The following is a 72,089-nucleotide window of genomic DNA, read 5'->3' on the forward strand; positions in this document are numbered from 1 at the left end:
CTGGAAGATTGAAAATAGAAAAAGAAAGTGAAATATTGGAGTCTGGTGGGATTTAAAGGCTGTTATTAAAGAATATTATGTACAAAATAACAATTTAATGGAAGAATTATTTGATCGGCAATGGACCTGTCCAATTTTCATGATTCATTCAGAACATTTCCTTTTTAAAGAGGTCACATTTCTATATGAAAATCAAAAGATCAGGAACATCAAAATGCCATAATTTACTCTAAGTTCTATTGATATGAAAATGCTCTGGGGCTGAACAACTTTGGTCATCCTACTTTAAAACTACCACCTTTAGAAATGTACTGGGAAAAGACTTCCCTAGTAGCCCAAAAAATTGATCCAGAGTAATGAGGCAGTACAAACCAAGAAGATATTGTGAGGAAGATTTCCAATATTTTTTTTTCAGTATCACTGTCATATACTGTGAAATAGGCTTATGTGTGTGAGTACAGTGTAACAGGTTTAATTAAACTGAAGACAGTTAGACTTCAAGGGTCAATACATCAATAAGCGGTAGGTGTCAAGGCAAGTGGTTCAAGTGGAAATGAACAGAGCTAAGATGGGGTGCTGGGCAGAATTAATATGAATTTACATTAGGCAGATAAGGAAAATTATTTGAAGTTAAGGGTTGCACTTCACAATGAACAGATACAATTGGGTGAGCATAAATGTGGGAGGCAAAATAATAAGTTTGTTTCTGTTTTAAAAAATAACCATAAAGCAACATGAAAAATTGATGAATTAGGGGAAAATGAACAATAGAGAGCTAGATCAAAGGGAAATAAAACATATTTAAAGAGAGATTGAAGACTGTTAGAGTTGTAGCTATGAGATGCTGACAAAACAGTGGGTGATGAAGACAGACCTGTAAAAATATGCTGTCATTCATCACCCTCAGAGAAATGTGCTTTTGCCTGCAAAGTCTTTCAGAGAAGCTTTAGCTTCTCAGTATTGAATGAGAGAGAAGGAAATGCCTGTGAAAGATTCCTATATAGCATAAGGGTATTTTGCGGTAATATTACTGGGACTTTCTAGAGATTAAAAATCCATGAGGACTGTTGCCATCAAAAATGGTTTAAGTCTTAGTATACTTCAGCCAAAATCTTCCGGGAAATGTTTGTAGAAGCACTGTAAACTGTGTAACGATGATCTTGTGCCTTTAAGTTTAAAATTTTTTTTAACAAATGTTTAAACTTAATGTTTAAAATCTTCACAAGTTCTGAAATTTACTTCTCCGGTCTTCAGATACCTTCTCACAAAATACAAATAGCTAAATCCTGGTAGCGATTTCCCTTTGGGATTTGGGAAGCCTGGCACTTACCACCTGTCGTGTCATAACAGTGGCAAGTGGTGAATCCTTATTTGCTGCAAGTACTATTCTCGTTCAGTGTTAAATGGGGTAAACTTCCCAATTGGATTTTCTTGCATGAATCTAGATGGTGAGTATAAATTGGTTTCAGTTAACTACAGCTGAAAAGAAACCTTTGCTCTGTGACTAAGTAATTACAGCATGAATGCCCATATGTTTTCATGGAATTCATTCAAATTACCTAGCCTTTGTTCTTGATAGCCATGACCGTTTATCCTTCAAATAGGACATGGATAAATTTATGAGCCTAGAAATTTGTTCTTGTCACCTGCCCAAAGCCCAGCCAAAATTAGACCTCGGATCATAGTAACAGCAGCCTAGCAGCTTGTGAGTGAAGCCCTCGGGATCTCCATGGCACAGCAGCCTACTTGAAGTTTAAGTCTTGAAACGGAGGAAAGCAATTGCTAGGGTAGAGGGTAGGTGTTAACTTGTGACGGACGGGGTTGAAAACCGGTAGAGGATGAATCTAGTGAAAGGGTGATTGAAACATCAGAATGGGGGCAAGGTACCTCAACAAGGGTTTATAGCCCTCTCTGCTCCACACATGGGCAAGTATTGTTTTTAGCAGATTTACCGTTTTGGTGGTGGGCTGCATCAGTTTTCTTGAAGACCGCTGCTTAGGTTGCATATAGACTTGGTTTCCCTGATTCCAACGCTACCTGACCTTATTTTCCTGAAGAACATTGAGTGGGATTCTCTGGTTCGCCAGCCGCGTGTTCCTCGGTGGTGAGCCCTCGCCAGCAGCGGGATTCTGCATTCCCGGCACCTGTCAATGGGATTTCCCATTGTGGCCAACCCTTAACCACCGGAAAATCCACGGGTGTGGGTGCGCTGCCGCCCACTGTCTTTTTATTTTCAGAATTTAAATACCTCCACTATTTTACTTCTTGACCTTCAGTTTATATTAACTTGGGGGTACTGCTTTTTAATATCTCTGTTCTCTAGAAAGAAAGGAAGCAAATAACCAATTCTGACAGCACACGGGCTTTTGAGCAGCAGAGCACATCTTGCACATCCAGGATGGTGGCCATGCCTTCAGTAGTCTAAGCATAAAGTTCAGGGATTAAATCTCTCCACCTGTCTCTCTCTCTCTCCACCTTGATGTTCCTCCTTTAAAGTATGTCTCTTCCCAAGCTTTTCGTCACCCCTCTTAATAATTCCTTTGGCTCAATGTCAATTTCTGTCTGATTATACCTCCATAAATCACCTGAGGATGTTTTTTCTGATGCAGAAAAGCTATGTAGATCAAAGCAGCCATTGTAAATATTTAATGGGAGAGAACTGAGTGAGACTTTAGCTAATCAGGTCATTCACAGTTGTCGAGATCCAGTTTCTATTGATGTCAGGCAAATTGTGGCATATTTCAAAATAATCAGAACTAAATCATTATTGTGTTTATATTGCATGAAAATAGAAAATACTGGAAATATTCAGCAGGTAAGGCAGCATCAAGAAACAAAGTTAATGCGGGGCAATTTCTGCCGGCAATCACCATGGACAGAAATGGCGATGCCAGCATTAAATCCTGCGAGGTGGGTGAAACACGAATCTCGGCAGCGAGATCTCATTCTCAGGTATTCACTGCCCCTTACTGGTGACGTTACAATGTTCCTGCCCATCAGTAAATTCATTTAAATAAATTAACAAATGTTTCAAGGGCTTCCTTTCCCCGAGATAAAAAATTCCCTCCCTTGCTGGTGTGGCATCACATCAGCGGGGTTTACAACAAGTTTTGAAAAACATGAAACACACGAGGAGATCCACAGGGGGGGAGAGGGCATGATTGGGTTGTGCCCTGGCACTTTCTCCTGGCACTGTCCCCTACCAATGCCAACCTGGCAATCCTCCACCCTGCCAGCATTACAGAGAACACCACACCCACTGGTTTTCTGTGCACAGAGTGCCAGAAACTCTGGAGAGCAAACTCAGCTGAGCAGCTGGCTAGCTACATGCTGGTTTTCCAGCCTCTGCTAGAACTCTGTACACTTGAGTGCAAAATTATGCCCAGTGGATGGACGAGATTTTCCGGCCCCACTGCGATGTATTTTTCGATAGTGGAGGCGACCTGCCATTGGCTATGGGGGTTTGCCTCCCCGCACCCTCTGCCACTGGGGAACATACCATGGGGGTGCATGACGATGCCACTGGTGGAAAGGCCTGGAAAATTTTACCCAATGTTGCTGCTAGAAGTCTCGGCAGGGTCCCCAGCTGGTGAAGGGGATTTAGGAGCCCGGAAGTGAAATCCTCCTCCCCTCCTCTTCTGCCCTCACCGCCCTCCCTCACAGACACATACACACACACCAAGAGCTGCTGTTCAATCGGTGCCTGGCAACTCTCCATTGCCCATCAGCACTACTTGAATGGATTGCAGCGACTGGTAATGCACCACCAGAGGCCTAAGTTCACAGAAGTGTGCAGACCACAGGTGAGTAAATTCAGTACGGGGGTCATCGGAAAGGGGTTGCTGACTAAGGAGCGTCAGAAGAAGCGTCAGTGTGTGGTTCTTAGTGGGCCTCCCCTTCCTGATGCTGAGTTCCTACCTAACCTGCACGTCTTTGGACTGTGGGAGGAAACCGGAGCACCCGGAGGAAACCCACGCAGACACGGGGAGAACGTGCAGACCCCGCACAGACAGTGACCCAGCGGGGAATCGAACCTGGGACCCTGGCGCTGTGAAGCCACAGTGCTATCCACTTGTGCTCCCGTGCTGCCCTACATGGTGAGTCTTGCTGGCAGTTTATGTTTTAATTTTAAATTCTCATCTTAAGTAGTATTCTGCTTTGTGCCTGAGTTTACATTGATCTGTTTCAGATCTTCCAGAAAAAAGATCTTTGTTTGAATTTATCAATCTCTTATTATCCATCCTCATGATTGTAATCAATTTTCTTTAGCAGTGGTTGGCCATATTAGTGATGCCAAGCCTAACAATTTGTTGATCATATTGATTTGAAATTATCTGCAGTAGCCTGATTTAGCTTGCTGCCATTGTCAAAGCTTTGACGAAATAATGATCTGGCAATGTCTGTTGCCCATCATCTGCTAAGTTACATCACAAACAGATGTCATTTTTGATGTATTTTGTGGCAAATATTTATATAATAATCTTTATTGTCACAAGTAGGCTTACATTAACACTGCAATGACGTTACTGTGTAAAGCCATATTGCATGAAAATAGAAAATACTGGAAATATTCAGCAGGTAAGGCAGCATCAAGAAACAAAGTTAATGCGGGGCAATTTCTGCCGGCCATATTCCGGCGCCTGTTTAGGTACACGGAGGGAGAATTCAGAATGTCCAAATGACCTACAGCACATCTTTCGGGACTTGTGGGAGGAAACCGGAGCACCCAGAGGATACCCACGCAAACACGGGGAGAACGTGCAGACACTGCACAGACAATGACCAAGGCCAGGAATTGGATCCGGAGCCCTGGCGCTGTGTAGCAACAGTGCTAACCACTATCCTACTGTGCTGCCCAAGCATTGGGCATGGGAAGGGTTAACATCACCCACCTCACTTATTATTCAGTCCCATTCACTTCAGCAGCACTGAATATTACAGAATCCTATAATGGGTGGCAAATGCATGCTGCCTGATTTTGCAACCTTTTTCAGGTCCATTTCATCCCTAATGTTAGGGAAACGTACTTGTCTTTTAAAACAGTGCTATGTTAGGGCTTATTGGGACTTACCTCAAAGGTGTTGGTGGATCGGGCTCAAAAAGGGTTGAAAACTAAGTTTCAAGAGTAAATATTACGAAAACAATAATGATAATTCTAGTCATATTTCTACCACATGAATACCAATGGGTGACTAACTGCTGAATATATAATCACGGAAGAAGGAAGTTTTAATCATTACCCACCTGAATAAACAGCAACTCCAGCTGCATTATGTGGGAGATTGCTGAAAGCATCAAATCGTCCCTTAAATGTTATATTTGTAATCAGGCTACAATTTCTTCAGGGCATCCTCTGGAGTATGACTAGATCTTTAGTACATCATTTGCAGCATTGACAGGAGTTGATTATAATAAACTATACAAAGCATACGTTCCCCTTCCTTTTGTTATGTTACAAAATTACTACTCTGTGCCATTGTGGATTGGAGTGCGAATTGTATGGGTAGATAGGAAAAGAACATCTCTATGGTATCTTCCACATGTAAGAATATGCATAAAGATTTGGTTGAATTTACTACAAAGCTGCACTGGAAATAAGCTGACATTTGTTTTGGAACATGTTACAATTCTCAAAAGCATATTGTGGTATGCAAAGCTGCTTTTTCTAAAGAACTGCTGGGGTCATGTTTTCTCCAGTGACCTTTGATATAGACAGATAAATTATGACTCATGGGTGGTTGCATCACCACCTGTGAGACTGTTGAATCCTGAAGGAGACAAAAGGCAAGTGTACCAGGCGTACTGTAGTTAAGCAACTACAGGGAGGAGGAATATGTGGGTCAAACCGTCCATGCATGATCATAGAATCATAGAATCGCTACAGTGCAGAATGAGGCTATTCGGCCCATTAGGACAGTACCGATCCTTCGAATGAGTACTCTGCCCATGTCCACTCCCCCATCCACCCCACCCTATCCCTGTAAACTAACCTACATATCCCGTAACACTAAGGGTCAATTTATCATGGCCAACTCACCTAACCATCACATCTTTGGACTGTGGGAGGAAACCGAAACACCCGGAGGAAATCCACGCAGACAGGACGAGAACCTACAAACTCCACACTGTCAGAGACCCAAGGCCAGAATTGAATATGGGTACCTGGCGCTTTGAAGCAGCACTGCGAAACCACTATGCTGCCCTTATTTGGGACTAAATCAAGTCTGATACAGACCAATCGGAAACTGATTACATACTTCAGAAACCAATTGGGGGGGCAGAAGGATCCAATGCGAGGACGGTACCTGTAGAGTTAAAGGATAAAAAGAGGCTAAGAACCCTCACCAGCACAGTGCTATTCAAACAAGATCATCAAGAAGGTCCGGCTGGTAGCAAATCAGTCCAAGTCAGATCAGATCCAATCGACCTCAAGTCAACCTAGGATAGAGGATAAGAGGATAACTGTAGGTCTTCTAAAATTGCTTGGAACACTTTAAAGATTTCATCTTTTTGTTAATAAAGCTGTTGGTTTTGCATCAAAAGTCAACTATAATTCTCAAACCTGGCAGCACGGTGGCGCAGTGGCCTCACGGCGCCGAGGTCCCAGGTTCGATCCCGGCTCTGGGTCACTGTCCGTGTGGAGTTTGCACATTCTCCCCGTGTTTGCGTGGGTTTCACCCCACAATCCAAAGATGTGCTGGTTAGGTGGATTGGCCACGCTAAATTGCACCTTAATTGGAAAAAATGAATTGGGTACTCTAAATTTATTTAAAAAATAGAAATAAAAAATAATTCTCAAACTTCGGACATTACACACATCATCAGGATATTGTAAAGTGTGTCATAACGATTAAAATTCTTTCAAAGTACAGTCACTGTTGTTATGCAGGCAAACAAATGCTAAATAGGTCATACCAAAATGTTGTGGTATCACACTGAACTCTAGCCCATAAATGGTGCCACCACATTGCTGTTGGCAGAATGGTGCTGTACTTACAATAAGTAAAAGATAACATTTGTGGATGCAGAGCTTTGCATTTTACCTCAGTATATTTAAATTGGGTTTCAGGGAGAAAATAACTCTTGAGCATTTCATGCTGTACAAAATTGTCTGCTCCCCATTACACAAACTTTTAGTCAGTGCCATTTCCTTCTTGGTCCAAAGTTATGCCTTTTAGCACTTAATATAATAGGTATCAGTATTGATATCAGTTTAGCGTCAGTAGTCGTGTGCAAAGAACACAAACCTCATGATTTATGAATATTTGCATGTTCATCCGGCAAAGACAGTTTTCCTTGTAGTTTCTCCTCCTCCACTGTCATACCTGAGGTGAAGATTGGCAGAAATCCACTTTTTACACATAACTGGGAATTCTGCCAAACTTCTGCCAGCAGGTTGGCAGTGCAGCAGGAGAAGCCTTAAGAAAGTTCCCCGGATATTTTGTTAGGCACTTTTCTCAAGCAGCACCAGAGTATTAGAAGCAGTTGACCCAAATTGTAGCTCATTTTCAGTTCCAAACCAGCTAGGCCAGTAAACTGAAGTGGAATAAACAGCTGAAGTTCAGCTTCACTGAACTTTTGAATGATCTCCAATTCCGGGAGCAGCAGCCAGATGGTCTTGAGGTCCCTTGATTCTTTGGGGGAGGTGAGTAAAATACTTGACTGTTTTGTCCCAGTGGCTTCTTTACATCATAAACCTATCACCAGGGTAAGTCATTGCACCAGATTTTGCCCAGTAGCCCTCCGCTGATTGGGCAACTGAGTGAGGCCAAAGGTCTGTCTCATTCCCAGGATGGGAATAGAGGGATACGGACCCAGGAAGTGTAGAAGATTTTAGTTTAGATGGGCAGCATGGTCGGCACAGGCTTGGAGGACCGAAGGGCCTGTTCCTGTGCTGTACTTTTCTTTGTTCTTTGTTCATTAAAATAGTAATACTAAGCCTGAATTAATTATAGGCTTAGAAACAGAGGCTTGTTTTGAGCAAGAGCCAGGAATGGCAAGGGCAGAATAGGTGCAGAAACTTGCCAGAAATTTCTTTGCACCTTTTCTCTCTTCACCAAATCTGGAATACATCAGAAAAATCCAACCTTGAATCTATTAGCCTCTCTGCACAGGTGTCATTGCTCATTCTCTCTACATTTCTTATTTAAATGCTATCAATGAGGAAAAACTTTAATGTTTAATTGAATGCTGTCCCTAAGTGACGAAAATCAAATTTTTCCTTTATTATCGTAGTATTTCCAACAATTTACCTAATCTTTGCTGGCACTAATAAGGTTTGCAAGCCTGAAAAAAAAGGTCAACGGGGTATTGAAGTATATAGGCCTCATTTTGTCTCGGGTAGGTGTGGAGAAATAAGCCACGTTTCATGCTCCTGTATATGTGGCAGTCAGTTATAATAGGATTGGCTCCACTGTGATGCCACTGCTGTCAAGTAACTTGCACCAACTGTCTGCGTTCGCACATGACGATTGGTCACCTGGGTGACAGCCTGGCACATTTGCTTATTTCAGAAGACGAAAGATAGGAAGAGTGAAAAAATAAGTCAAATTAAACCTTGTGTTTTCAGCAGCTTAACCCCTGAAGGGGTGCAGTAGCGTTTTTGTATTATATCTGAAGATCGTACAAGATTAGAATTTTCCGTATTGCTCAGACTGTAAACCGAAACATATGTTCGTATTGTGCCTCCCAGTGCTGAGCAATATCTTTGTAGAATATTACTGCAGAAGAAACATGATAGAAAACATTTGTTTTTGCAAAAAAAAAGATTTTCTAAGTTCTCAGAAGGTTCAATAACTCTTTGTTTAACTGCATGCAGATGTTGGGATGAACTCCACAGTTCAGTGCAAATATTACTTGATACCAGCTGTTTCCATTTATTCTGCACAACTAAATCTATAGCATTCATGCTCCACCTTTCACATCCTCAGGATACTGTTAAAATGTTTCACGATTGATTAAATACATTCAAAGGGTCGTTGAGCTGAAACCTTAACTTTGTTTTTCTCCCCACAGATTCTGCCTGACCTGCTGAATATTTCTAAGATTTTATGTTTCTACTTTTGAAGAACAGTCACTGGTCTTATGTAGGTGAACATGGCTGCAAATGTGTGCACCAAAGGGTCCCACAGGTAGCAATGTGCCCAGGGAATCATAGAATCATAGACTTTATAGCGCAGAAGGAGGTCATTCGGCCCATCTAGTCAGCATCGGCCCTTGGAAAGAGCATCCCACCTAGGCCTACACCTCCACCCTATCCCCGTAACCCCACCCAAACGTTTTGGACACTAAGGGCAATTTAGTGTGGCCAATCTACCTAGCCCGCACATCTTTGACTGTGGGAGGAAACCGGAGCACCTGGAGGAAACCCACGCAGACACGGGGAGAACGTCCAGACTCCACACATACAGTGACCCAAGCCGGGAATCAAACCTGGGATCCTGGAGCTGTGCAGCAACCATGCTAACCATTGTGCTAAGGTGCTGCCCATGGCGGTGGCATAGTGGTAGCGTAGTGGTAGTGGTGGCGGAAGGCAGTGGCGTAGTGGTATTGTCGCTCGACTAGTATTCCAGAGACTCAAAGGCATTCCCTGGGGACTCGGGTTTCATCATGGTAGATGGTGAAATTTGAATTCAATAAAAACTTCTGGAATTAAAAGTCTAAAGATGACCATGAAACCATCGTTGATTGTCAGAAAAACCCATCTGGTTCACTAATGTCCTTCAGGGAAGGAAATCTGCTGTCCTTTCCTGATCTGCTCTACAGCACGGTAGCATTGTGGATAGCACAATTGCTTCACAGCTCCAGGGTCCCAGGTTTGATTCCGGCTTGGGTCACTGTCTGTGCGGAGTCTGCACTTCCTCCCCGTGTGTGCGTGGGTTTCCTCCGGGTGCTCCGGTTTCCTCCCACAGTCCAAAGATGTGCAGGTTAGGTGGATTGGCTGTGATAAATTGCCCTTAGTGTCCAAAATTGCCCTTAGTGTTGGGTGGGGTTGCTGGGTTGTGGGGATAGGGTGGAGGTGTTGACCTTGGGTAGGGTGCTCTTTCCAGGAGCTGGTGCAGACTCGATGGGCCGAATGGCCTCCTTCTGCACTGTAAATTCTATGATAATTCTGTGATACATGTTGTCGTGTTAGGTACACTGGTATAACACTGGCTGCAACTGGATGCAGCTTAGATCAAAAAGGTACTCCAGACCTTGAAGTTAGTTCAATCAGGTTGATGGAACTAACAGTAGTTAGCACTGTTCTCTGTGAGTTCGACTCTCTGCTAACTTCAGTGTGGTTACTCTGTCTGACTGAACCAGACTAGCTCTTTGCCACGTGGTGGAGGTGTGAGATTGTAACAACACCCTTGACTGACTCTCTGGATGTTCATCAGTGGAAAGAGGCGGAGTGTCAATGCCTCGTGTCTTTTATAGTCAGATCCCACCCCTGAGTGTCCTGCCTGCTTATTGGTCATGTCCTGTTCTCTGTGTCCATTAGCTGCTTGTCTATGCTTGCATGTATATCATTATGTGTGTGTCTGCATATCATGACATCTCCCCTTTTTTTATGTTTGGATGACATATGTGAACGTTTTTACAAGAATAGGCCAATATTAATATATATACATGCAGTGGATGTGAACATACATACATGTGAAAACAGCTGTCTAAGGTGAGAACACAGAACAAAGCAAACAGAACAAATGTTCATAAGTCCAGTGTCTGTGGCTTGCATCTGATCCTGGTCGACCGCCAAAGAGGGAGTCGTGGGGACGACAGCGCCTTAATGGGCGGGATTGAAGCCTGACTGGTGGCCTCGTGAGTCGAGGTATCAGGAGGTGGAAAAACAATAGAAGGAAACGGAGAAGAATGTGGTTGTGGGCAGGCAACTTTGTGCAGTGCCCGTCTGTTTTGTCGCACAACAGAACCATCAGCCAGACACACAACATACGAACGGGGGGCAGCCAGTCGAACAACGACAGCTGGAGCTGACCAGCCTCCATTAGGGATCTTGTCCCAAACAGTGTCTGACGGGGATAACACGGGCAAATCGGTGGCATGAGCATCATAGCCCTTTTTTTGCCAGTCTCGGAGTTGCTGCACCTTCTGCAGCACCGGGAGGTGATCCGGGTTGGGCAAGTGTATGGCTGGAAGTGTCGTTCGCAGGTCTCTGTTCATCAGGAGTTGAGCCAGCGACATGCCAGTGGACAGTGGGGTCGCCCTGCACACAAGCAGCGCAAGGGGAATGTCAGATGCAGAATTCGCAGCCTTGCAGATGAGCTGCTTCACTCTGTGCACCCCTTTCTCAACTTTTCCGTTTGACTGCGGATAGTGTGGGCTGGAAGTGACGTGTTTGAACTGATACGACTGGGCAAACAGAGACCATTCTTGTCTGCTGAAGCACGGGCCATTGTCATTCATGACAGTGAGTGGGATACCATGCCTGGAGAACGTCTCCTTACAGGCCTTGATGACCATCCGAGAGGTGAGGTCTGAGAGCATCACGACTTCAGGGTAATTGGAAAAATAATCAATGATTAACACATAATCACGACCATTTGCATGAAAGAGATCGATGCCAACCTTGGACCATGGAGAGGTTTCGATTTCATGCTGCTGAAGTGTCTGCTTACTTTGCGCTGGCTTGAAGCATTGACAGGTCGCACAGTTAAAGACCATGTTTGCGATCTCCTGGCTGATCCCAGGCCAGTATACAGCCTGCCTGGCTCCGCGTCTGCACTTTTCCACACCCAGGTGGCCCTCATGGATTTGACGGAGCACCAAGCTCTGGAGACTGTGTGGAATTACAATCCGGCCCAGTTTGAGGAGGATACCATCAACCACCGTCAGGACATCCTTTACATTGAAAAATTGAGGGCACTGCCCTTTTTGCCAGCCATTGGCGAGGTGGCGCATAACACGCTGCAAGAGGGGGGTCTTTGGCTGTCTCCTCACGGATATGAATCACCTTCTCATCAGATGAATCTATGATTCTATAGAGGCGGGTACAATTGTGTCTTTTAAAAAGCATTTAGATAGTTACATGGGTAAGATGGGTATAGAGGGTTATGGGCCAAGTGGGGGCAACTGGGACTAGCATAATGGTAAAAACTGGGCGGCATGGACTGGTTGGGCCGAAGGGCCTGTTTCCATGCTGTAAACTTCTATGATTCTATGATCTATGATCTATGCCAGGAGGGTGCTAGGACACAGCTGCACCTGTGACTCAACCTGTGACTCAATGTGCCGGATGGCGTTCAGTGGTTCACTAAGCACGGTGATGGAGCGGGACTGTGTATCGGCAATGATGATCTCCTTACCAGGCGTGTAGACCAGGTCAAAGTCGTACCTTCTGAGTTTGAGGAGGATGAGCTGCAACTGAGGCGTCATGTCATTAAGGTCTTTGTGGATAATGTGGACCAGGGGCCTGTGATCCGTCTCGACTGTGAATGTCAGCAGGCCGTACACATAGTTGTGAAACTTGAGAATGCCAGTGAGGAGGCCGAGGCATTCCTTCTCGATTTGTGCATACTTTTGTTCGGTGGGCGTCATTGCCCTTGATGCGTAGGCAACCGGTGCCCAGGATGGGGTGTCATCGCGTTGCAGCAGGACCGCACCGATGCCATCCTGGCTCGCATCTGTCAAGATTTTCGTTTCCCTGTTTGGGTCGAAAAATGCCAATATGGGTGCAGTGGTGAGCTTGGCTTTCAGCTCCAACCACTCTGCCTGATGGGCTGCCGTCCACTCAAAGGCAGTGGACTTCTTCACTAGGTTTCGTAGGGCCGTGGTGTGTGAGGCCATGTTTGGGATGAACTTGCCCAGAAAATTGACCATGCCCAGGAAGCGCAATACCGCCTTCTTGTCTTCCGGGACCTTCATGGCTGCGATGGCCTTGACCTTGTCTGTGTCGGGGCACACGCCCTGCTGAGAAATCTGATCTCCTAGGAACTTAAGTGTCGACATGCCAAAGCAACATTTGGCCCTGTTCAGCTTCAGGCCATTGGCGTGGACACGGCAGAATACCTGCTGGAGACAGGAAACATGCTCCCCAGGGGTCGTGGACCATATGATGATGTCGTCCACGTACACATGAACCCCTTCGATGCCCTCCATCATCTGCTCCATGATGCGATGAAATATCTCCGATGCTAAGACGATGCCGAACGGCATACAGTTATAGCAGTACCTGCCAAACGGTGTGTTGAAGGTGCAGAGCCTTCTGCTGGACTCATCCAGCTGGATTTGCCAGAATCCATGTGACGCATCTAACTTCGTGAAAAACCTTGCATGTCCATCTCACTGGTGAGTTCCTCCCGCTTCGGGATGGGGTAGTGTTCACGCATTATATTCTGGTTGAGATCCTTGGGATCAATGCTGATGCGCAGGTCTCCAGAGGGTTTTTAAAAAATAAATATATATTTGTTAAAGTTTTTTAACACAATTTTTCTCCCTTACAAACAATAACCCCCCCCCCCACACATCCTCGTAACAAAAAGAGCAAGATATATACATGGCAAAATGATATATTTACACAGCTTTGTACACTGGCCCTCACCCGTACGTGCCAGTTTCCCCAACCCTTCATGTTATCTCTTGCTCATCCACCCTCCCAGGCAGTCCCCCCTTTCCCCCACCCCCCCTCCCACCCCTCCCAGGACGTCCACTCCACCCCACCCCCCCAAGGTTGCTGCTGCTGCTGACCGACCTTCCTCTAACGCTCCGCAAGATAGTCTAGGAACGGTTGCCACCACCTGTAGAACCCCTGCGCAGACCCTCTCAGGGCGAACTTAATCCTCTCCAACTTTATGAACCCAGTCATATCATTTATCCAGGCCTCCAGGCTGGGGGGCTTCGCCTCCTTCCACATTAGCAAGATCCTTCGCCGGGCTACTAGGGACGCAAAGGCCAGAATGCCGGCCTCTTTCACCTCCTGCACTCCCGGTTCGTCCACTACTCCAAATATTGTTAGCCCCCAGCTTGGCTTGACCCGGACTTTCGCCACCTGAGATATTGCTCCCCCCATCCCTCTCCAGAACCCCTCCAGTGCCGGGCATGACGAAAACATATGGACATGGTTCGCCGGGCTCCCTGAGCACCTTCCACATCTATCCTCTACCCCAAAGAACCTACTCAACCTCGCCCCCGTCAAGTGTGCTCTGTGGACCACCTTAAATTGTATCAGGCTGAGCCTGGCACACGAGGAGGAGGAATTAACCCTAGCTAGGGCATCAGCCCACAGACCTTCCTCGATCTCCTCCCCAGGCTCCTCCTCCCATTTACCCTTCAACTCTTCTACCAGCGCTTCCCCCTCTTCTTTCAACTCCTGGTGTATTTCCGACACCTTGCCCTCCCCGACCCATACACCCGAGATCACCCTATCTTGAACTTCTTGTGCCGGGAGCAACGGGAATTCCCTCACCTGTCGCCTCACAAAAGCCCTCACCTGCATATATCGAAAGGCATTTCCCGGGGGTAACTCGAACTTCTCCTCCAGTGCCCCTAGGCTCGCAAACGTCCCGTCGATGAACAGGTCCCCCATTCTTCCAATCCCCGCCCGATGCCAGCTCTGGAACCCCCCGTCCATCTTCCCCGGGACAAACCGGTGGTTACCCCTGATCGGGGACCACACTGATGCTCCCATTGCACCCCGGAGCCGTCTCCACTGGCCCCAGATCCTTAGCGTTGCCGCCACCACCGGGCTCGTGGTATACTTTGTCGGCGAGAGCGGCAGCGGTGCCGTCACCAACGCCCCCAGGCTCGTTCCTTTACAGGATGCCATCTCCATCCTCTTCCATGCCGTCCCCTTTCCGTCCATAACCCACTTGCGGATCATCGCCACATTTGCTGCCCAGTAGTAGCTCCCCAGGTTTGGCAGCGCCAACCCTCCTCGGTCCCTACTGCGTTCCAGGAACCCTCTCCTTACTCTCGGGGTCTTATTCGCCCACACAAACCCCATAATACTCCTGCCTACTCTCTTAAAAAAGGCCTTAGTGATCACGATGGGAAGGCACTGAAACACAAACAGAAACCTCGGAAGGACCACCATTTTGACCGACTGCACTCTACCCGCCAGCGAGAGCGGTAACATGTCCCATCTTTTGAAATCCTCCTCCATTTGCTCCACCAACCTCGTCAGATTCAGTTTATGTAGGGTCCCCCAACTCCTGGCTATCTGGATCCCCAGATACCGAAAGCTCCCCTCCGCCCTCCTCAGCGGTAGGTCCCCTATCCCTCTTTCTTGGTCCCCCGCCTGTAATACAAAGAGCTCACTCTTCCCTACATTGAGCTTATAGCCCAAAAACTCCCCAAACTCCCTTGGAGTCTGCATGACCTCCACCATCCCCTCCATTGGATCCGCCACGTACAGCAACAGGTCATCCGCATTTAGCGACACTCGATGCTCTTCTCCCCCTCGGACCACCCCCCTCCATTTATTAGACTACCTCAATGACATGGCCAATGGTTCGATCGCCAATGCGAACAACAGGAGGGACAGAGGGCACCCCTGCCTCGTCCCTCGGTACAGTCAAAAGTACTCCGACCTCCGCCGGTTCGTCACTACACTCGCCATCGGGGCTCTGTAAAGGAGCTTAACCCAATTGATAAACCCTACTCCGAACCCAAACCTACGCAGCACCTCCCAGAGGTACTCCCACTCTACTCGGTAAAAGGCCTTTTCCGCGTCCATAGCTGCCACTATCTCCGCCTCTCCCTCGTCCGATGGCATCATTATCACGTTTAAGAGCCGCCGCACATTGGTGTTTAGTTGCCTGCCCTTTACAAATCCCGCTCCAGAGGGCTTTTTAACACACACCCAGTCAGTCGGTTCAGTTACCCTGGAAATGATCCCCTGCTGCTGCAGTTCCTTGAGCTGTTCCTTCAGGCGCTCCTTCTGCAGAGCCGGGACCCGGTGTGGTGCATGGACCACTGGCTTGGCATCAGGTCACAGTAGGATCTTGTACGGTATATGGCAAAGTGCCCATCCCATCAAACACATCTGGATACTGAGCGAGGATGTCATCAATTCCAGGTTGAAGATCCACGTTGGAGGATGTCGTTGAATAAACCCACTGCACCAGGTTTAGCTTTTTGCAGGCATACGCGCCCAGTAGGGATGCCCTGTCCGGCTTGATAATTTCAAACCTTAGCCGTGCATGGGTGCTCCAGTTGGAGACGAGTAGATGGCAGGACCCCAGTGCCGTGATGGCATTACCGTTATAGTCCAGGAGCTGGCAGGCTGCTGGAAGGACCTTGGGGGCTTCTTGATGCGTTTGATGTCTGCCTGTGAGAGGAGGTCGGCAGAGGAAACTGTGTCCAGCTTGAACTGGATGGAGCAGCGGTTGACCTGCATCACCGCATGCCATTCCCCCTCCGAATCCACAGCAAGGAAGGACTGAATGCGAGATGAGTTAGGTGTGGCATGTTCACGTGTGGTAATGATGCCCACTCGATAGGCGGATCCCAGGCACTCGTCCACTGGATCCGTTGTACTGCCAGGATCAGAATCCTGCAATCGTCGTTGCACATTCTGGATGCGCAGTCATCGGAATTGGGAGCGCTGGCCTCTGACTGGTGGTGCAGACCTGCACAAGGCTGCATAGTGTCCAGGCTTCCTGCAGTTTAAACATCGCCTGCCTCTTGCAGGGCAGTGTCCCTTTAAGTGTGCGTTGCCACAATTCGGGCACATCATGACGTTGGCGTTGTGATGCGGTGTACGTCATCGCACATGCGCAGTGCGGTCGGCAGACGTCTGCACTTCATTATCCCGTCCGCATCGCGCATGCGTGGGGCTCTGGGAAAAGCGCGCGAGATGGCCGCTGTCTTCAATGCTGAGGCGCTGCACCCAGGAGATGGCCTGCACATTCTCTGCCTCGTGGGAGGCAAGTTTCTCATTTTCAGCCGATTTGTATTGGGAATACCAATTTTTTTGCGTGCTCATGCACTGTACATGTTTCAATCGTAACTGGCAGGGTCATATGCTTGATTTTTAAGAGCTGCTCTCTCAGAGGATCAGAGTGAACTCCAAACACGATTTGGTCTCTGATCATGGAGTCAGCAATATCACCAAAGTTGCATGACAGCACTAGCAGGCGGAGGTTAGTTAAGAAGGCATTGAAAGATTCATCTTTACCTTGAAGACGTTGTTTGAATAAGTAGCGCTCGAAGATTTCATTGATGTCCACTTCACAGTGACTATCAAACTTTTCCAGGATGGTCTGAAACTTTGTCTTGTCCTGGCCTTCGGTGAAGTTAAACGAGTTGAAGAGTTCGATGGCTTGATCACCCTCCAACCCACGCCCCCAAGAGCACCCTGTCCTGTACCGTGCGTGGCGGCAGCAGCGGGAATTCCACCACTTGCCGCCTGGCAAACGCCCTTACCTGTAGATACCTAAAGGCATTTCCCGGGTGGAGCCCGTACTTCTCATCCAGCTCACCCAGGCTCGCGAACTTCCCATCCACAAACAGGTCCCCCAACCTTCTTATCCCTGCCCTGTGCCACCCCGAAAACCCTCCATCTGTTCTCCCTGGGACAAACCGGTGGTTCCCTCGTATCGGGGTCCACACCGAGGCCCTCACTTCCCCCCTGTACCGCCTCCATTGCCCCCAAATTTTGAGGGCAGCTGCCACCACCGGGCTTGTGGTATACCTCATTGAAGGGAGCGGCAGCGGCGCCGTTGCCAGCGCCTCCACACTCGTACCCTCACAAGACGTCGTCTCCAGCCTCTTCCATGCCGTCCCCTCCACCTCCATCATCCACTTGCGCACCATCGCCGCATTGACGGCCCAGTAGTACCCACAGAGGTTGGGCAGCGCCAGCCCCCCCCCATCCCTACTCCGCTCCAGGAACACCCTTCTCGCCCTCGGAGTCCCTCGTGCCCACCCAAACCCCGTTATGCTCCTGTTGACCCGCCTAAAGAAGGCCTTCGGGATAAGAATGGGGAGGCACTGGAACAGGAACAAAACCCTTGGGAGCACCGACATCTTGACTGACAGCACCCTACCCGCCAGGGACAGCGGCAACGTGTCCCACCTCTTAAACCCCTCCTCCATTTGCTCCACCAGCCTCGTGAAATTAAGTCTATGCAGGGCCCCCAGCTCCTGGCCACCTGGACCCCCAAATACCTGAAGCTCCTCTCCACCCTTTTTAGTGGGAGCTCGCCAATCCCCCTCTCCTGGTCCCCTGGGTGAACCACAAACAACTCGCTCTTCCCCATGTTGAGCTCATTGAACATAGAACATAGAACAATACAGCGCAGTACAGGCCCTTCGGCCCACGATGTTGCACCGAAATAAAAGCCATCTAACCTACACTATGCCATTATCATCCATATGTTTATCCAATAAACTTTTAAATGCCCTCAATGTTGGCGAGTTCACTACTGTAGCAGGTAGGGCATTCCACGGCCTCACTACTCTTTGCGTAAAGAACCTACCTCTGACCTCTGTCCTATATCTATTACCCCTCAGTTTAAAGTTATGTCCCCTCGTGCCAGCCATTTCCATCCGCGGGAGAAGGCTCTCACTGTCCACCCTATCCAACCCCCTGATCATTTTGTATGCCTCTATTAAGTCTCCTCTTAACCTTCTTCTCTCCAACGAAAACAACCTCAAGTCCATCAGCCTTTCCTCATAAGATTTTCCCTCCATACCAGGCAACATCCTGGTAAATCTCCTCTGCACCCGCTCCAAAGCCTCCACGTACTTCCTATAATGCGGTGACCAGAACTGTACGCAATACTCCAAATGCGGCCGTACCAGAGTTCTGTACAGCTGCAACATGACCTCCCGACTCCGGAACTCAATCCCTCTACCAATAAAGGCCAACACTCCATAGGCCTTCTTCACAACCCTATCAACCTGGGTGGCAACTTTCAGGGATCTATGTACATGGACACCTAGATCCCTCTGCTCATCCACACTTTCAAGAACTTTACCATTAGCCAAATATTCCGCATTCCTGTTATTCCTTCCAAAGTGAATCACCTCACACTTCTCTACATTAAACTCCATTTGCCACCTCTCAGCCCAGCTCTGCAGCTTATCTATATCCCTCTGTAACCTGCTACATCCTTCCACACTATCGACAACACCACCGACTTTAGTATCGTCTGCAAATTTACTCACCCACCCTTCTGCGCCTTCCTCTAGGTCATTGATAAAAATGACAAACAGCAACGGCCCCAGAACAGATCCTTGTGGTACTCCACTTGTGACTGTACTCCATTCTGAACATTTCCCATCAACCACCACCCTCTGTCTTCTTTCAGCTAGCCAATTTCTGATCCACATCTCTAAATCACCCTCAATCCCCAGCCTCCGTATTTTCTGCAATAGCCTACCGTGGGGAACCTTATCAAACGCTTTGCTGAAATCCATATACACCACATCAACTGCTCTACCCTCATCTAGCTGTTCAGTCACCTTCTCAAAGAACTCAATAAGGTTTGTGAGGCATGACCTACCCTTCACAAAGCCATGCTGACTATCCCTGATCATATTATTCCTATCTAGATGATTATAAATCTTGTCTCTTATAATCCCCTCCAAGACTTTACCTACTACAGACGTGAGGCTCACTGGTCTTTAGTTGCCGGGGTTGTCTCTGCTCCCCTTTTTGAACAAAGGGACCACATTTGCTGTCCTCCAGTCCTCTGGCACTATTCCTGTAGCTTGTACCTTGAGAAATCCCCGAACTCCCTGAGGATCCTCATTACCTCCGCCATTCCCCCCACCGGGTCCACCACATATAGCAGCAAGTCGTCCGCATAGAGCGCCACCCTATGCTCCTCCCCACCCCGCGCCAGCTCCCTCCAGTTCCTCGACTCCCTCAGTGCCATAGCCAGGGGTTCAATCGCCAGTGCGAAGAGCAGGGGGGACAAGTGATACCTCTGCCTCGTCCCTCGATGCAACCAAAAGTACTCAGACCTCCTCTTGTTCGTGGCCACACTCGCCATCGGGACCTCGTACAACAGCCTAACCCACCTGACGAACCCCTCCCCAAACCCAAACCTCTTCAGCACCTCCCACAAGTACCCTCACTCTACTCTATCGAAGGCCTTCTCAGCATCCATCGCCACCACTATCTCCGCCTCCCCCTCCCTCGCCAGCATCATAATAACGTTCAGGAGCCTCCGCATATTCGTGTTCAACTGCCTCCCCTTCACGAACCCTGTCTGGTCTTCATGGATGACCTGCGGCACACAATCCTCAATTCTCATGGCTAAGACCTTCGCCAGCACCTTGGCATCTACATTTAACAATGAAATCAGCCTGTAAGACCCACACTGCAGGGGATCCTTGTCCCGCTTCAGGATCAAGGAGATCAGTGCCCGGGACATCATCGGGGGTAAAGCCCCCCCCTCCATTGCCTCATTGAAGGTCCTAACCATCAACGGGCCCAACAGGTACACATATTTTTTGTAAAATTCGACCAGGAAACCGTCCGGCCCCGGTGCCTTCCCCGCCTGCATGCTCCCTATCCCATTGGCCAGCTCCTCCAACCCAATCGGGGCCCCTAATCCCGCCACCAGTCCCTCCTCCACCTTCGGGAAATTCAGTTGGTCCAGAAAGCGGCCCATCCCTCCCTCCTCCAGTGGGGGCTCAGACCGATACAGTTCCTCATAAAAGTCCCTGAAGACCCCATTGATGCCAACCCCACTCCACACCACACTCCCCCCCTCCCCCTATCCTTAACTCCCCCAATCTCCCTAGCTGCGTTCCCCTTCCGAAGCTGCTGCGCCAGCATCCGACTTTCCTTTCCCCCATATTCATAAATCGCCCCCTGGGCCTTCCTCCGCTGCGTCTCCGCCTTGCTGGTGGTCAACAGGTCGAATTCGGCCTGGAGGCTACGCCTCTCCCTCAACAGTCCCTCCTCCGGCACCTCCGCATACCTCCTGTCTACCCTCACCATCTCCCCCACCAGCCTCTCCCTCTCCCTCTGCTCTCTCCTCTCCTTGTGGGCCCTAATGGAGATCAGCTCTCCCCTAACCACCGCCTTCAGCGCCTCCCAGACCATCCCCACTCAGACCTCCCCGTTATCATTGGCCTCCATGTATCTCTCTATGCTTTTTTGGACCCGCTCGCTCACCTCCTCGTCCGCCAACAGCCCCACCTCCAAGCGCCACAACGGGCGCTGGTCCCTCTCCTCCCCCAGCTCTAGGTCTACGCAATGCGGGGCGTGATCCGAAATGGCTATCGCCGAGTACTCGGTATCCTCTACTCTCATAATCAGCGCCCTGCTCATAACAAAAAAGTCAATCCGGGAATAGGCCTTATGAACGTGCGAGAAGAATGAAAATTCCCTAGCCCCCGGCCTTGCAAATCTCCAAGGGTCCACCCCTCCCATCTGGTCCATAAACCCCCTCAGCACTTTAGCCGCCACCGGCTTCCTACCCGTCCTAGACCTGGAGCGATCCAGTGCCGGATCCAACACCGTGTTAAAGTCCCCCCCCCATTATCAGGCCCCCCACTTCCAAGTCCAGGATCCAACCCAATATGCGCCTCATAAAACCAGCATTGTCCCAGTTCGGGGCGTACACATTGACCAGCAACTCCCTCTCCCCTTGCAGCTTACCACTTACCATTACATACCTGTCGCCATTGTCTGTCACAATGCTCGACGCCTCGAACGACACCCTCTTTCCCACCAAGATCGCCACGCCCCGATTTTTGGCATCCAGTCCCGAATAAAACACCTGGCCTACCCACCCCTTCCGCAATCCTACCTGGTCTGCCACCTTCAGGTGTGTCTCCTGGAGCATGACCACATCCGCCTTCAGCCCCTTCAGGTGCGCGAACACCCGTGCCCGCTTGACCGGACCGTTCAGTCCCCTTACATTCCAGGTTATCAGCCGGATCAGGGGGCTGCCCGCCCCCCTTCCCCGCCGACTAGCCATAACCCCTCCTTGGCCAGCCACGCGCCCCACGCCCGGCCCGTTCACCACGGCGGCAGACTCCCGTCCCAACCCCCTCTACTCGTCCAGCTCCCCCTTGACCATACCAGCAGCAACCCGGTTCCCCCCCACCCCCCCCCCACCCCCCCACCCCCCAGCTAGGACCCCTCCTAGCTGCATTACTCCCCCCAGTGCACTCCCGCAAGTCAGCTGACTCCTGCTGACCCCGGCCACTCCCGCCTCTACTTCGACTCCTCCCATTGTGGGACTTCCCCTCCCCCTCCATTACCCCACCAGCAGGCTCTCCGCCTCCCCCTTCCATCCCAAATGTGGGGAAAAAACCCGAGCTTCCCTGCCCCGGCCCCGGCCCTCCAGCTTTCAGCATGGGAAAAAGCCCGCGCTTTCCACCTGCCCGGCGCCGCCTCCTCTGTCGCAACTCCTTTCACAAGCCCAGTCCCCTCACCCCCGACTCGGGGCTCCCCCTCCCCCACGGGGCCCCATCCCCCCTACCGGCCATCCACCCCCTACTCCGTTTACTTGCCCCCCTCCAAGAGCTCACCCGACAGACCCAACCAAAACAGTACCCAACCCACCGTAACCACCCACACTGAACCAAAACTAAACAAGAACAAAGAACCCCCCTCAAAATGTAACACAACTACAACAATTCCCGACCATCCCCACGTCCGACCCCCCATCCCGACCCTCAGTTTGTGTCCAGCGTCTCGGCCTGAACAAAGGCCCACGCCTCGTCCGGGGACTCAAAATAATGGTGCCGGTCCTTGTAGGTGATCTACAGAAGCGCCGGCTGCAGCATGCCAAACTTCACCCCCTTCCTGTGCAGCACCGTCTTCCCCCGGTTGTACCTGGCCCTCTTCTTCGCCACCTCCGCGCTCCAGTCCTGATATACTCGAACCTCCGCATTCTCCCACCTGCTGCTCCTCTCTTTCTTGGCCCACCTGAGTACGCACTCCCGATCAGTGAACCGATGAAACCGCACCAACACCACCCGCGGCGGCTCGTTAGCCTTGGGCCTCCTCGTCAGCACTCTATGGGCCTCTTCCAGCTCCAGGGGCCCCTGGAAGGACCCCGCTCTCATCAGCGAGTTTAACATGATGACCACATAGGCCCCCACATCCGACCCCTCCATCCCCTCCGGGAGGCCCAGGATACGCAGATTCTTCCGCCTCAACCGATTCTCCATCTCCTCGAACCGTTCCTGCCATTTCTTGTGGAGCGCCTCGTGCGCCTCCACCTTTACCGCTAGGCCCAAGATCTCGTCCTCGTTATCAGGTCTTTTATTGGACCTCGCAGGTCGCCACCCTCTGGGCCGTCTGGGTCTCTAGCAAGCAGCTTATCAATAGAAGCCTTCATCAGCTCCAGCAGGTCCGCTTTGAGCTCCCTGAAGCAGCGCTGGATAACCTCCTGCTGCTCCTGCGCCCACTGCATCCACGCTGCCTGGTCCCCGTCCGCCGCCATCTTGCTCTTCTTCCCTCTCACTTTCTTTGGCTTCACCACCACTTTTTTAGTCGCCCCGCTCCTGGTCCAAGCCAAAAATTGTCAGGGGAATGTTGCAGGCTTCTTCCCACACCGGGAAATGTTGAAAAAATGCTGTTGGGGGCCCTGAAAAGAGCCCAAAAGTCCGTTCCAAGCGGGAGCTGCTGAATGTGCAACTTAGCTCTGCATAGCCGCAACTGGAACCCCTGAACCATTTAGTTGACTCCAGGACTTTTCCACACACAATTTCATCTCCTTGTTCCAAATCGCCTTCAGGTTAATATCAGGACCAAAGCTTCCATTGGGAATATACAAAATTAATCAATAGTTCCCTTGGAATTTTAAATGTTTAGACTGATACTGAGCATCATTGATACAAAATGCTCATTTAAAACATTAATCAATACAACAGTTTATAAAGTTAGCTGTTCTATTTGGTTTTCCTTGTTGGCGGAACGATATTATTTCTATTATATTCAATATACAAGAAACAGTAGCAGGAATCATCTTCAAGTTAATGTGTCCTTAGCAGATTAAAATGGTTGATGAATTTTATATTCGTTTTTCCTTCTTCTTCTACAGTACTGGTTTTGTTCCCCAGTCTATATTACCTTTGACACAAAGAATGCTTGAAAAGTGAATTATTGATAAAACAATAAAACTGAAAGACAAACTGTTTGAAAGCTATTCATGTGTTACCTTAAAGGTGAGTATTAAACACTCCCAGTAGAGCAGCAAGTTGACTTCAAAGTACTGATTTTATTATTTCCTTTTATTGTCTAAGCCATGTTGAAGATTAGAGGAGATTTATCTCAAGGTTTTTTTTCCACAGTGGATACTGCCTGAATAGTATATTTGTAGAATCATTGAATCAGAAATGAAAGTACTAAGCATCATATCCACAGCCAAGGGGATTTATTCTGCATGATATGTTTTAATGAAAGTTCAAATAGCAGCGCAACTTAATTTATATTTATTTTGATTTCTTTTCACTGAATATGGCACATCTTTGCCTCATTTTATTTGAAACAAATTTAGGTTTAGAACGAGAATGGAAAACCGATGACTGGCCCAGCAGAATAATGATTAACATGCATAGTTCACACCCACTCTGAATAAGCACTTGGCTCCCACGAATGGGGAAGTCAACCATGACCAGAGTTGTTTGTTATTAATCTGGCACGTGGGTGGGGCACCATGGTTAAAGAGCAAAGACACAAACAGAATTATTTTTATATTTTTAGCTAGTGTCAAATGGAACAATTAAATGAGATCTTCCTGTTGATTTTCTGCAGTTGACCACATTTTGCTGACTAGCATAACACGGCAACATAACTGCATGCATTTTGAATTTTAATAGTGCCTTCAACATCATAAAATGCCTCAAGGTGTTTCATAGGATTTTCATGAAGCAAGCTTGCACCCCAAGCCACCTCAGACAACAGTAGGGAAGATGCACAAAAGCTTGGTCAAAGAGAGGTAGGTTTCAAGGCCACATGAGATTGCAAGCTCAAAGCGGTGGTGGTGAATACGATTATGGAACACTTGGAGGCAATTCTGTGAAAATCAATAAATACATTCAAGTAATTTTTAAATACATATTGTGCTGCCTGGAGGAGGAAACATGGCATGAAGACTGATGGTGTTTTTTAAAATTTACATTCTGAGGAATGTTGAGCAGTCGCAGCACTTGCAGGAAAATCATTAACAGTTTAAAATACGTTAAGCATTTTCTGGGAATCACACCTTCTCAGGAGTGAAGGTAAACTGAACCAAGGAAATTTCTAGGTTCCTCCTTTGCAGCAGCATGGTCTTCATGAGCCAATCAAAGGGCAGAAAATTTTAATGGCTGGTGGACTATATTCTAAGTTGGTCCACTTGCGTTTTTAGTGACCAGTATGTGTGTGTGGAGATGGATATCTCGACTCTAGCACTTCAGGAAAAACCTGCAGATTGCTTTTTCTTTCAGAGCTTAGGGTGTCCATAAATCATATGTTCCAACTAACATTTAGTCAGTAGTTTAGTAGAAAATATTTTGGCCACATCATTTCTAAATCTACCATTATGTTGTTTTCCTTTGTATTAATCATTTGAGTCCCCAAACATCTGCAGAGCCATGGGCTGGATTCTCCACCCCGCTGCACCACATTTCTGTTTCAGCATGCGGGTGGGATGCTCCATTACGCCGGCTGGTCAATGGGGTTTCCATTATGCGGCAGCCCCACACCGTCGAGAAAGCCCCAGACTGCCGGCAAAACGGAGCATGAGAATCCAGCCTCATGTTTTTGTTTATGTGAAAAATATTAGTGCCTGTCTGCATTCTGTTTCAAACCATGTGGTGTTTTGAATCATTGGTCTTAAGCATAGCTGGAATTTCATTATGTAACAGTATAATTATTCAGCTCAAACTTAATAAAACATAAATTATTGAAAACTTTACTTGACTGGGTATGGTATTTGGAGGGAAAACTGCTTTTCTTGATTTATATTGGTAACCTAGACCTGGGTGTACAGGTTAGGAAGATAATGTAATACTTGGAAGTATTGTAATCTTTGAGGAGGATAGTTAAAGACTTCAAGGGGATATAAATAGGCTGGTGGAATGGACAGACATGTGGTAGATGAAATTTAATGCAGGACAGTACAAAGTGATACATGCAGTGTTGGGTGTTCTGAGGTACAGGTGAACCAACACGGTTGTATTTGGTACAACGCTGTTTTATTTCAACTTGTTATTTACAGATCTGTCCTGGTACTCAGCACGTGGTGACTCTCTGAGTGTGTTGTTAATCAGGTCCTGTCCTTGTCCTGGTCTCCAGGTCTACTGGCCACCAGGTGTCGTGTTTCTTCTCTTATACTGTCTCTGTCCTTGTCTGTGATTGGCTGTCGTGTTATGTGTGCTGATTTGTCTGTTGGTCTGTCTATCATGATGTGTGTGTTTGAATATCATGACATCCCCCCTTTTTGACAAGATTATGTGCCTACGTGGTTATAAATATGAATGTGTCCTGAGTGCAGCTAAAAGTGTGTGTGCGTGATATTTACAGCAAGTACATGTGGCGTAACTATATACATGGGGCGATGTCGGGTGCGTCATGCTAACGAGGTTGTACCATAACAAAACAAGAAGAAAAAACTTTGAAGTGTGGTCCGGTCAAACGAGATCTGGAATGATAAAACAGTAACATGTTACAATGCAATAGTTTCTAAACATTAACGTGTGAACAGTCTCATAAGTCCAATCTAGTAGGTGTGCGACGAATTCGGGTTGACCGCCTCAAGGGTGGGTCGAGAACCACTGGCTGAGGTGCGAGCCTGGCCACGGGTGGCGACAGAAGTGGCATGGTATATGGCAGTTCCACGAAGTTACTATCAGGAACCATTGGAGGACGCGGCGTCTGTGTGTGGTTCCGTTGCGAGCGTGGAAGTAGGCGAAAGGCTCGCCGATTGCGCCGATCCATCCGTCATGCGTACCAGGAACGAGGTGGAGTCTTTTTCTTTTTATGTTTGTGGTGGTGCCGGCGGATGGCATCTTGTAGCTGATGGGTCGTTGACATTGAAGAGGTACCATCAACAATATCATTCAAGGTGATGAATGTGTCAGATGTTGAAGTCGGATGAGACTGTGCATGCTGGTTCTGGCCACATGCTGTGCTGGAAGGGTGATTCTGCTGAGAAGCGTTGAAGCATGTCGCTTTGGAGACAGAATTGCTGTTCGCATCAATGTCTCGTGATGGCGTGAAACTAGAACCTTGCATCTGATAGGAATATGCTATCTGGCCAGGCTGTGGTGCAGCAAATCCTGGGCTGTAACTAAGGCATCCAGTCTGTAGTGCAGATTGCGCTGGCGGTAGTCCTCCTTCGGTCTTGATTTCATTAGTGGGCAATCCGCAGTGCTGGCCTGTTTGAGAATATGCTGCATAGACTGCTGGCTGCTGCAGGCTTGAATCCTGGGTCTGTCCAGCATGAGCTGTCATTGGCCGCACTGTCGGTGTGGAACAAATGTGTGGACATAGCTGTGGTGTAAATTGGTGTATTCTTCTTGGACTGTCGCTGCTGCTTGTTATTGCTGACCCAGTGTGATTGTCACGTGATTCATCTCCTGTCGTTGTGGCATCTGCTGTCACCCTGAGCATGCCATCACTGAGGTTGCGACACTGCCTGTCTGGAGGAAAGTCTGGCTTACGTGAATCAGAGTCGGCGTTTGGTTGCTCCCCATCTGGAGTCTGGTCTGTTTTTTGTTGATGCTCCCCGTCCGGAGTCTTAGCAGGTTCACTGGAGTCAGCTGAGCTTTCTTGAAGCTGCACTTCTGGAGTCGGAACTTGCAGGAATGCATTGACTAGTGGAGAGGTTCGAGCAATTGAGGGTGGAAGTAGTGCGGTGTCACCGTAGTTACCAGTGGTCCCACCGTGATCGTTGAGTGCCTCTGTACGCACTAGCTGAGGTCTGTCACTTTGCACCTTTTGCATGGGAAGTGGGATGCTGTCGTCACTCGTTTCACATACCGTGGGTAGATCCTCAGTAGCTGCTTGCTGTTCACTAGGGTTGGGTAAATTGTCAGAGTTTTCATCTGGTGGTGCAAACCATGTCGGTGGACTGTCATTGTCTTGCCGTTGTCCTTCATTTGGGCTTTTCTTCTTTGGAATTTTAAATCTTCCCCCAGACATCGCAGAACCTTGTTCATTACCCTCAATTTCTCCCATATGTAGGACATCAAATGTTGGATCCAATGTTTCTTTCGTCATTGTACTAGTTTCCAAAGAACAGTCCGTTTCAATTTTCTTCTCAGTTACTTCATATGTATCTTTTTCTAATGTACACGCGTTCATAGTCTCTGGGTCTGATTTTGCTGGGACTGGCATAGTCACAGTCTCTCTTTTACTGTTCTCAATTGCCCACATTCTACTCCCCAGACATAAATGCTTAATCTCTGGAGTTAATGTGGTACAATGGATAATCGGGTCGACCTTATCTGCATCTTCACCATCACTGGAAAGCACAATTGGTTCACTTGAAACTGCTGCGGGTTTTAAGTGCTTTGTCTGGTTACTCAATGTCGGTGTCCTCAGGATTCTTGCTCCAATGTTCTGCTCATTTATCAGTGGAGTTTGTATAGGTTCAATGCAATTAATGTTCCCCTCAGGGTTTGAAGAGTCATTACTGACTAACTGCTGGTCTCTGAAGTTGGGACTTTGCAGTTTTGTGTTGAAGGGAGACAGTTGTCCCTGCTGTAGATATGATTCAGGTTGTGTTATTTCCATTAAATGAGGATCAGTGTCTTGTCCATTTTTTCGATCCGTACTAAAACAATGGCAATTTTCAGTCTGCTCCTTGCAAGTACGACATACAAGTAATTTCTTTAGCAAATCCTCAGCATCCGTCTGTGACTGTGCAGCATAATTAATATCTCTTCGGCCATCATGATCCTGAAGGTCAGCGCATAATCCTTTTTTCTTCGGGCTTGGAAGAGGCGATTCCTTTGGCTTGTCTTCATTTGGGCTTGAACAGTCATCAGCACTGTGCCCTTCATTGTAGCATGATAGACCGTCATGGTCGTCCTGCTGTGCAGTGGAGCATGGTAGACTGTTATAGCCTTCTTGCTGTTCACGTGAGCATGGCAGACTTGCATCGTCTGCCGCTAGTTGGTCAGAGGAGGTTGCTAGACCCTCATGCTCTTGTTCCTGCAAGGACTGCGCATTGGAGTCATGCATTTCTGCCATTGTGGAGTCTGTCCACGAGCTTGCTGTGGAGTCTTGTGATACTGGAGTCACTTCTTGTGCATGCAAGGACTGGGGTGTGGAGTCTTGCATGTCTTCTTTCATAGAGTCGGGATCGCTGAGCGGGACGTGGACCATGCTCTGTGTGTCAGCAGGCCGCTCTCTGTGGGCTTGTACCGCTCTCTGTCTCTTAATTTCAGGCTGCAGCACCATCCTGCACTGATGAGTTGGGACGTCATATCTGCTGGGTTGAAGATCCTCAGATCCGAAAAGTGAATCCGCATCTGCGTCGGATTCAGTGTGGGGGTCGCCAATGTTCAACACGAAAGGTTTGTCCGAGTCGTAGTCGTATAGGACCACGGAGCTGTCATTGGGCTCGCGAGGTCCAGAAAAAATGTAAAGATCGGTATCGAAGTATTCGAGGTCGGAATCATCGGTTTGTGCGTAGGTAACCCTGCTTGTTGCAGGGTTCTTCGGAGGTTAAATTCATTTCCTGGTTCAATTTGAGGCATTGTGCTGTCATTCCAGGTGAAGGAAGGTTGTTTTACAGCTTTAAACGATTTTTTCTTTGATTTGGGACGTTTCCCCTTTCAATTGGATTTGGGACATTTCCCCTTTAAATTGGTGCGGTCTGGGGCCTCTGACGTCATGACGTGCGTGACGTAGCACGTAGGAAGCGATTGCGCATGCGCAGATCGCTGTTCCTTTACGATGGCCGTTTTCTTGAGTGCGCATGCGCGGCGACGAAACTTCCGGTTCTGCTCACTTCTCGCGCAACTGCGCTAGTGTAATACCTTTAGCAAGATGGCCACCGACCTCGACCAAAATCTCTCTCAGGTCCGGGATTTTGGCCTCTGGGAATTCGGCCTCCGGGATCCCGGCCTCGAGGTGAGTACTGCCGCTTCTCTTATCTTTTCTTGCTGATTGGAGTGTGTTTTCCTCACAGTATTTGGCGAATTTGTCCAAGACTGCCTGGAAGTCGCACCTGTTTTGCCCCTTGGAGAACTTGAATTTTTAAAAGATTTCTTCTGCTCCTGCACTGGCGATGGGGGGGGAGAAACTCTATTTTTTCATCATCGGCCAGGTCTTTGAGTTCGGCTGCCACCAGGAAGAATTCAAACGCTTGCCGGAATCGCTGCCAGTTTTCGCGGAGATCGCCGTGGCACTGGAGCGGCTGCGGAACCGGGAGCTCGTACATCTTGCCTGGGTATTGCTGGTTGTCTCAGTATGCTGAGGTATGGCGGCGGGTATCGATCCACTCACTAGGTACCATGTGGTGTTGTGTGTTCTGAGGTACAGATGACCAACACGGTTGTATTTGGTACAACGCTGTTTTATTTTAACTTGTTATTTACAGATATGTCCTGGTACTCAGCACGTGGTGACCCTCTGAGTGTGTTGTTAATCAGGTCCTGTCCTTGTCCTGGTCTCCAGATCTACTGGCCACCAGGTGTTGTGTTTCTTCTCTTATACTGTCTCTGTCCTTGTCTGTGATTGGCTGTTGTGTTATGTGTGCTGATTTGTCTGTTGGTCTGTCTATCATGATGTGTGTGTTTGAATATCATGACAATACAAAGTTTTAAATGCAGCCATTTGATACAAGTTACAGGAGTGCTGAGGTTGTGGCTAGAGGTGGGGCAACATGGGTGGGCCAGCCCATCTGAAGGCAATTTTTATGACCTGCACAGGTCTTACCGGGTTGGGATGATTAAGTGCACAAGATGGCGGGATCACGTCCTGGGCAACTATTGTGAAGTAATGTTTATCGTTTTGCACACCCGGCCTTCCTGAAGTACTTGTCACTGATAATGGTGATCCATTCACAAGTGAGGAGTTCTCTGGGTTTTTGAAGGTAAATAGGGTGCGGCACAGTCCTACCGCCCCATACCACCCGGCTTCTAATGGTTTATCCGAGCGAGTGGTGCAAGCATTTGAACGGGGCCTCACAAAGCAGTCTTCAGGTTCGACGGACACTAGGCTAGGTCATTTCTGGTATTGCTACACGACCACCGTGGCTACAGGACCACTGACACAGTGACTGGGGTGTAGCCCCCGCGGAAGTGCTGATGGGCTGAAGACTTGGTACCCTCCCTGGTATGATTTTTCCAGACATGGGTGCGAAGACCTCGGGAGCGATGGTGTGGGGGTGAGGGGTGACTCATTTGCTGTAGGGTCTTCACTGTGCATTAGGGGCTCACTTGGTTGACCCATGCCGACCTCCGTCTGGGAAAATACCCTCTCTCCCACCTCCCTGGCTAATTCCATCGACCTCTGTTCAGCGACAGTCAGGATCCATAGGTCAGGCGGCCCCCTTCAGGTCTTCCCCCCGCTCCCAGTGGCTATGGGCTGTCTTCTCCCAGGGGACAGAAAGGTAAGCGCATTGCAATTGTCGTGTTGGGTGTTCTGGTTCACAAACAAGCCAACAATGCTGGAAGTGGTGTAACGCTATTTTATTAACTGTTCAACTATGCTAACATACTGTAAACGTGGGTATAAGCAATACCAGATTAACTGTGGACCCTTTCCTATCACTAGCTTTGGTGAGGCACTCAGCACATGGTGAATATCTGTGATGCGGGCTGTGAGCTCTGTGCTCTGAGCTGGCTGCTGCTAGAATGAGCGGGAACTCTCCTGTCCCCTGTCTTTATAGTGCTTGTGCTCTCACTGGTGATTGGCTGCGGTGTTTTGCATGCTGGTTGGTCCTATTGCATGTCCATCAGTGTGTGTATGTGATTGCACCATAATGTACTGATGTATTTTATGACAGCAATCACTTGCTTGAGTGATTGGAATGCACTTACCCCTCATTAGGGTGGTGGATGTTTGTGAACATTGCGATTTCAGCACATAGAGTCACTTACCCATGAAGGACGATGAACTAATGAATCAAAGGCGCAGCTGTTTTCTGGAAGCTATCAATCACAGCCCACTACTAGAAATGAATCAATGGCTTGCAGCTGCAGGATCTGAGAGGTTGAAAGACAGGTCACAGCTGCTGTCTTTCCAGGAATGGACACATGGGCCGGGATTCTCCGAACCCGCGCCGGATCGGAGAATCCCGATTGCTATTCTGCGCAATTGACCGGCTGGGTTCCACTGGCGTGTTTCCAACCTGGTTGCACCAGGCGGGAGCTCGGACCCGTGGCCGCGCTGGCCATCCTGGTGGGGGGATCAGACTCCAGGGGGGGCATCCACGATGGCCAGGCCCGTGATCCGAGGGGGCCTAACTTCTTCTGTGCCGGGCCGCTGTGTTGTTACGCCATGTTGAGCGGCGCTGACGCGGAAACAGCCACCACGCGCATGCGCCACTGCAGAAAGGGCCGCTGCACGCATGCGTGGACACGCACCAGTAGTGCAGGGCTGCGTATCGGCGCCGGAGCTGCGTGCAGTACTCCGGCGCTGTGCTGGCCCCCTGTGGGCCACTGAATCGCTGGGCCAAGAGGCCCGTTGACGCCGGCGTGAAACACTCCCTTAGGGGTTATCCCCTTGGCCCACCACGAGGGTCGCCATGTCAGGCTCACGTTTAGAAAGACCTGTAGTAATCCCCGTCCATGTGATTCCCTGCCCAGAGGACCGGAGAATCACGGAGGGCTAGAGAATAGAGTGCCAGGCCTGCTAAGTGGGTGCATATGGTTCATTAAGATCCATTTGGTTTCATATACATCCTCCCGCTCACGCCTAGGAGTGAATCCCCATCCCCCACTAGTAGGGGGCCAGAGTATTGCGATCGGATTGGCACCCGCCGATGGCTTGTGGCGATCCCGATTTTCCGATTTGTCACTGCATCAGGGACCCCATTACCGATGGTAGGCAGTGGAGAATCCAGGTACATGGTTTTCCGATTACGAGACATGAAAAGCTTGGAAGGAACTTCAAATGGAATTTATTTGTAGGATCATTTTTCCCAGATGTTATGGGGGAGGCGTTTTCAGAACCCAAAATGTATCATGGAGTTCAACCAACCTCCCCCTTTAATGTATTGTTGCTTTTGAAGCACACGGCGTTATCATAGAATCCCCAGAGCAGAAAGAGGCCATTCGGCCCATCGAGTCTGCACTGACACTTTGAAAGACCACCCTACCTAGACCAAGTTCCCCCGCCCCGTAACTCCAGCCTAAGGGGCAATTTATCACAGCCAATCCCCCTACCCTGCATATCTTTGGACTGTGGAAGGAAGCCGGAGAACCTGGGAGAAACCCACGCAGACACAGGAGAATGTGCAAATTACACAGCTAACCGAAGTCGGAATTATTGCAATTATGGACACGTAGGTTTTTAAACACGAAACAATGTTTATTCCATGAACTCAAGTTAACCTTTTAAATAAACATTGGATCACTTAACACCCCTTACTTCAAAGATAATCCTGAAAATAATACAACAATAAATAATCCCTCAAACCTCCAAAAGACTTCACCTTTAACAACAGACATGAGGTTACATTCAATATACTTATAGGGGGCGAATCGCCGATATGGAGGCCAAGTGTTCGAGCCGTCGTGAACGCCGTCGCATTTCACGACGGCGCGAACAGGGCCCGGGCACGACCTATTCTGGCCCCCACAGGGGCCAGCATGGCGCTGGAGCGGTTCACGCCGCTCCAGCATCCTTACGCAGCGCCAAATGGGTGACGTGCCAACCGCGCATGCGCAGTTGGGGCAGCCCAATCCTGCGCATGCGCAGTTGGGGCAGCCCAATCCTGCGCATGCGCAGTTGGGCCGCGCCATCCTGCGCATGCGTGGGGAATGTCTTACGCACGCCGGCCCCTTACCAACATGGCGGCGGTGTTCTGTGGCCGCGCGCGGTAGAAGGTAGGCACGGTGGGGGAGAGGCCGGGCCGCCGATTGTTGGGCCCCGATCGCGGGCCAGACCCCATCTGAGGGCAACCCGGTGAAGGAGCCCCCCTCCCTCCCCCACAGGCTGCCACCCCCAGCATTCCCACAGAGGTCCCGCCGGCAGCGACCAGGGGTGGACGGCGCCGTTGGGAACCCGTCGGGTTGTAGCGGCCGCTCGGCCCATCCGGGCTGGAGAATCGCCGCTCGCTGGTTCTCCGAGCGGCCCGGTGCAAATCGCGCGCCACTGTTTTTTGTGGGGTGGGAGAATCGCATGCGGGGGCAAGGCAGTGTGGCGCAATTCGCGCGGTGCCCCCGCAATTCTCCCACCCGGCATGGGGGGGGGTGAGAATAGCGCCCATTGTCTTTGAATTTTCAGACACCACCATACCAGCTCTGTGTTTTTCTTCTTGCAGCTCTTTCCAAAACACACAAACATCCCAGCATTCTCCTCAAACTGGCTTTCTTCTTTTCAGCACCTCTCAGCAAACCAGCCAGGCACATTTCAGCATTCTTCTCAAACTAAACTAAACTGCAAAACGGCTGAGATAAAACCCAGCTCCACCCACACTCTGACGTCACTGCATTTCTTAAAGGTACATTGCGTAAACATCCATGTCTTAAAGGCACTCTCACATGACACCACCCCCCAAGAAAAAAAAACCCATCAACTTCAAGATGGTTTCATTTTTCACTTTTGCACAATCCACTAAGAAATGTACACAGTAAATATACCTTGTGGTTTTTTAAAAAAAAACAACACACGCAAACAGGTATAACAATATAGTCCATTTTCTTTGTTCTTCTTCCTCCAACCGAAATCCTTCCATTCATCATATTCATGACAAAGCATCGGCTATCACATTTTCCCGTCCTGCCACATGTGCTATTTTTAAATGAAATGGCTGTAACTATAAACTCCAGCGAAACAGCCTTGCATTGTTATTCCAGAATCGCTCCAAAAACGTCAACGGATTATGATCAGTATATATAACGGTGTCAGATGGATTGCTGGTCACATAAATGTGAAAATGTTGCAAAGCCAGCACCTAACTTAAAGTCTCCTTCTCAATCGTCGAATACTTCTTCTGGGGAGAATTCAATTTCTTTGAAAAATAACCAATAGGCCGCTCTAGCCCTTTGTCGTCGTCTTGTAGAAGCACCGCACCTACGCCCACATCACTCGCATCAACAGCCACTTTGAATGGTTTGGTATAATTTGGGATGACTAACACAGGAGCAGTGGTTAACACAGCCTTCAGGCGGTCAAATGCCTGTTGACACTCCGCGGTCCACTGGAATTTGTTACGCTTCTTGAGCAAGTCCGTCAGTGGAGCGACCACACTGTAAAGATTTGGTACAAATTTCCAGTAAAATCCACTCATACCAAGAAATCGCATTATTTCCCGTCATGTCGAGGGTATCGGAAACTCCCCAATAACTTTTTTTCACATCCCGTGGGACCATTCGACCCTGTCCAATTGTATGGCCAAGGAAAGTGACTTGGGCTTTTCCAAATTCGCTTTTGGCTAGGTTTATCACCAAACCTGCCTCCTGAAGTTGATCAAATAACTCCCTCAGATGTTTTAAATGTTCTTTCCATGTCTGGCTGAACACTACCAGATCGACGATGTATACCGCACAATTGGGTAATCCTGAAACAACTGTATTAGTTAACCGTTGAAATGCTGGGGCGTTTTTCATGCCAAATGGCATAACTTTGAACTGGTATATGCCATCTGGAGTCACAAAAGCTGAAATTTCCTTCGCCATTTCAGATAAAGGTACTTGCCAATAACCTTTCAGCAAATCCAATTTAGAAATAAAAGCGGATTGTCCCACTTTCCCAATGCAATCCTCCAAACGTGGGATAGGATAAGAGTCCGTTCTTGTAACTGCATTCACCTTTCGATAGTCCACACACAACCGTTGGGTACCGTCTGGTTTAGGTACCATCACTATGGGTGAGCTCCATTGGCTGCAACCCACTTCAATTATGCCATTCTTCAGCATACTCTCAATCTCTCTGTTAACCTGTGGCAATTTTAAAGGATTAAGTCTATATGGATGTTGTTTGATAGGAACAGCATTTCCCACATCTACATCATGTATAGCCATTTTAGTACTTCCCAATTTATCTCTACAAACTTGCCCATGTGATATCAATAACTCTTTCAGGTCAGTTTGTTTTTCCTCTGGAAGGTAACTTAACAATTCACCCCAATTTTTAAGAACATCCTCATTTTCCAATTTAATTTGAGGTATGTCAAATTCACAGTCATCTGGATTTGGTTCGTCACGTTGAGTTAGAATCATTGAAACCTCCTTTTTCTCTCCTTCCCTTTCAAAGCACCGTTTAAGCATATTCACATGACACACTCGGTGAGTCTTCCTTCTATCTGGTGTTTTTACCACATAATTCACCTCACTTAATTTCCTTTCAATTTGATACGGTCCACAAAACCGAGCTTTTAAAGGCTCACCTACCACTGGTAACAACACTAAAACTTTATCCCCACTGACAAAACTACGAACTTTGGATTTCTTGTCCGCTACCCGTTTCATCACATTTTGCCCAACTTTCAAATGTTGTCTAGCCAATTCACCTGCTCTAGTTAATCGTTCCCTAAAATTTGACATGTAATCCAATCGTGTAATTTCTGATTACTCACCCACCAATTTTTCCTTAATCAATTTAAGTGGTCCTCTTACTTCATGACCAAAGATTAGTTCAAAAGGACTAAATTTGGTAGACTCATTAGGTGCATCCCTAATTGCAAACTATACGAATGGAGTTCCTTTATCCCAATCCTCTGGATAATCTTGACAATACGCCCTCAACATTGTCTTTAATGTCTGATGCCACCTTCCTAACGCTCCCTGCAATTCTGGATGGTACGCAGTTGATGTAAATTGTTTTATTCCTAAGCTATCCATAACTTCTTTGAATAACATTGAAGTAAATTCGATCCTTGATCCGCTTGAATTTCTGTGGGTAGTCCACATCTAGTAAAGAATTTCAGTAACTCCTCCACAATCCGTTTAGCTGTAATATTATGTACTGGAATGGCCTCTGGAAACCTAGTAGACACATCCATTATAGTCAAAAGATATTGATTCGCACTTTTTGTTTTAGGAAGCGGTCCTACACAATCGATTCGGACCCTTGTAAAAGGTTCCTCAAATGCTGGAATGGGTATTAAGGGTGCTGGTTTTATTACTGCTTGAGGTTTCCCTATCACTTGACATGTGTGACATGATTGACAAAATTTAACTACATCTTTATGTAGTCCAGACCAATAAAACTGTTTCTAGATTTTAGCTTGAGTTTTCCTTATTCCCAAATGACCTTCCACTGGTACCTCATGTGCAACTCGCAACACCTCCTTTCTACACCCTCCCGGCAATACTACTTGATGAACTTCTGCCCACTTTTCATCCGCCTACATATGTACAGGTCTCCATTTTCTCATCAAGACATCACTTTTACGGTAATAACACTCTGGTATACTCTCAGATTCCTCTTCTGTATATGCTTTCTGATATATCCGTTTTCTTTCTGAATCTTTCTTTTGTAACTCTGCCAATTTTCCTGAACTAAAAATATCCGTCTCATCCTCCACCTGTTCTTGTTCGTTTTCAACCATCTGATCAAAAATCGTTTTAGATAATTGCACTTCAACTTCATCTTCACTCTTTGATTTCTCCTCTGGTCTTAACCTGTGACTTTGCAACCTTTTTACTACACAATCCAGAAAAATCCCAGGATATTCGTCCTTCAACCCTTCAGTTGTCTGATTTTCCACTGGCGTATCAACCACAATAGGCATCACTCCCACCTGCAATCCAGCTATATCATTACCCAAGATAAACTGTATTCCTGGACAAGATAGTTTCTCTATTACTCCTACTACCACTTCACCACTCTTCACTGGACTTTCCAATCTTACCTTATATACTGGAACGCTACTCCTCTCACCCTGAATTCCACATATCACCACCTTTTCTGGAAACATTCTTCACAAACTACATAATTCCTCATCTCTTACATTAAAGATTGACTAGGCCCTGTATCTCTTAAAATTGTGACTTCTTTAACTGCTCCTCCTGATACACATGAGTAAACTTTACCCACACAAGTAAATTCTTTAAAGACATCTGGCACCTTCTTAACAATTATTTCTTGAACAGGCTGTACAATCATTTCCAACTCGTTCGCTTCCCTTGGGCTTTCCTTTACCACTCTAACAAATCCCACTGTCTTATCCTGTTTTACCACATCAGCCTTCCCAGTGCTTTTCTTCAACCACCAACACTGTGACTTTACATGGCCTAGTTTATTTCAGTGAAAACATTTGAAACTTTTTGTCTCTTTTCCACCCTCCTGGATTTCTTTTTTAATCTGAGGTACACTCTCTTTATTGTCTCCCATCAGATCACCTTTACCTTTACCACTTGAGTATTTCTCATGTCCCCAGTTTCTATCCCTCACCGGCTGAAACTGATGTCGGAAACCAATCTTTGATTTATGAACTAATTCATAATCATCTGCCATTTCTACTGCTAATCTCGCCGTTTTATCCCTCTGTTCTTCCACATGAGTTCTCACTACATCAGGAATTGAATTTTTAAACTTCTCCAAAAGTATAATTTCTCTGAGAGCTTCATACGTTTGATCTATTTTCAAAGCCCTGATCCACCTATCAAAATTACTCTGTTTGAGCCTTTCAAACTCCATGTATGTTTGACCAAATTCTTTCCTTAAATTTCTAAACCTTTGTCTGTAAGCTTCAGGCACTAGCTCATATGCACTTAAGATGGATTTCTTCACCTCCTCATACATTCCAGATACCTCCTCCGGTAGTGATGCAAAGACTTCACTAGCTCTACCTACCAGCTTTTGTTTGAATCAGCAATACCCACATGTCCTGTGGCCATTTTATTCGTTTAGCTACCTTCTCAAATGAAATGAAAAAGGCTTCCACTTCCTTCTCGTCAAACCTTGGCAATGCTTGGACATATTTAAATAAATTCCCACCAAGCCTTCGACGATGACGCTCTTTCTCACGACCTTCATCACTATCATCCAACTGTACTTTTCCCTTTACGTTTGCCAATTTTAATTGACTGTCGTGTTTCATGGCCATTTTCTGAAGTTCAAACTCCCTCTCTTTATCTTTTTCCGTGATCTGTATCTCCCTTTCTTTTTCTTTTTGTTCTGCTGGGACTATTCTTTCTTTTCTCCTTTCTTCTCTCTCCTTTTCTTTTTCCTCTCTCTCTCTTTCGTATTCAAACCACTTTAATTCTTTCTCATGTTCCATTTGTTTAATTTGCAACTGAATAGAGTCAGACTCTATCTCAGGCAACTTTAAATGCTTAACCACCTCCATAATTACCTCATCTTTTCACATTTTGTCAGGTAATGTTAACTGCAATGTTTTTGCCAAACCTAACAGTCTGCTTTTCGTCTCTGTCCGTAAGGTACTGCGTGTGACATTCTCCACCCCAAAAAACTTCTGAGCTTCTGAGAAAGCCATTGTCCACAACACACTTAAACTAAAATACCACACCGGAAAAGCAACAATCCTTCACTGTCTTTAAGTTCACAAAAGCCAATCCAATAGATAGACTTTTATCCCCCTCGAGCCCCCAATTGTTATGGGAGAGGAATCTTCAGACCCCCAAAATGTATCATGGAGTTCAACCAACCTCCCCCTTTAATGTATTGTTGCTTTTGAAGCACACGGTGTGGTATTGCAATTATGGACATGTAGGTTTTTAAACACAAAACAATGTTTATTCCATGAACTCAAGTTAACCTTTCAAATAAACATTGGATCACTTAACACCCCTTACTTCAAAGATAACCCCAAAAGTAATACAACAGTAATAATCCCTCAAAATGTTCCTTCAAACCTCCAAAATACTTCACCTTTAACAACAGCCGTGAGGTTACATTCAATATACTTATAGTCTTTGGATTTTCAGACACCACCAGACCAGCTCTGTGTTTTTCTTCTTGCAGCTCTTTGCAAAACACACAAACATCCCAGCATTCTCCTCAAACTGGCTTTCTCCTTTTCAGCAGCTCTCAGCAAACCAGCCAGGCACTTTTCAGCAGCTCTCAGCAAACCAGCCAGGCACTTTTCAGCAGCTCTCAGCAAACCAGCCAGGCACTTTTCAGCAGCTCTCAGCAAACCAGCCAGGCACTTTTCAGCAGCTCTCAGCAAACCAGCCAGGCACTTTTCAGCAGCTCTCAGCAAACCAGCCAGGCACTTTTCAGCAGCTCTCAGCAAACCAGCCAGGCACTTTTCAGCAGCTCTCAGCAAACTAGCCAGGCACTTTTCAGCATTCGTCTCAAACTAAACTAAACTGCAAAATGGCTGAGACAAAACCCAGCTCCACCCACACTCTGACATCACTGCATTTCTTCAAGGTACATTGCTTAAACATCCATGTCTTAAAGGCACTCTCACATGACACAGAGGATATTCTAATATGAAGCTACAACCAAATCCTGCCTCATTACAGGATATTAAATCTAAAATAGCATTATCGTCAGCTGATTCCTCAACGTTTTTTTCTGAGAAACTGTCACAAAAGCATCCGACAAACTCACCTTCCATTTTGTCTTTGCCAATTTAATTTGTCCAGTTTATATGAAGATTAAAGCCCCCATGATTATGACAATGCCTTTGTTATAAACTTGAATTTGTTCTTACTTAGTGCTCTATCAAATGATAGAACTGTTATTAGGGAGCCTATAAGTTACACGCATGAGCATTTTCCGATCCTTGTTGTTCCTAACCTCCACCCATACTGATTTCACTTGCTCATGCTTTTTTACTGTTGTCCTTACATCATCCTGTCTTAGCAGGGCTCCTCCCCCTCCTTTTCCATTCTGCCTGTCTTTTTGAAATGTTGTGTACCCTGCAACATTTATTTGCCAACCTTAGTCATCCTTCAACCCTGCCTCTCTAATGCTGATTATATCAAACTTGTTTATCTCTATTTGTGCCGCCAGTTTACCGCTCTTGTTCTGAATGCTTTGTGCATTCACATAACGAGTCTTTAGTTTTATTTTCTTAAACCACCATTCATTGCACCTGAGGAGTGTGGAGAAGGGTGAGGACGAGAGCACCCAAATGTTTTTCATTCTAACTGGGATGAAGCTCCAGACACCAGGACAGGGTTTTTAAACAGCCCACCTTCACACTCAGTAACCCCGGGCGGCAGACCCAATTAGAGTTGGTCTTCACCCCTCCAGAGCGAAAATCTGACCTTTTGGGAAGTTTCTCTCAAATCCGGTTTGGGGAAAAGGGGAATTTTTCTGACTTTGTTCACCTAACTTAGAAGTGAAAGCTCTGTCAGTCTTTCCTTGGGTTGATGAAGGACAAATTATAAAACAATGTTTTTGAGACTCTGCTTGCAATGTCCATTGTTTACATGGGTATAACTGTACTTCATAATTTGCAATTCTAATTCCCTAGTCACCGAACGGTAAGACTAAAATCAATGAGGCTGAATGCTTCATATTTGGTGAGCTGAAAATACATTTGTCTTTGCAGCAGAGTGGAGCACGACAGGTGAATCCCGGGAGAGCCCCAAATCTGCTTCGCGCCAGGGATTGGGTCGGTCATGAGTCACCTGACACATTATGCCCGGCGCGATCTGAATCACGCCCTCGCTGGGTGTGATCCAGATAACGATATGAAATTAGCCATTAGACTCATTTAAATAACCCAATGCCGCATTCACCCAGCGCCCAGAAATCAATGGCCACACCTGCTAGGCCTCAACCAGGTGGCGATTAGTACTGGTTTCCTCAAGCGTGGACCAGATGTGATGGCAACCTGGGCGGTATTCAAGGCCATTAGAGGCCCCCGGATGGTTGGTGATAGGGCAAAGCAGTATCCTGGAAGTCCTTCTGTTACCCGGGTACACTGGCAGTGCCACCGGGGCACCCTACCAATGCCAACCTGGCACTGGCAGTGTGCCACTAGCATTGCCCAGGTGCCAGGCTGGTAGTGCCAATGTTCTTGGGTGCAAATGGTCGGAGCCTGAGGGGGGCCATGCCCATGAAAATGGAGGGTGAGGGTGTATACAGGAGCTGCAGAAAGGTGGTGGGGCGGGGTGGGGGGGGGGGGTGTTGAGGAGGGGTTCCTGAAAGGGGGGGCAGCTTTCAAAATGGCACCACAATCTCTGAGGCGTCGGGCTCTTCAGCCCCCCAGCGCTGGAGAAATTTTAAAGTGCGGCCTTGCCCAGGGAGAAACCTGTCATGGCCTAAAGAAATGGCTAAGTGCCGTTGAATAGCGGTCTCGACCTCAACATTGCAGCTGTTGTGAAGAACCCCGCCAAGCGTGTCCGAAATCACACTTTGAAATGTTTTCATTTTTATCTCGCCCACTGCACTGGGATTCTGACAATCGGCACCTAAAACAGATTGAAGAGGCAGCACAATACCTTCCTATATGTAGATCAGAACACGCCAGCCAAGGTATGAAGTGGAAGTATTATTTTCCCTCATAGATCTCGCGTAGAATCACAGAATCATAGAATTTACACTGTAGAAGGAGGTCATTCGGCCCATCAAGCCTACACCGGCCCCTGAAAGAACACCCTACTTAAGCCGAGTAATCCCACATAACCTTTGGGCATCAAGGGGCAATTTACTGTGGCCAATCTACCTAACCTGCACATCTTTGGACTGTGGGAGGAAATCGGATCACCCGGAGGAAATCCACGCAGACACAGGGAGAAAGTGCAAACTCCACACAGACAGTGGCCCGAGACTGGAATTGAACCTGGGTCCCTGGAGCTGTGAGGCAACAGTGCTAACCACTGTGCCGCCATGCCAACCCCCCCCCCTCCCATTTTATAGCAATATTTAAACCAGTTTGATATTGATGGTATTTGAAATTAAATTATTTATGTTGATAAAAGCAAATTACTGCGGATGCTGGAATCTGAAACAAAAACAGAAAATACTGGACAATCTCAGCAGGTCTGACAGCATCTGTGGAGAGAAATGGGAACAAACATTTCGAGTCAGGATCCCAAGCCCCTGCTGGCAAGTTCAATGGCGGAAGTAGGAGGGGAATTCAGAGGCAGGCCCAGAAACCGGTGAATTTCCTGTGGGATCGTTCGCTGGTGCACGTCACGGCAGATCAGAAAAGTTGCTGGAAGCTGGCGTGAAACTTGTGGTGTTGGGTGTTCTGACACACAGATGAGCCAACACGGTTGTATATGGTACAACGCTATTTTATTTAAACTTACTATGTACAGTTTTGTCTTTGCACTCTGCACGTGGGGGTTCCCTGCTTGTGATGTTTTAATAGCTCTTCCTTGTTTCTTTGTCCCCAGACCTACTGACCACCAGGTGTCGTGCTCGTGCTTTTTATGTGGTTGGTGTTCTTGTCTGTGATTGGTTGTGGTGTTGTGTGCTCTGATTTGCCTGTTGGTGTGTCCATCATGATGTGTGTGTTTGAATATCATGACATCCCCCCTTTTTACAAAGATATGTGCCTACGTGGTAATAAATATGATCGTGTCGTGAGTGCATCTAAGAGTGTGTGTGTGTCGTGTGCAGCATGTGCATATGACGGAACTATGTACATGGGGCGATGTCGGGTGCGTCACATGAACCAAGTTGTACCATAACATAACATAAATGCGAGCGAGAGAAGAAGGAAAAAAAACTTGAACAGTTGTCCAGTCAGACGACATCTGGAACGATAAACAACAACAGGTTATCATGTAAAATTGTGCAACTTGTTAAACATATGAACGGTATTATAAGTCCAGTCTAATGGGCTTGCGACGAGTTCGGGTTGATCGCCTCAAGGGTGGATCAAGAACCACCGGCTGCTGTGCAGGCATGGCCATGGGTGGCGATGGAAAGGGCGTGATGTGCGGCAGCTCCACAAAGTCATCCTCGGAAGCCTGTTGAGGATCTGGCGTGTGTGTACTGTGTGGCTGTGAGCGTGGAAGTCGGCGAAGGGCGCGCCGATTGCGGCGACGCACTGAACCATCCGGCATGCAAACCAGGAACGAGCGGGGAGCCACTTGTCGGAGGACTTCGGCCGGTGCTGACCAGCCACCATACGGTTGATGGACGCGTACTTTGTCTCCGGAGGACAGGGGGGGCAGGTCCGTCGCTCGTGTGTCGTACCGACTTTTCTGGCGATCACGCTGCATTTGCATGTTCCGAAGAACCGCCTCATGGTCTGTTGTTGGTGCCAGGATGGAAGGTACTGTCGTCCTGAGGGAGCGACCCATTAGTAGCTGCGCTGGCGAGAGACCCGTGGATAGCGGGGCCGATCGATAGGCCAGCAAGGCAAGGTTAAAGTCCGATCCGGCAGCAGCCGCCTTGCACAGGAGCCGCTTGGCGATGTGGACACCCTTTTCAGCCTTCCCGTTCGATTGTGGATGTAGAGGGCTGGATGTCACATGAGTGAAACCATATGCTGCGGCAAAGGACGACCATTCACGGCTGGCGAAGCAGGGTCCATTGTCTGACATGACAGTCCTTGGAATGCCATAGCGAGCAAATGTTTCCTTGCAGGCCCCAATGACTGCGGACGACGTCAGATCATGGAGAGGCATGACTTCCGGGTAGTTTGAGAAGTAGTCTATAATAACGATGTAATCTCTGCCGAGCGCGTGAAATAGGTCAACACCCACCTTCGCCCAGGGGGACGTCACCATCTCGTGTGGTAGAAGTGTTTCCGGAGGTTGCGCCGGCTGAAACCTCTGACAGGTTGTGCAGTTGAGCACCATGTTGGCTATGTCTTCATTAATACCCAGCCAATATACCGCCTCCCGGGCCCTTCGTCTGCATTTTTCGACGCCCAAGTGGCCTTCGTGTAGTTGATGAAGAATCATCTGGCGCACGCTGTGCGGAATAACGATCCTGTGTGATTTCATAAGGACCCCGTCTATGTTGGTAAGATCATCTCGCACATTATAAAACTGGGGGCACTGCCCTTTGAGCCACCCTTCCGTCATGTGGCGCATCACTCGCTGCAGAAGGGGGTCAGTCGCCGTCTCTGCGCGTATGTGGGCCAGACTAGGATCATCAGCTGGCAGATTTGCTGCTGTCAGAGTTACGTGTGCCTCAATTTGACGCACGAACCCCTCCGCATCTGGTGGTGTGCTCACTGCTCGGGAAAGAGTGTCCGCCACGATGAGCTCCTTCCCCGGAGTGTAGATCAGTTCGAAATCGTACCTCCTGAGTTTAAGTAAGATGCGCTGGAGGCGAGGAGTCATGTCGTTCAGGTCTTTGTTAATGATGTTGACCAGGGGGCGGTGGTCAGTTTCGACCGTAAATCGTGGCAGGCCATACACATAGTCGTGGAACTTGTCCAGTCCAGTTAACAAGCCCAGGCATTCTTTTTCGATTTGCGCGTAGCGCTGTTCGGTAGGGGTCATGGCTCGTGAGGCATATGCAACCGGGGCCCATGACGACGTGCTGTCTTTTTGCAGGAGTACCGCTCCAATACCAGATTGGCTGGCGTCTGTTGAGATCTTTGTAGGGCGAGTCGTGTCAAAGAAGGCCAGCACTGGTGCCGTGACCAGTTTGTGCTTGAGCTCCTCCCATTCCCGCTGATGCCATTGGTGCCAGTTGAATTCTGTCGATTTTTTTACGAGATGGCGCATATTTGTTGTATGAGAAGCCAGGTTGGGAATGAACTTCCCAAGGAAGTTGACCATGCCCAGGAATCTTAAGACAGCCTTCTTGTCAGCCGGTCGTGGCATGGCTGTGATGGCGCTAACCTTGTCTGCATCGGGACGGACCCCTGACCTTGAGATGTGGTCCCCGAGGAATTTCAGCTCCGTCTGGCCGAAGGCACACTTCGCACGGTTGAGACGCAGGCCATTTTGTCGTATGCGGGTGAAGACATGTCGTAGACGATGCATGTGTTCCTGCGGAGTGGTGGACCAAATGATGATATCGTCCACATATACACGTACCCCTTCAATGCCTTCCATCATCTGCTCCATAATGCGGTGGAAAACTTCAGATGCTGAAATGATGCCGAATGGCATCCGGTTGTAGCAGAATCTGCCAAAAGGGGTGTTGAATGTGCATAGTCTTCGGCTGGCCGGGTCCAGTTGGATCTGCCAGAATCCTTTGGACGCATCCAATTTGGTGAATATTTTGGCTCGCGCCATCTCGCTGGTGAGGTCCTCTCGTTTCGGGATGGGATAGTGTTCCCGCATGATGTTGTTATTCAGATCTTTAGGATCTATACATATACGGAGCTCGCCAGAGGGCTTCTTTACACAGACCATGGAGCTGACCCATGGCGTGGGCTCCGTGACCCTGGATAGGACCCCTTGGTCCTGAAGAATCTGCAGTTGTGCCTTGAGGCGGTCTTTGAGTGGCGCAGGAACCCTGCGAGGTGCGTGAACGACAGGGATGGCGTCCGGTCTGAGTCGAATCTTGTACGTGTATGGCAATGTCCCCATGCCTTCAAAAACCTCCTGGTTGTGAGCAAGGAGGGAATGGAGATTTGCGTGGAACTCAGCATCCGGGAAGTCGGATATCTCATCTGGAGAGAGAGACATAATGCGCTGTACCAGGTGAAGGACCTTACACGCCTGTGCGCCCAGTAACGAGTCCTTTGATGAGCCGACAACTTCGAAGGGGAGTGTGGCCGTGTACATCTTGTGGGTCACCTGTAGCTGGCAAGATCCTATGGACGGGATGACGTTCCCGTTATAGTCAACCATCTTGAGCCGGGATGGCGTGATGGGTGGTTTGACCTTCATGGCCTGGACTGCAGAATATGCAATCAGGTTGGCGGATGCGCCGGTGTCCAGACGGAAGGCGACGCGCGATCGGTTGACCGTCAGGGTGGCACACCACTCATCGGCTGGATTGATGGCATTGACCTTGTTGACATCGATGACGGAAACGCGGAAGGCATCCTGGTCATCTGCATCACTTAACTGGAAGTCTTGATGCGTGGGCTGGACGGTCCTGACTTGTCTGCGAGATTGTCGAGGATGCGTCGGATCCATGGGTTGAGCCGAACGACAGTGGGCTGCGTAGTGGCCCATCTTGCCACATCTGAGGCACTGTCGGTTTTTTGCAGGACATTGCCCTTTTAAATGTAGAGCTCCACAATTGCCGCACGTCATGACGTCACGGCGTTCGTTGCGCCACTGCGCATGCGCAGTGCGATCTTGCGGTGGGCGCGCCTGCGCAGTGCGTCCCTCGTTGTGGCCGTTATTTTTGGCGCGCACCTGCGCGGGAGACCGCGAAAAGCGCGGGAAGCGGCCGCTGTCGTCCGAGCCGTGGGTCGGGAAGTAATCGACGGCCTGGATGCGTTCGACGTCGTGGGCGGCCTGGCTTGCCGATTCGACGGCTGGGGACCCCCTCCGTGCCAACTCGGACGCCTGAAATTGGGCAAAACGGCAGGTAGCATTTTCGTGGAGGACACAGGCTTCCACAGCAGACGCTAAGGTGAGGCTTTTTATTTTAAGAAGCTGCTGGCGTAGGCCACTAGAGGCAACGCCAAAAACAATCTGGTCCCTGATCATGGACTCTGTGATGGTGCCGTAACCGCAGGACTGCGCTAGAATCCGGAGGTGCGTCAAGAAGGGTTGAAAAAGCTCCTCCTTACCTTGCAGGCGCTGCTGAAAGAGGTATCTTTCAAAACTTTCATTTACTTCAACTTGAAAGTGCTGGTCCAGCTTGAGGATGACCGTGTCATATTTGGACTGGTTTTCGCCCTCTTCGAACACCAGTGAGTTGAAGACGTCGGTGGCGTGCTGACCTGCGTAGAAGAGGAGCATTGCCATCTTCGTTTCATCCGAGGCACTCTGTTTTTCGGTGGCACGGATGTACAGGTCAAATCGCTGCCTGAAGAGCTTCCAATTGGTACCTAGGTTCCCCGCGACCTGCAACGGCTGCGGTCCGTCGGTGTGGTCCATGTCCAGAATGGCAGGTTAGTAGGCAGGTATCGATCCACTCCTGTACCATGTGGTGTTGGGTGTTCTGACACACAGATGAGCCAACACGGTTGTATATGGTACAACGCTATTTTATTTAAACTTACTATGTACAGTTTTGTCGTTGCACTCTGCACGTGGGGGTTCCCTGCTTGTGATGTTTTAATAGCTCTTCCTTGTTTCTTTGTCCCCAGACCTACTGACCACCAGGTGTCGTGCTCGTGCTTTTTATGTGGTTGGGGTTCTTGTCTGTGATTGGTTGTGGTGTTGTGTGCTCTGATTTGCCTGTTGGTGTGTCCATCATGATGTGTGTGTTTGAATATCATGACAAAACTGATTTGTATCCCGCTAATGGGATGTGGCTGAAGGTCCGGCCACTCACACTTGATTCTCTGCGACGCCAGCGGGAAAGCACGTCAGTGCGAAACGTGTCTGGAACAATGTGGGCTGCAGATGCTGAGACTCACCTGAATAATGCGTGGGACTGTCTCTGGCATTTAGAAATTACTCAGCAATGGAGGAATGAAAAATTATCTCCAATAATACATTTCAGAAGTGATCCATAAATTTTAAAGGAATGCGTCTTAAAGATATATAGAGTTGAATTCTCCATTTGGGAGACAAAAGGCAACATTTTCCAGCCATCTGTATTTAATAACCCAGGTTGGCCAAAAGGAGGCCAATGGTCTGCCATCAGCAGGCCCGCAATATTTCTCTCAATTGATAATCGCTGAGAATTTAACAAGTTTCAAAGCCCAGCTGTATTCTAAATGATGGATACACATCCTTTGTTGGAGACCAAGTGAACAGGTGGGAGTTATATCACATAGGCCTCAGGCCTATGTTGAACAAGTTGAGTTTGCCTCACTGAGCTGAGTAGCTCGGTTTACTCTTTATCATCTAACTAGCAGCCTCATAGCCATGGATGCAGCCCAGGTGGAAAACCTACTCCCCATCTGCACTGATCCTGCTGGAGATTCTGCATCATTGCCTAGAAGACTGATTCATCTCTGCATGTATATCTCATCTTGTTAGCAGCACCAGAAAAGTGAACTATAAAGCATTGGTGTTCAACCCACCATCCTCTGAGAAGAAGTAGCTCATTGGACTTTGATTCTAGACTCTGGAATCCACGTGAAAGAATATTTATTTTCTCTGTGGTCTCTGGACTATAAAACATTCATCTCTCTATCACACCTTTTACTGTCTGGATGTGAGGGGGTGAAGTTGTGACTCTTCTTTCTGAATTTTAAGTGTCTGCAAACAAACTAACCCATTAAGTTCATCCTATCTTGAGTTTGCCATGGGGTTATCAATAGAAAATTGAATCACACCAAATCCGAGGGGTTGGGAAATATGCCACTGTTTGCAAAGAGGGAAACAAATCAAAATCACCTTTCTGTTTAAAGACGTATGATAAGAGGAGAAAATATTGCTGTTTATTTTAACCACTCTCCTGTCCATAACACCAGACTTTATACTTTGTCTGCACAGTGACTGCCCTCATGACAATCTTTATGAGCCACTTGATTGGTCTCCAGGCTTTGTGATCAGTCTTTGTTTGGTCCATGCTAGTCTCTAGTGTAGCTATCTAAAATGGCCACCTGCAAAGGACCATGGGAATTGCGGTCAACTTGGACACAGACAAGTACGCAGCCTCTGTGTATTGTGCAAAGAAGCCAGACCTGAAAGAAACTTGCACCTATTAAAGGTCAATCACCATTATCCCCAGGACAATAGAACTCGAATCAAGGAACGGCAACAGTAGCAGACTAACCGGCACCACGTCCCCTTATTTGGAAAGGCCTACGTGCCCGGGACAATGACAGCTAGGACCCGCCCAGCCACCGAGGTATCCACCCCCTAATTGGCCAGGATCAATGAGGGTGATCAAAACCCTATCGATCCATTGGATCTGGAGCTAGGACCGGCCAAAAGGGGCGAACGAGACGAAGGATAAGAAGCCCTGCGCACTAGGGATCGGCCTCTTTTGGACTGGCCTGTGTGCGACCAATTGCAGCATATCAACCAGCAAAGTTCAAGGACCCGCGATCGCTACCTCAAGGACGAGCCCAGCCGAAACGAACCTGACGACTTCCAACCGACCCACGTGGACACAGATAAATGCCTTATCTCCAGCACAGAGCCGGTCACTCCGAAGTTAAGTAAAGGTCATCTTAGTTATTAGGTCTAGTTTAGTGCGTAGCCGCGTGTATCATTGCATATAGAAATAAGTCTTGTGTTTGTTAATAAACTGTCTTTTGAACTAATATTCTGGTTGTGTGATCATTCGGTCAATATAAGAAACTGCTTGTGGTTCACATAGAAATAAAGAAGTCAACACTGGGTTGTGTGATCGACTTTGATTTATGGGTGTCCCACTGGGCTTAATCCATATAACTTGTTTTCTGACCTGGCCCTCCTTTACATATTTGTTTAGCGATGGGATATCTGGCTTTCCATCTGTTGCTTCAAGGCCATGGGCTGGATTCTCCATTTCAGCGGTTACGTGCTGGCTCAAATGGAGAATTGTCGGCACCGAACCCTCACCAATTCTGGGACCGGTGAAGGGCTAGCAGCGGCACCGTGTGCAATTCACGTCTCCAGTGCCGAAAATGGCTGGAGAATGGCCGGGTCCCTGGCTGCGCATGCGCACGCCGACAGCTTGCAGCATCACGTCATACAGCATGGCGCTGCCCGTGTGTGGACCTGACCCGCGATCCGCGACCCCACAGGTCACCCCTTGCCAACTCCTGGACACAGTCTGCAGCCGCCACACTGGGTTCCCGACCGCTGAGTCCACATGTCCCCCGCTCGGTTGGGAACTCGGCCCATTGGGGGAGGAGCATTGCAAGAGGGCCTGCCGCTGAGGTGCCAATGCTGTTGCGCTGGCATGTGGCATGATTACACCACTTCTGAGGTGGCGGAGTATGGCTGACCAGCGTCAAACCGGCGCTGGCCCCGATTTGGACGTCGGAGTGGATTCTCCGCCCGATCGCCGATTACGATATCGGCATCGGGCAACCGAGAATCCCGCCCCATATTTTTCTACACAAGTGATTGTATGATTGCTCACAAGTCATGAGGCTGCTGCTGTCAAAGGTAAACACAACCACAGCAAGCTTCTCCATCAATAAATTTTTCACAGTGCATCTCAGGCTTTTAAGCAAACATATACAGGAATTCTTAAACTCACTCTTACAGTTTTCCTAAGAAGCCTCTGTGATCCTCCATTAAGTCAAAGGCAATGATACCTTGGTACACAGCATCCTTATGATCCTGAAAATAGATATAGATATTCTGATGCCATAACCTTTTCATCTCCTTGGCCCTTCACCCTCCTAGCCAGATTGAACAGTAGGTCTACCGTTATTACCAATCATAGCAACACCAGGACAAGAGAAATGGTCTGAACTCATATTCATCCCCAATTTCAGTTTTAAACCAAAAATATTCAAAATTCAGATTGTTAATGCAAGACCTGGGTAACTCAATGTGCTGTTGAAGTTGACAGTAATGTTTCCTAGACAAGCGACTATCCCTTTCAGGTGCTGGGAGAGGGAGTATTTTGTAACCAAATTGGGCGACATTTTTGTGCAAATCAACCTTCATGCTACCCGTCACATTCTAAATATAAGCGCAAACATGCTGCCAGATATTGGTTAATTCATGAAAACCAAATCAAACAGATTTAAGGAGAATAAAACAAAAGGTTTTATACTTGACCGAACAGATAATATCCCCATAATGATATTGTTTCTCATTCGTGGTTACACATTATTACACTTCACCAGGCAAATTGAGTATGCATATAAGCATTTTCACAGCACATAGTAGTTAATATCATGCCTTGTCGAGGTAAATCAACATAGGAAGCTATCATGTGGTCAGATTCCATGGGAAGAGACAATAATCTGTCACTGCTTTTTACTAGTATGGAGTTCGATTTCTGCCAATGTATTATCAATGTTTACAAGGGAAATGTGGTGTTGACTATACGAGGTTATTACCAGGTAGAGGTGAAAGAGTGCCTCTCGTTGTGTGCTGTCTAGCTCTAGTGGAATACAGCACAGCAGGAGCAGTATCCTCCCTTGACTCCTCTCTTCCTCCAAAGAAAAACAAATTTTAAGTAGCAAACCTACTGCTGCGATATTGCGACACATCAAAACTGAAGATTAAACAAGGAGAAAATACCAGAAATTCAGCCATTGTTTCAGGAACAGCTTCAAAGGTATTGCTATAAATTGGAAAAACCACTTCCGTAAATAGAACAGTTCCTAGGAACCCTTGACATCAATTTTAAATGGATAGATCAATAACTGAGTTCCGCACTGACATAAATGGCAAGAGATTGTGTAGATATCTAAAATTTCTTAAAATATAGCAAAGCTCAAAAATCATCAAACATTTCCAGTAACATAGCCCAACTGGGAAATTAGAGGGAGTAATAAATGGACAGAAATACCTGTATCACATGAATTTCCATTTGATTAAGTCCAAGTTTTAACTTTTTTTCAGGCAGATCAAACTGAAAATTCTACTTTGCTTTTTTTCCCGTTCCTTGATGAAAATAGTCAGAAGTCTTACAACACCAGGTTAAAGTCCAACAGGTTTGCTTCGAATCACTAGCTTTGGGAGCACTGCTCCTTCCTCAGGTGGATGAAGAGGTAAGTTCCAGAAACATATATATAGACAAAGTCAAAGATGCAAGACGATACTTTGAATGCGAGTCTTTGCAGGTAAGTAAGTCTTTACAGGTCCAGACGGAGCAACTGGAGAGAGGGATAATCACAGGTTGAATTGTCTCAAGCCAGGACAGTTGGTAGGATTTCGCAAGCCCAGGCCAGATGGTGGACGGTGAATGTAATGAGATATGAATCAAAGGTCCCGGTTGAGGCCGTACTCATGTGTGATGAAAATAGTCTCTGATTAATGATAAGATCAAACAATCGGGCCTGTTTTCCCTCAAACAACTCAAACTTGTCCCCAACTGCTGGTCACATGAGCAGAAGCACATTTGAAGAATGCTGCTGCTGTTCCCCTTCTGAGCGCCCATGTATTTTTAGGAGCTGGCGGCTGACCTTGTGCCAATCCCTTGCTGAGGGGAGTATCGAAAGTATAGGGGTGAAATAAAAATGGAAATTAAGAAAACAAAGAGAGGATACCGAAAAATAAAATCAAAGAAAATTCCAAGATGTTTTACCGGTACATTAAGAACAAGAGAATATCTAAGGTAAAGGTAGGGCCTGTCAGAGATGTTCATATGGTAACTTGTACTGAAGATGTGGGCAGGAATTTCAGTGAGCACTTTGTCTCTGTCTTCACTAAGAAGAGGAATGATGAAGACTTTCCAGTTAAAGAGGAAGAGTATGAAATATTAGATACAATAAGCATAATGAGGGAGTAAGTACTGCAGAGACTGGCATCCCCGAAGGTGGATAAATGGCCACGGTCAGCTGGATTATATCCCTGGCTGTTGAAGGAAGCCAGGGAGGAAATAACAGATACTCTGAGGATCATTTTTGAATCCTCACTAGATATAGACGAGCTCCGTCTGTGAATATTGAACCATTATTAAAAAGGATGTAAGGGATAGGCTAGAAAATTATCGACCGGCTAGTCTAACTTAGGTGGTGGGCAATTATTGGAATCAATTCTGAGTGACATGGTGAACTTTCGCTTGGAAAGGCATGGACTGGTATGGGACAATCAGCATGGTTTCATTAGGGGACGATCATGAGCGGGATTCTCCCCTACCCGGAGGGGCGGGGGGTTCCGGCGTAATGGAGTGGCGGAAACCACTCCGGCGTCGGGCCGCCCCAAAGGTGCAGAATTCTCCGCACCTTCAGGGGCCAAGCCCTCACCTTGAGGGGCTAGGCCCGCGCCGGAGTGGTTTCCACTCCGCCGGCTGGCGGGATAGGCCTTTGGCGCCACGCCAGCAGGCGCCAAAAGGACTTCGCCGGGCGACGCATGCACGGGAGCGTCAGCGGCTGCTGATGTCATCCCCGCGCATGCGCAGGTGAGGGGGTCTCTTCCGCCTCCGCTAAAGTGAAGACGATGGTGAAGGCGGAAGAAAAAGAGTGCCCCCACGGCACAGGTCTGCCGCCGATCGGTGGGCCCCGATCACGGGCCAGGCCACCGTGGGGACACCCCCCGGGGCCAGATCGCCCCGTGCCCCCCTCAGGACCCCGGTGTCCACCCGCGCCTTGTCCCGCCATTCACAAGGTGGTTTAGTCCACGCCGGCTGGAGAGGGTTGACAGCGGCGGGACTTCGGCCCATCGCAGGCCGGAGAATCGCCGGGGGTGGGCCCGCCGACCGGCGCGATTCCCGCTAACCGGCGCGGCGCGATTCCCGCCCCCCCCCGCCGAATCTCTGGTGGCGGAGAATTCGGGACACGGCAGGGGCGGGATTCACGCCAGCCCCCGGCAAGTCTCCGACCCGGTGGGGGGGTCGGAGAATCGCGCCCCATGTCTTACTAACTTAATAGAATTTCTGAGGAAGTAACAAGAAGGATTGATGAGGGTGGTGCAGTGGAAGTTGTCTACGTGGATTTCAGTAAGGCATTTGACAAGGTCCCAGTGGTCAGAAAAGTGAGGTGTCGGGCGGGACTCTCCGATATCGGCGCGATGTCCACCGACCGGCGCCAAAAACGGCGCGAATCAGTCCGGCATCACGCCGCCCCAAAGGTGCGGAAGTCTCCGCATCTTGAGCGGCCGAGCCCTCACCTTGAGGGGCTAGGCCCGAGCCGGACTGATTTCCGCCCCGCCAGCTGGCGGGAAAGGCATTTGGTACCCCACCAGCTGGCGCAAAACTGACTTTGCTGGGCGGCGCATGCGCGGGAGCGTCAGCGGCCGCTCACGGCATCCCCGCGCATGCGCAGTGGTGGGGGGTCTCTTCCGCCTCCACCATGGTGGAGACCATGGCGAAGGCGGAAGGAAAAGAGTGCCCCCACGGCACAGGCCCACCCACGGATCGGTGGGCCCCGATCGCGGGCCAGGCCACCTTGGGGGCACCCCCCGGGGCCAGATCGCCCCGCGCCCCCCCCCAGGACCCCGGAGCCCACCCGCGCTGCCGTGTCCCGCCGTCCCAAAGGTGGTTCAATCCACGCCGGCTGGCGTGGGTTTACAGCGGCGGGACTTCGGCCCATCGCGGGCCAGAGAATCGCCGGGGGGCCCCGCTAACCGGCGCGACGCGATTCCCGCCCCCGTCGAATATCCGGTGCCAGAGAATTCGGCAATCGGCGGGGGCGGGATTCACGCCAGCCCCCGGCGATTCTCCGACCCGGCGGGTGGTCGGAGAATCCCGCCCCTGATGTGATACGGGGAAGGTGGCAAGTTCGATCCAAAATTGGCTCAGTGACAGGAAACAAAGAGTAATGGTTGAATGATGTTTTCACGAATGGAAAATGTTTTCCAGTCGCTCAATGTTGGGACCATGTTGTTGGATGTATGTATTAATGAGTTAACTGAAATGGGGGAGGCATGATTGGGAAATTTGAAGATGACACGACAATTGGTCATGTAGTGATATCAATGGTTTGATTGAGTGGCAGAGAAATGACAAATCAAATTCAATTCATAAAAGTGTGAGATAATGCATTTGGAGAGGGGAGCAAACAAAGCAAGGAAATACTCAATAAATGGGAAAATATTAAGAGAGGTTGAGGAAGTGAAAGACCTGGGCATGCATGACCACAGGTCTTTGAAGGTGGCAGGACAGATGGACATGTGGTCAAGGAAGCAGATGGAAAGCTTTCCTTTATTGGGCGAGGTGCTGAATAAAAAATTAGGGATGTAATTATGGAACTGTATAAAATGCTGGTTTGACCACAGCTGGAATTTTGTATTCAGTTCTAGTCTCCACATTGCAGGAAGGACAGAAATGCTCAGGAGAGGAGATTTCTCAATAATGTTGCCAGGGCTTGAGAACTGCAGCTAGGAAGAGAGATTGGCTAGGTTGCGGGTGATTTCCTTTGAACAGAGGAGGCTATGTAGTGACCTAATTGAGGTGTACAATATTATGAGGGGCCCAGATAGGGAAGACAGCAAAGGCTTGTCTCCCCTAGCTGAGGGGTCAGATACAGGGGGGCATAAATTTAAGGTGATTGGTAGAAGGATTAGAGGGGACATGAGGAAAAATCTTTTCACCCAGACGGTGGTGGAGATCTGGAATTCACGGTTGGTGGTTGAGGCTGAAACGCTCCACTCATTTAAAAAGTTCCTGGATCTGCATCTGCAGTGCTGGAACCTGCAATGCTATAGACCTGCTGGAAAGCGGGATGAAAATGGACGGCTAGTTTATTTTTTCTCTCTTTTGGCAGATGCAGACATGATGGCCTGAATGGCCTCTGAATGGCACTTCCTGCACTGTACATTTTATGGTTCTCAGGTTCCACTTGTTCGGTTTCATCTGGTCAATTATGATGGGCAGGTACCCAAGGTCAACCCTTCACCTGCCCATCACTTTTGTCGAACTAAAAGGAAACCACATTGCCACCTCTTGACTTTGGAATGTCAGCATGTCGGCCTGACTAGGAGACCTCAACATGAGACCACTTAGAGCACCATTCTCCTTGATGATTATCTTTGTTTATTTCTGTCCTTACCTAGTAAGAACTGTTTTTCCAAAGAGAAAGAGAAAGTGAAATAAAATTCAATGAAAATGAAAATCGCTTATTGTCACAAGTGGACTTCAAATTAAGTTACTGTGAAAAGCCCCTAGTCGCCACATTCCAGCGCCTGTTCGGGGCGGCTGATATAGGAATTGAACCCGCGCTGCTGGCCTGCCTTGGTCTGCTTTAAAAGTCAGCTGTTTTGCCCTGTGCAAGTGGACGGGTACAATGGTTAGCACTGCTGCCTCACAGCACCAACGACTCGGGTTCAATTGCAGCCTTGGATGATTGTGTGGAGTTTGCACATTTTCCCCATGTCTGTGTCCCCACAGTCCTAAGATATACTTGTTAGATGGATAGGCCATGTTAAATTGTCCTTTTAGTGTCCAAAGATGTGCAGGTTAGGTGGGGTTATAGGGATAGGGTGAAGGAAGTGTGCCTACTTAAGGTGCTCTTTCAGAGGGTCGGTGCAGACATGATGGGCTGAATAGCCTCCTTCTGCACTGTAGAGATTCTATGGTTCTAGAGAATAACAACATTCTCGCTAGAGGCTCAAAATTCTATGTCTGCTAACCTATAAAATTCAAAAACTATCATTTTTTACAAGTCAGGAAGGAAATGTCATATAATCCAGAAAGCTTATCGGAAAATATTAGACGTGCAGAATTTCTATCATTAGTAACACACTAATAAAACAGAAGGGAGCAGCCATATGCGGAAATGAACTTTTTAAAAAAAAATGTTTTTTATTCTCCTCCTTTTCACATTTTCTCCCAAATTTACACCCACCAACAATAAGCAATAATCAGGAACAAATATGTCAATCCCCATATCAATAACAACGATCCCATCCTCCCACCAAACCCCAAACATTAGCCAGCAGGTTCACACAAACAAATGACAAAAGGAAATAGGGATCACCCATAGTCACCATTAACACACACAGCTCCCCTCCCCCCAACCCTTCCATCCACACGCCCCAACTAATGTTTGATGTTATCCAGTTCCTGAAAGTGCATAATGAATGATGCCCATGAATTGTAGAACCCCTCCATCCTTCCCCTCAGTTCAAACTTAACCTTCTCAAGAGTCAAGAATTCCAACAGGTCCCCCCGTGGCCCGCCAGGGCACAGGGTGGAGAGGTTGCACTCCAACCTATCAGGATACACCTTTGGGCGATCAACGCGGGCATTCAGGGCGATCAGGCTGCAATATTTGCTTCCACACCCATTTCCAACCCTGGCTGGTCCGACACCCCGAATATGGCCTCCTGGGGACCCGGGTCCAGTTTCACATGCACCACTTTAGAAATTACCCTAAAAGCCTCCTTCCAGTAATCCTCTAGCTTTGGACAGGACCAAAACATATGTACGTGATTCGCGAGCCCCCGCCCCCCCCCCACCCCCCCCCCCCCCCCCCCCCCCCCCCCCACCGCAACGTTCACACAAGTCTTCTACTCCTTCAAAGAATCGGCTCATCCTCGCCCTTGTGAGGTGTACTCTGTATACCACCTTCAGCTGTATCAAACCCAACGTCGCACACGAGGTGGAGGCATTCACTCTCCGAATCACCTCACACCAGAACCCCTCCTCCATATCCTCTCCCAACTCTTCCTCCCACTTTGCTTTGATCCCTTTCAGTGGTGCCTTCTCCTCTTCCAAAATAGCTCCGTAAACCACTGACACTACCCCCTTTTCCAGTCCCCCTGTCGTCAGCACCTCCTCCAGCAATGTGGAGGCCGGCTCCACCGGGAAGCTCTGTATCTCCTTTCTGGCATAATCTCGAACCTGCATGTATCTAAACATTTCCCCCTGCTCCAGCCCATACTTCGCTTCCAGCTCCTTCAATCCTGCAAACCACCCCCAAAGAAACAAATCTTTCAGTGTCTTAATCCCCTTCTCTCCCATTTCCGAAAATTTCCATCCCACCTCCCTGGCTCAAATCTGTGGTTCCCCCGAATCGGCATTTCCCTTGACCCTGCCCCCAAACTGAAGTGTTGGCAAAATTGCCTCCAAATTCTCAATGAAGCTATTATTACTGAACTCACTGAGTATTTCCCCAGGGCTATCAAGAGCGGCGCTGTTGCCAGTGCTTTCAATCATGACCCCCTGCACAAACTCTCCTCCATTCTGACCCACTGGGAATCAACCCATCTGACCCAGCTCCGCACCTTCTCCACATTCGCCGCCCAGTAGTAATACATCAGGTTCGGGAGACCCAAACTCCCTGCCTGCCTTCCCCTCTGTAGCAGCACCTTTCTACCTCTGGCCGCCTTCCCTCCCCATATGAACAACGTAATCCTTCCCTCAATCTCTCTGAAAAAAGCCTTTGGCAGGAAAATCGGCAGGCATTCAAAAATAAACAGAAATCACGGCAACACGTTCATTTTAACCGCCTGTACCCGACCCACCAGTGACAGAGGGAGACCATCCCACCTTGCCAGATCAGCTTTCACTCTCCCCCCCAAAACTAGAAATGTTGTACCTGTGGGACCCCCCCGCCCCCCCCCCCCCCCCCAGAACCTGTGTATCGTTGGCCTGCCTGAAGGAGTGGAAGGCACAAGTGCCACGAGGTACATCTCAATGCTGGGAGGGCTAGTGGCAGAGGGGGTGCAGGATAAGACCCCGGAGGTGCATAGAGTGCACAGGCCTCGAAGGCAGAAGCCAAGGACAGGGGAGGCGCTGCAGGCAGTTATCGTAAGACTCCACAATTTATGGAAAAGGAAAAGATCCTGCAGAGGGCCAGGGAAAAACAGAACTGTGAATGGGAGGGGAACAAGGTCCAAATATGCCAGGATATTGAAACGGAACTGGCAAAAAGGCCTGCTGGATTCAACAAGTCCAAGGCGTTGCTTTACCAATGACAGATTAGGTTTGGGGTGCTCTTCCCGGCAAAACTGTCGGTGACTTATGAAAGGTGGGAGTATTACTTTGAAACCTCAGAGGTGGCCAATGACTTCATTAAAGAGCACAAACTGGGGGTGAACTGAACTTTAATGAGAGACGGAGGAGCTGGCACAATGGAGTTCGATGGATATTGGTCGTGTGGGGGTTGGACGGAGGGGTGGTTTCTTTTCTTCCTAGGTGGAGGGTTTTGGTTGGGTCAACTATATGTAACAGATGTAATAAGTTTGAAAGGAGGCAACTGTTTCACCCCGCCTGCTGCCTGTGGCGGTGTTTATTTTTTGGAGGAGGAGGCCTGTGCTTCTGGATGTGGCAGGGTTGGAGAGGAAGCGTGGCCAGGTGCGGAGAAAGGGGCCATCTTGGATGGACCCGGTACATGGCGAAATTAAAGGTGTCAGAGCCGATAGAAGAGGACGGCAGATGGTGGAGGGGAATGGAGGTGTAGGCCTCCCGTAAGGCTTATAATGTGGAATGTGCAGAGGCTCAATGAGCCGGTGAAGTGATCTTGGGTATTTGTGCACCTAAGGAGTTTGAAGGCGGGGGTGGTCTTTCTGTAGGAGACGCACCTTCATATGAGGGACCAGCTCAGGCTGAGAAAGACATGGGTAGGTCAGGTATTTCACTCGGGATTTGACTCGAAGTTGTGGAGGGTGGCCATTCTGCTGAGCAAAAGGATGTGGTTTGTGAGTGCGAAGGAAGTGAGGGACCCGGGTGCTCGATGAGTGATGGTGAGCAGGATGTTGGAGGGGATGCCGGTGGTGTTGGTGAATGTATAAGCAACAAATTAAGATGACGTGGGGTTTGTGAGGGGTTGTTGGGAATGATTACGGACTTGGCCACACATCAGTTGATTATGGGAGAAGAATGTAACTGTATTCTGGAGCCGAGGGTGGACAGGATGAGCCCCAGGTCGATGGGAAGGCTGCGGATGGCGAAGGAGTTGGGAAGGTTTATGGAAAGGATGGGCATGGTGGACCCATGCTGATTTAAGAACCCGGGGGGGAAGAGACTACTCCTTTTTCTTGCACACGTACAAGGTATACCACAGAATTTATATTTTGTGGTGAGCCGTGAGGCATTGGTAGGAATGGTGGGGGCAGTGTATGCGGGGATAGTAATCTCGGACCATGCGCCTCACTGGCTGAGGTTCGACTTGGATCAGGACGGGAGCAGAGGCCAGGACGGAGGTTGGATGCGGGGTTGTTAGCAGACAGAAGGTTTTGTGATCAGGTGCGGTCGGTGATAAAGGACTATGTGGAGTTGAACCAAAATGGGGAGGTATCGGCGGCTACATTCTGGGAGGCATTGAAGGCAGTGGTTCAGGGGGGAGATTATCTCGTTCAGGCACATGAAGATAGGAAAAGGAGAGAGGAGTGCAAACGATTATTGGGTGAGATAGTCGAGGTGGACAGGGAGTATTCGAGGGCCCCACCACAGATGGATTGAAGAAAAGGAAAAAGCTACAGGGACAGTTCGAAAGGTTGATGAACGGCAAGGCAGTTGGGCAGCTGGGAAGGTGAGCGGGTGCAGTATGAGTACGGAGAGATGGTAAGCCATATGTTGGCACATCAGTTATGGATTGCAGGCCACATCCAGGGTACGAACAGGGACGGGGGAGGTGGTTTCAGAGCTGGGGAAGATAAACGAGGCATTTAGGGGATATTACTAGCAACTGTATAGGGCGGACCCGGGGGTGCAGAGGGGGATATGGGGCAGATCTTACTTGGGCTTGAATTTCCGTGGCTGGATGAGGAGAGGAGGCAGGCACTAGAGGAGCCTTTAGGGCTGAAGGAGGTAATGAAGAGTATAAGAGGGATGAAGTTGGGAAAGGCCCCAGGCCCAGTTGGTTTCCCAGTGGAATTTTAGAAGGCGTTTGCAGTGCAATTGGCACCACAACTGCTGGGGGCATTTAACGATGCACTGGAGAAGGGGGAACTGCTGGAGACATCGACACAGGCGATGTTCACGCTTACACCAAAGAAAGGGAAGGACCGTTAGAATGTGGATTATACAGGCCCATCTCTCTATTAAACACAGACGTAAAGTGCTGGCCAAGTTAGTGGAGGGGAGGATGGAAGGATGTGTCCCGGGGGTGGTTGCAGAGGATGAAACGGGCTTCATAAAGGGCAGGCAACTCTCGCGTAATATAAGGTGATTATTGAATGTGATCATGACCCCGTCGAGAGGACGGGTACCAGAGGTGGTGGTGTCTATTGACGTGGAGATGAGGTGGAGTGGTGGTACCTGTTCGACGTCCTGGGAAGGTTGAGGTTTGGGCCGAAGTTTGTGGCATAGGTACGAGCCTCCGGTGGCAAGCATACGGACCAATGAGATGAATTCACTGAGTTTTGGGTTGCACAGGGGAACGAGGTAGAGGTGCCTCGCCAACTGCATCCACCGATTGTGCATGGTCCATTGTAGGAAGCGCAAAACATTGTTTTGCAAAATGCCCAATATGGCCGCACCTGGAACAGACCTATCCAAAGGCTGGACATTGCCGTGGGGCGTGTCAAGTGCCACACTTTTGGCACAAGATGGCGGCAGTGGCTCCTGTCGGCCGCTTAAAATCGCCGCCTGCACTGAGACCACGTTTCTTCATTACGTGCGTCACAGCACTAATGGTCCTGGCTTCTCCTTCTGAGTTGATGGCAAAATGTTTCAAGCAGAGTGTACCTATTCTCTGAGCAGCTATCTCGCTCGCCTGGCAAATCTTAACTGCCTGTTCCAGCACCAAATCTTCCTCCCGCAATTGCCTTTCCCAGAGCTTATCATTAGCTACACAAAAAATAATTTGGTCACGGGTTAGCAAAGATTTCAGGTTGCTGAAGTTGCATGACTGGGCCTTCAGCCTCAAGTCTGCGACAAGACTGTCAAATGGTTCACCAGGTTTTTGGGTACACATACAGAACATGTATCGCTCAAATGTGTCATTCTTTTTAGGGGAACAATGCTTATCAAAGTGCCTCACGACTTCATCATATTTCTTGCAATCCTCCTCATTATCGAACGCAAACGAGTTATACAGTTCAATCGCTTGTGGACCTGGCACCTTTAGCATCTACGTGGTTCACCTCTCATCAGCTGGGCCTGTAGACCAAGGCCAAAACATAGCTTTTGAACTGCTGCTTGAATAGCCGCCAGTTTTCATCTACATTACTGGACATCTGAAGCTGGTGGGGGGCTCTCAGTCCGTCTATCTTGAGCTTCAACATTCTGTAGCACGTTGAGTCACCGAATCATAATATTAATAATCATAACCTTTATTATTGTCACAATAACACAGCAGCACAGGTACTGTGAAAAAGCCCTAGTCGCCACACTCCGGCGCCTGTTCGGGTACACAGAGGGAGAATTCAGAATGTTCAATTCACCTAACAAGCAAGTCTTTCGGGACTTGTGGGAGGAAAATGGAGCACACAGAGGAAACCCACGCAGACATGGGGAGAACACGCAGACTCTGCAAAGACAGTGACCCAAGCCGGGAATGGAACCTTGGATCCTGTCACTGTGAAGCAACAGTGCTAACCGCTATGCTGCCATGCCGCCTCAGGTTGGAGTTCACCAGATCGGTCTGTCTGCCAAATTCCTAACTTTGTCACTGCTGTCGTTATCTTCAATCTTCAGCACACTTGGTACCATGTTGTGTTTGGTCTTCTTTTCCTTGCAAAGGACTTCACCAAACCAGGATCTTTATTGATTCACATGTGGATCACATCTGTTACAGAGCAAGTTTACATGGAGTTTCTTTGTACACATCTACAACTGGACATAGTATGACTGTTTCCCTGTATGTCTTACTACCATCTCCTCTATTCTTCTTCCGATCCTGGCCGGATGTGTCTCCACTTATATGGGAGTCGCTGGTCACGTGACCCTGTCTTGAGACCGCATGGTGTGCCTGCACTGCCACCTGCTGGTTGGAGGTCGCACACCATCCACCTATGATATTGCTTACAGGCATACCACCACAGTGTTATGTCTGCCAGAGTTGAGTATAGTAATGTCAACCACTAACTTACACAGTTTTGTCACGTGCTCTTTATGGACGTGGTCTCCTGCTGTGCTAACAGGACCTAGAAATGTAACAATTACATCTACTTGCTTCTTACACTACATTTCTGGGTCTTGTTCAATATCTCCAAAAGACATAGGCCTGAATTTTCATGCAGGTGGCGAACCTCTCCATCGCAATGAATTTGGTGCCAGAAGCCCAAACACAGAAGTCCTGCCCCTGAACATGGCCACTAAGATTTTTACAGGTTGGGGAATGGGAGCAGGGCAGGGTTTGGACATGTATGTTTTAAGGAGTCAGCTGGTCATATTAAACTGCAATGGCCTCAATACAGCTTTGCTTTCTATTAGTGAGATGAAGGAAGTACGGTGATGCAGGTTAGGCCAGACAGGAGCAGATCTGAACTCTCTATAGTTGCTTGGCTGGGTAGGTTATCCTTTTGCAGAAGTGTAGGGGGCCCTTAAGAAAATGCAGAAAAGTTACTCTGAAGCCATTGAAGTGGCTAAAAAATGATTCCCAAATATCTGTTTTTAAACCAAGGAAATAGGAGGTGGAGTAACTGCACTCGGCAGGGCAAACTTTTTTGTCCTGACTGACCCCAAGTGCACAATTCTCCTAGCTGGGACTAAGTCCTGTGGCAGGGGCAGACACAGGAAATGTTTTCGCTGCGCAGGCCAATGGGAACCCACGCCATAACTTCCAGTTCCAACCTTATTGAGTTTGCAGCAGGGGTATTAGTGCTGTATTCCGTGGCAGGGCGAGTTTGATTGCACACATCCCATAAGACTACAAGAAACAGGAACAGGAAGAGGCCGTTTTGCCCCTCGATCCTGCTCCACCATTCAGTCGGATTATGGCTGATTCGTCATTCCCCACATCCACTTTCCTGCCCTTTCCCTGTAACCCTTGATTCACTTATTGATCAGGAATCTATCTCAGCCTTGAATATATACAAGAACCCTGCCCCCACAACTCTCTGTGACAAGGAGTTCCAAAGACTCACAAACTTCTGAGAGAAGATACTCCTCCTCATCTCAGTTTTAAATTGGCACCCCTTTATTCAGAGACTATGACCTCTGATAATAGACTCTCCCATGAGGGGAAACATCCTCTCAGAATTTACCCTGTCAAACCCCTTAAGAATCCTTTATGTTACAATGAGATCACCTCTCATTCTTCTAAATTCCAATGAGGAGAGTCCCAACCTGTTTAACCTTTGCTCATAAAATAATCACTCCATACTGGAGATCATCCTAATGAACCTTCTCTAATATCTTCCCTTAAAGAAGGAGACCTAAGCTACTCACAGTACTCCAGATGTAGTCTCACCAGTACTTTGTACAGTTGCAGTAAGACTTCCCTACTCTTATAGTCCAAGCCCATTGAAATAAGGGCAAGGGCAGCACGGTAGCACAGTGGTTAACACTGTTGCTTCACAGCTCCAGGGTCCCAGGTTCGATTGGGTCACTGTCTGTGTGGAGTCTACACATTCTCCCCATGTCTCCGTGGGTTTCCTCCAGCTGCTCCGGTTTCCTCCCACAAGTCCCGAAAGACTTGCTGTTAGGTCATTTGGACATTCGGAATTCTCCCTCTGTGTACCCGAGCAGGCGCCGGAATGTGGCAACTAGGGGCTTCTCACAGTAACTTCATTGTAGTGTGAGTGGAAGCCTACTTGTGACAATAAAGATTATTATTATATTCCATTAGCCTTCTTGATTACCTGTTGCACCTGTGTGCTAGCTTTCTGAATTTCATGCATAAGTGCCCCCGAGGCTCTTTGCATTGCAGATTTTGACAGTTTTTCTCCATTTAAAAATCCCGCCATAACATCTGGGTGCTGCATTAAAAAGGTGCCCCGCATCACTGACCTACCATTGAAGAAACAAAATAGACTTCGTGAGAAAGAAGATGTATCTCCAGGAACATTCTGAGGCTGAAAGATGGACCTCCTCGTAGATCCACTAGATAGATGTTCCCATCACCCACTGCTATGGTGCTCCTAGGTCCATGGTCACTGGCAACCTCCACCCAAAACTCCGGAGGCAGCCCGAGGCATTCTTCAGGCAAGTCCTGACTTTTGAACGCCATATTGATCCAGATGCGTTCTGGACTGACGTGTGTTTTCTCTCTGGCATTACGGAGAATCAGGTGGGAGGGAAAGATTCAGATCATGCCTTCATCCCGTTAGCAGATCAATTTCACGCCGGCCACCAATGGGTTGCCGTATCCGATATGGTGGGCACCATCAGAAGATCTGCGGGAAATTCACGGTGTCAGGAATGAGGGAGTACCAGCAAAGGGAACATAATGGAGTGTTCCAGTGGGCTTGGTACCATCATAGAAGATAGTGAACAGACCAAGTTGAGGCCAGAGGGAGGGCGCCAGAGGTAGATGATGTTTGCATCAGGAAGGAGGAGGAAAAAGACAACAACCAGGTTTTATCCTGTGGCAAGGGGGTACCGAAAACAGAGGTCTTGACAGGAAACCAATGCCAGAGACAGCTGAGGTATTGCTGAGAAGTGGTCATTGCCATATCTGGCATGGTGCAGCCACATCTCAAACCAGTCTGGCAGTTACCATGGCCTGCCAATGGCTGTAAACATTACTGTGCCTTTCAATTTTTATACATCAGGCTCTTTCCAAGATACAGTAATCTCACAGTCAGCAGCTGCATCAAGGCAGTAACTGATGGCCTATTTGCTCATTTGGGAAAGCATATTAATTTCCCATTGATTTGGCATATATTATGCAAAGAGCCATGGCCATTTCACACTTTGCATACTGCCGAAGCCCCGTCGACGTGATGACCGTTCACGTCGACGTAAATTAAACCTCCTTTTCATCGGCGTGACCCGGTGCTCCAGGCTCACGCCGACCAGCGTGGAGGTGAGTGACGGCCTGGGGGGTTGGCTCTGGGCAGGCAATGGCGTGGCCGCAGTCTGAATGCGTGAGGAGAGGTGTGTCTCGGGATGTGTGTGTGTGTGTGCGGCGGGGGGGGGGGGGTCGTTAGAGTAGGCTGGGCTCCGGGGGAGTGCCGGGAGGGGGTCCGTGCCGTGGTGGAGGTTGGGGGTTGTGGAGGGGGTCCGTGCCGGGGTGGAGGTTGGGGGTTGTGGAGGGGGTCCGTGCCGGGGTGGAGGTTGGGGGGGGGTCCATGCTGGGGTGGAGGTTGGGGTTTGGGGAGGGGGTCCGTGCCGGGGTGGAGGTTGGGGGTTGGGGAGGGGGTCCGTGCCGGGGTGGAGGTTGGGGGGGGGATCCGTGCTGGGGTGGAGGTTGGGGGGGGGGTCCGTGCCGGGGTGGAGGTTGGGGAGGGGGTCCGTGCCGGGGTGGAGGTTGGGGAGGGGGTCCGTGCCGGGGTGGAGTTTGGGGAGGGGGTCCGTGCCGGGGTGGAGGTTGGGGGTTGTGGAGGGGGTCCGTGCCGGGGTGGAGGTTGCGGGGGGGTCCGTGCTGGGGTGGAGGTTGGGGGTTGGGGAGGGGGTCCGTGCCGGGGTGGAGGTTGGGGGTTGGGGAGGGGGTCCGTGCCGGGGTGGAGGTTGGGGGGGTCCGTACTGGGGTGGAGGTTGGGGGGGGGTCCGTGCCGGGGTGGAGGTTGGGGAGGGGGTCCGTGCCGGGGTGGAGGTTGGGGAGGGGGTCCGTGCCGGGGTGGAGGTTGGGGAGGGGGTCCGTGCCGGGGTGGAGTTTGGGGAGGGGGTCCGTGCCGGGGTGGAGGTTGGGGGTTGTGGAGGGGGTCCGTGCCGGGGTGGAGGTTGCGGGGGGGGTCCGTGCTGGGGTGGAGGTTGGGGGTTGGGGAGGGGGGCCGTGCCGGGGTGGAGGTTGGGGGGGGGGTCCGTGCCGGGGTGGGTGATGGGAGGGCAAATGAGTTGGTCCACCTGGCCAGGTGCCAGCCTCCAACAGTTGGACCCATGCGGTCCATGCCACCTGGCTGGGGGGAGGAGGGGATATGGGCAATGATGACATGTCGTCGTTCCCCTCCCCCCCACCAGGCCGTCATATTTTCAGACCATCCAGCGATGTTGGCCGCCGTGGTGGCAGCCGCTCATGTCTATGTTGCCCTGGATGAGGAGGAGGAGGAGGAGGAGCGTGCCAGAGAGGTGGCGCAGGCTGCCGCAGAGGGGCAGGTGGCAGCCGCCCAGGCTGGAGGGACACCTGACCGACAGGACGAGGAGGGGGAGGAGGACGTCGCGGCCCCACGGCAACGGAGGCACCCGAGGGCGCCCCGTGTGTACCGGCCCCGGCAGTCATACCAGGACCTCACGGACCGGGAATGCAGGAGGAGACTCCGGATGAGCCGGGAAACCGTGGCACACTTCTGCCACCTGCTGGCACACCTGTCACCGCGTGGCACTGGCGGGGGACACCCTCTCCCCGTGTCCGTCAAGGTTACGGTGGCCCTGAACTTTTATGCAACGGGGTCATTCCAGGCACCGAGTGGGGACCTGTCCGGCATATCGCAGACATCGGTGCATCGGTGCATCCGGGCAGTGACAGATGCCCTTTATGCCATGGCGCACCGCTACATCCGCTTCCCCGTGGACCGGGCCAGCCAAGATGCCCGGGCCGTGGGCTTCTCTGCCGTTGCCGGGTTCCCCATGGTCCAGGGCGCGATCGATGGGATGCACGTCGCCGTGCGGCCACCTGCAGATAACAGGGCCGTGTTCACTAATAGGAAGGGGACCTATTCGATGAACGTACAGGTGGTCTGCGACCACCGCATGATGATCCTGCACGTCTGCGCCCGTCACCCAGGCAGTGTACACGACTCATTCGTGTTGTCGCGGTCATCCATCCCCGGCATGTACGAGGGACGCCATCCCCGGCTGAGGGGCTGGTTGCTGGGCGACAGGGGCTACCCATTGCGATCGTGGCTGATGACGCCTATACGGAGGCCACGCAATGAGGCGGAGAACCGCTACAATGATGCCCATGTAGCGACAAGGGGAGTGATCGAGAGGTGCTTTGGCGTGCTGAAGATGCGTTTCAGGTGCCTGGACCTCTCTGGGGGCGCCCTCCAGTATCGGTCAGATAGGGTCGGCCGCATCATTGTGGTGTGCTGCGTCCTGCACAACATAGCCCAGCAGAGGGGCGATGTGCCGCAGGCAGAGGAGGGCGGAGTGGAGGAGCAGCAGGAAGAGGCCCAGTCCTCCCCAGATGAGGGGGATGGGGGCAATGGTCAGGGCAGACGGGGTAGACACAGACGGGTGGCTGTCCACCGTTACCGGCTGGCCCAGCGGGCACGGGACAGACTGATAGACGCCCGCTTCACTGACTAGATGGGCGTGGGAATCGGGTAGTATGGCCATAGACCGCACACCATGACAACAGCCGACCACCCACACCCCCCACCCATCCACCCACCCAGCACCCTCACCCCCCTCCCCAACCCCACACACCCCACCCGCATGCACACCACCCCCCCACTCCCAATTGCCGATCCACCGGCGGCACAACGGGCCGGGCTCACCCAGTTGCGGGTGGACGCGTGTCTATCGCAGGCCATGGAGAATGATGACAACCCGCCTCCGATGAGCTCCTGGCTCTACATCGTTGGACTATGTCTGACCCATGGCCACAGTACCACCATCCACCCGGACCATCCCTGCATGCGGCTGTGACACTGCAGCGCACGGTCCCGTCCTCTGCCCGGGGGATGTTGATGGCGGCCCAGGGGGAAGGGGGCAGACTCACCTGGGGCTGAGGTAAGACCACCCCTCACACACACACTTGCGCTCAACGTACATGACACCCCCGCACACTTTGGACAGAGCACAAAGGCAGCTTCGGTAGGTGTAACATTGACTTTAATAACCAAAGGAGTTCATGCACGTGCCCTAGCGCCTAAAACTCATCTGTGCCCTGCACCCGTGCCAACTTACTCAGTGTCTAATTGTTTGGCCTTACGGGCCCTTTGACTACGTCTACGTGGTTCCCCAGACGGTACAGCAGAACTGGAGGTGGACTCCTGTGATTCCTGCCCTCTGACACTGGATCCCTTTGGCGGCCGTTTCCTGGGGCGTCCTGGCCTAGATGGGCCAGGCTGCGGCCCGGGTGACTGGGATGGCGAGCTGCCAGCCTGTCCTGCCCGTTGCCCACCCGATGCACCTGGGACGGAAGGGGGGGAGTCCGAGGTGTCGCGGTGTACCGGGACCTCCCCTACAGAGGGAGCCGGGACGGACCACACCACCTCCTCCTCCCTCGGGGTGCCCGATGGCCCCCAGGCCTCTACATGGGTGGGGGATGCGAACGGACTGGCCATCCGACGCGCCCCCGACATCTGGCGCTGCCAGTCCTGGAGGCCCGTGCTGGTATCGACAGGGGTCTGCAGGTTTGCAGCCATGGAGCCCAGGGGGTTGTCGAACCCTGTCTGCGACAGTGTGACGCCAGCTCGCACATGGCCACTGGCGCCGATGCCCTCAGCGATGGCCTGCTGAGACTGGGCCATGGCCTGCAGAGACTGGGCCATGGCCTGCAGAGACTGGGCTATGGCCTGCTGAGACTGGGCCATGGCCTGCTGAGACTGGGCTATGGCGTTGAGCGCCTCTGCCATCTGGCGCTGGCACTGGCTCATGGCCTCCTGTGAGAGGGCAGCCATTTCCTGGGCCACAGACGCCGCCTGCACGGAAGGCCCCAGGCCTCGCAAACCGTTCCCCATGTCTGACACCGTCGCACCCATTGCCTCCACCGCGGACGCCACCCGTGCGGTGTCAGCCTGGGTGGCACGCATGACCGGGACCACTCCCAGCTCCTGGACGCGGGTGGACTCCTCCACCTGCGACCGCAGCCGCCGCAAGCCACCCGTCACCCTATTCGCTCGTCTCCGTGTCGGTGGTTGCATCGGATCTATGTGTGGGTGTGGTAACTGCAGGAACCCGGGATCCATCTGGGCGGCAGATGTTCGCTTGGCCTGGGCTGCCCTCCGACCGCCCGGTCCCTCTGCTGCTCCTACCTCCACCTGCTGTACCGGGACGGCTGTGTTGTGCGCACCAGTGAGTGTACCAGACGCCTCATCACTAAAGTGCCCAACCGTGGTGAGTGTTTCTGCGATGGTGGAGGGTGTTGGTGACAGCAGTGGCGTTGTGTCGTGCTCTTCGTCCCACTCTGAGTCCATGGCACTTTGGGGTGGGGGTTCGTCTCCACCCATCCACTCTGAGTCCCTGTCCGGTATTTCGTCTTCCCGGGTAGGGGTGTCCTGGGTCGTGCTGTCCCGGGTAGTGCTGTCCCGGGTAGGGGTGTCCTGGGTAGTGGTGTCCCGGGTAGGGGTGTCCTGGATAGTGGTGTCCTGGGTAGTGGTGTCCTGGCTCGGATGTGACGGGGGCCTGTGGCTGCCCCCCTCATCGCTGGGTGGTCGCTCCCGCACGTGACGGGGGTGTCGTCTCCCTGTTGCTCCAGGTCTCTCCGTCTCCCGTGGTCTCCGAGGGGCATCCTGCGGGCGTCGCATGCTGGAGGGTTCGGGTCTCTCCGTCTCCCGTGGTCTCCGAGGGGCATCCTGCGGGCGTCGCATGCTGGAGGGTTCGGGTCTCTCCGTCTCCCGTGGTCTCAGAGGGGCATCCTGCAGGCGTCGCATGCTGGAGGGTGCGGGTCTCTCCGTCTCCCGTGGTCTCCGAGGGGCATCCTGCGGGCGGTCTGCATCTGCGGGGATGGGTGCCTGGACGTTTGGTCCTGCGATACACAATGAAGCATGCATGGTTAGACATCAGGCAGTGATCAGGTGATACGGGAGAGGGGGATATAGGGGAGGGGGGATATGGGGGAGGGGGGAATATGGGGGATATGGGGGAGGGGGGATATGGGGGAGGGGGGAATATGGGGGATATGGGGGAGGGGGGATATGGGGGATATGGGGGAGGGGGGATATGGGGGATATGGGGAGGGGGGATATGTGGGAGGGGGGATATGGGGAGGGGGGATATGGGGAATATGGAGAGGGGGGATATGGGGGATATGGGGGAGGGGGGATATGGGGGAGGGGGGAATATGGGGGATATGGGGGAGGGGGGATATGGGGGATATGGGGGAGGGGGGATATGGGGGATATGGGGGAGGGGGGATATGGGGGAGGGGGGGATATGGGGGAGGGGGGATATGGGGGAGGGGGGATATGGGGGATATGGGGGAGGAGGGGATATGGGAGAGGGGGTATATGGGGGAGGGGGGGATTTGGGGGAGAGGGGATATGGGGGACGCTCACCCTGCCTGCTCTGACGAGGTCGTTCACCTTCTTGTGGCACTGGGTGCCTGTCCGTGGTGTTAGGGCCACAGCGGTGACGGCCTCTGCCACTTCCCTCCACAGACGCCAGCTGTGGCGTGGGGCAACTCTGCGGCCGTGCCCGGGATACAGGGCGTCCCTCCTCTGCTCCACCGCATCCAGGAGCGCCTCCACGTCGCGTGACTCGAACCTCGGGGCTGAGCGACGGCCAGCCATCAAGTCGGGTGTTGCGATCGGCTGTTCCGGTCGGGTGGGGGGGAGCTGCGCGGCCTTATGAGCCGTCACGCCGTGCAGCGCGTATGACGCTGCACGGCGTGAACCACTGCGCAAGCGCGGATCCCGTTACGTCGCTGCTAGCCCATTTCGGGCCGCAGACTATCGGCCCATTTTTATGACGTGACGCAAGTGGGATTTGCGCCGTTTTTTGCGCCGATCGGCGGAGTTTCCGCCGATAACGGAGAATTTCGCCCACTATGTGG

Source organism: Scyliorhinus torazame, chromosome 14, assembly GCF_047496885.1.
Source record: "Scyliorhinus torazame isolate Kashiwa2021f chromosome 14, sScyTor2.1, whole genome shotgun sequence".
NCBI lineage: Eukaryota > Metazoa > Chordata > Chondrichthyes > Carcharhiniformes > Scyliorhinidae > Scyliorhinus > Scyliorhinus torazame.